The 65,618-nt window shown below is 33.0% G+C and overlaps 1 protein-coding gene and 1 long non-coding RNA gene across 4 annotated transcripts; one reads left to right on the forward strand and one right to left on the reverse strand.

The window, feature by feature from the left end:
* The first annotated feature begins 11,052 nt into the window (after nucleotides 1–11,052).
* LOC124357651 (MIT domain-containing protein 1-like) lies at nucleotides 11,053–60,040 on the forward strand. 3 transcript variants are annotated; one of them, XM_046809628.1, is made up of 5 exons: nucleotides 11,053–11,234; nucleotides 23,940–24,179; nucleotides 27,266–27,462; nucleotides 58,407–58,459; nucleotides 58,790–58,931. In XM_046809628.1, the coding sequence occupies exons 2-4, from the start codon at nucleotides 23,991–23,993 to the stop codon at nucleotides 58,444–58,446; spliced, it is 426 nt and encodes a 141-aa protein (XP_046665584.1). In that variant the 5' UTR covers nucleotides 11,053–11,234; nucleotides 23,940–23,990; the 3' UTR covers nucleotides 58,447–58,459; nucleotides 58,790–58,931. The 3 variants fall into 3 exon arrangements, with proteins under 3 accessions (XP_046665584.1, XP_046665585.1, XP_046665583.1); XM_046809629.1 differs by lacking the exons at nucleotides 58,407–58,459; nucleotides 58,790–58,931 and adding an exon at nucleotides 28,299–30,092; XM_046809627.1 differs by lacking the exon at nucleotides 58,407–58,459 and having other exon boundaries at nucleotides 11,057–11,234; nucleotides 58,790–60,040.
* On the reverse strand, nucleotides 24,741–27,372 carry LOC124357652. Its single transcript, XR_006921959.1, has 2 exons — nucleotides 27,249–27,372; nucleotides 24,741–25,095 (listed from the first exon to the last, which is right to left on the reverse strand). It is a non-coding gene; the product is annotated as an uncharacterized LOC124357652 (long non-coding RNA).
* Nucleotides 60,041–65,618: the final 5,578 nt, after the last annotated feature.

Below are 65,618 nucleotides of genomic sequence, written 5' to 3' on the forward strand. Positions count from 1 at the left end.
CACACTTGAACACTAGCACTTTGAAAGTGGAGCAAAAAGGATTACAAGGTTACAATAACAACTCAAACATGTATGACTACTGACTTATTAGACTACTGTAGATCACTCAATATAGAGCTGCTGTGAAGGTGTAAAAATAAAATGTTATTTAAAGGGTGAGCCCAAGAAAACCGTTAGTGCAGTGAGTTATAAAGAGTATAGTATATTGGTCACAGTGATCAAACCAAGAGTTGAATTATAACTTGATTACAGGGTCATGGACGCCGGGTTATTTATGGAATGGTCTTTACAGAAATAGTTATCATCGCCTGCATAATCCCAACTCGCTTTCACTCCAAAGATTAACACAGTCCATCATTTGTCAATAAGACTTAATACTAAACTAATAAATGAACAAAATCTTTACATATTAAAGTGAAATTAAAGAAAAACCTAATATTTTAAAATTAATACACCGGCTCCTTAGAAGTGACGTAACTTCAACAAATATCAAACACTTAACCAATCTTATAAAATTCACTGGAAGATTAGTTTGTCAGTTAAGTGGTAGCGGGCAGACCTGAGGTTCTCCACTCCAACATCAAAATCACTATCTTGGAACAATTAGTTACTGTGGCCAAAGGTTAGTGAGGGAGTGTCTACATAGTCCAGTCATTTAGGGTTTTATCTGCAGAAAAATTCCTAATGAGCTGGATTTGGTGTACACCTTCATTATAGCGTTTTAATGAAGATGTGAAAAATCGACATTGATATCATGCCGGCTAAAAAAGTTATAAGGGTCAAAAAGTCACGAAAATCAGTCAGTGAATATCTCACGACCTATAGCTTGGAGGTCAATAAAGGTCATTATAAAAATTATTCCTCATGCGATTATCTACAAAAAATGTACCTTGCATTTTTCTGTAAAAACAACCGTTTTCAGGCTAGAGCGCTGAGAAAGCGACTACATTATGATGATGCACTCGTTTCCGCACCACCTTTGAGGTAGAATGCAAGGCGTGTTTTTTACATGGTTTCCCCCGTAGGCATAATCCATGATCAGTAATAAAAGTTTTTTTTAATTTTATGTTTAATAATTATTTATTTGCACATTGAAAAATAGGGGAATACATTTTGTATATAATTTTCTTTTATATTCATTTGTCATCGACATCCTCTATTTCAACTTATTGCTGTATTTAAATCAATATCTTCGTGATTTTCTTTGGACTCAGCGTTTAAGCATGACTGACCATGACAATGTCCACAAGCTTTAGAACATCTCAATAAAATTTTTTACATCCACATTTGCCGCCACAAGCTTTTGTACAATTACAAAAGAGTGTTTAGTAGATCGTTGTGTGCTGTTGGCAATAAAGTTGTTAATGACTGTAACATATTATTTTTCAACTCCCAACCCCAGTAATTTTATCTGACATTTGACTTGGTGGTGGATAGGAGTCGTGAATAATTTTAATGGAACAAATATCTTCTTTGATTATCGATGCAGCAGTTTCTACAATTCGTAAACGTTCATCAAAAAGATTTATCTTTTTTTCTTTGTACCACGAATTAGTCAAAATATTAGCTGAAATATCTCGAAAGCAAATTATAGTAAAAAAATTGCTTTTCGTGGTAATTATAATATTACTCCCATATCGAGCAATCAGTTTTTTTATAATTCTCTTGTCATCTGGAACGTAACCTTGAATTACATCTTTCAACTTAGCCAATGTGAAATGACAATCGTCATTGTTTTCAATGTAATGGAATATAGCAATTCTGATATTCTCATCCAATGGACGGCCTACATCACCCTTCCCACTAAGTAACAAAAATTTGGAGAAACACTTATCATGGTACTTAGTTTCGACATAGACAAGGTCATATTAAAAATTTACACGCTCATTTACATTTCTTCCATATTTATCACCACGCGCCTCCAGCTTTTAAAACTGTATCTTTAAATGTGAGAGTACTCACTTTTCTTATAGCGCGTCTGTATATTTCTTTCAATTTCTTCACTTGTTTCTTCTCCACAAAACAAACATAATTTTTTGAAATAAAATAAATTAATTCTTTTTTTGCGCGGAGATGTTGATGTACTCGGCTCTTCTTGGTGTCGTTTGAAAGCCGCAATACTCAAATCGTTCATATAATTTTTACGACAATTACTGTAAACATTTACAAATGTCACAGTATTCAAATGTTCAATGTTACTATCACTTCGAGCGACACTAGCATTTTTTAATGTTTGTAGACTAGGTCTTACTTCTACTACGTCGCCACTAGATAATGATTCATTACATATGAAACATTTATCACTCATTATGAAAACTGTTTAAGAGCACAAAACTACGAAAACGTCTTTAACACTCAAGAACTGTTTTTCAACTAAAGTAAACATAATCCGACAGGCAGTAGCAGGTATAAAGAGAGGGGTCTCAGAACTATAAAGAACGGAACATCTGCCAGTGGAGGTCATTTGTATTATATATCATCATCATCCATTATCCACATTATACTAAGTTCCAAAACCTCTATAATATAAGTATATTTGTCACAAAACACCTGAGTAGAAGTTTTAAGAAAACTTAAATACATTGATAAAAAGCAACAGAGTTGAGTGACACCTTATATGTATACGGTATATAATACCCTATGTGAGTTGACTTTACAGAAAAATACAAGAGATATTTTTTGTAGATAATCGTATGAGAAATAATTTTTATAATGACCTTTATTGACCTACGAGCCATAAGTCGCGAGATATTACCGAAAAACTAATTTTCGTGACCTTTTGACCCTTATAACTTTTTTAGCCGGCACGATATCAATGTCGATTTTTCACATCTTCATTAAGGTAACAAGATGTAAACATGTAACTGTAAACACTGTAATTAAGGTATAAACCAAAATTCAGCACACAAGAAATTTTTCCGCAGATTGAGGTTTAAAAAACCTAAAATGACTGGACTAACATAGTTACCTTTTTATCTTGGGGTTTGTACGCATATTAGGTTGTGGATATATTCCTGGCGCCAGCGTTCCATACACTCTGGTTTGAGAGCTGGCATTACAATGTTTTTGTTGTTTAGTTCATTGGTGATTTTGAATTAGTTGAGTAGGTTGAAGTCGGTGTGGTGATGAGACAAAAAAATTGCTTTACTAACCTGTGAGTCATCAGATTGATTTCATATGTATGGTTAATTTCTTGGGAGTTTAGTAGTTTATTTAAAACGTGTGTCTTAAGCCATTGTTTTGTTCCTAGGGCTCAATTACAGTACTTTTTTATGATTGTGCTTATTAATTAGTAGGTATGTTAACTTGGTGCATTATGTTGTAACCTTATTAGTTGCAGTTAATGTGTTAGTGAAATTTAACTGGTTATTTGAGGGTAACTATCCATTTAGGGCAATATATTGGATACCAATAGAGTTGTACTCAAACTTTAGAATAATAAGGTCTTTTTCCTGGAATCTCTTTCTGTTTAACATAATGTGTAGCAAAAGCCATTATACTGTTGTGTTCTCTTATATTCTTTATGAAATTCAAATCACACAAATTGAGATCATTTAGTTCTTCACTTATTTGTAATTATGGCATTATAATTATGTTATAACATTTGTGACCTCTTCTGTTAATGCGTCACAGTGAATGCAAGTGTTGCTAAAAAGACCTAGATTATGAAAAACAACACAACACATTTTAGAATGATCATCTGAAAGCGGGTGGCAAGCCATCATGTGAATTTCTTTGAGAATTTTAATTATGATCTGTCCATTGAATTTAAACACCCTCCTGCTTCTGGTATTCCTGTTCTGCCAGTCATCGACCTTGAAAAAGTAAAACTTTAATAGTGTCATTTAAATTAGTTTACGTTTTTAGTCAAAGATGAACTAAAATTTTAATTAATTAATTTTCCTACAAATGCACTGGATTAAGTAACTGGAATCGAGTCAGCTGTAGCACAGTTATCTGAGGAAGAGGGTGACCGGGTTGGTTGTGAAGTCAGTCTTTAGCTCAGAAAAATTCTTCCACAAAATCCAATTTGACAATAGAGGAGAAAAGGGCTGTCGATCCTTGGGAAAGACAACACTGTCAAAATCTTACCAGGCGATAAAGGCAATGCTACTGTTGTACTTGACTCAGTAACGTATAAAGGAAAGATTATGGAAACTTGAAATAATGGCAAATGTACAGTTTTCAACTCAAGACTCAAATGATTCCTTTGAAAGTAAAGTAGGTACACCTTAAGGAAACACAAAGCACATTTTTCAGATAAATTAAGATCTAAATTAACTCCTCTCCATTCCAAAATCCACAAACCTAGCATCCCATTCCGGCCTATAATCAGTTCTCGTGATTCACTTTGCAGGGAATTGTCTAGAATACTTTGCAATATTCTAACGTTATTGGTAGGAAACCAAGATTTTTATAAAAAACTAAGGATTTTGTAGAGGAGTCAAAATCCCTTAACCCATTGCGGATCGTATTGTTTTGGCGCGCGGGCAGGAATTAATTTACGGTCTGCGGCCGAACGAACAGCAAACCTTCGTATCGCTCGCTATTATACATATACAGTTTAAATGCGCGCGTGACCTTGAGTGTGTGTGGTGATAGGCGGGGTAGCATTATCCGCTGCGCCCCGAAAACATTTCCTGTGACTCATGGGTTAAACCCTCTTTTCAGGAATCGTATTGGCCCAAATAACTCATCACACTCGCTAAAATCAGTCTGTTTTGTGACAGTGCTAATTGTAGTGGAATTAAATATTAAGAGAATACCAAATAATAGCAATAATAGGACTTACCCTTGTTTTTCAGTTGTTATAGTGTTGTTTAACGTGTTTTTGAAAATAATGTATTTGTCAATACTAATGTGCAAAACGAAATTGTGAGTTTAAAGTCGTTAAAAAGATTGTTGCGCCTTCATCTCAGCGGCTAGCACGTAAACGCAACCCGCAACACAGATGGCGTTTATTTGTTGAAAGGGTAGTATTTGGGCCCTACGAGCACAGCTAAATTCCTCCAACTGTACTCACTTCATATCTACGTTGAACTGGATTCCGGTTTATAAAAATATACCATCTGTATTCTTAAAAACAAAATAATTAAATACAATAGATTGTTAATGAACTATTTTAATATTTTCCCACAATAAAATAAAAACAATAATTAAGAACTACTTATATTTTGCAGCTTGTCGTTGCAACCGTTGCTGGTTAAGTATATTCCAAACACTAATTGTTTATTCCAAATGTATCTAAAACTATTTACTAAAATAAGAATGGCAATATGTGTTATTTATTTACACTTGAAGTGTTTGACTTTAGTATTTTACTTTAGTGTGAAAGATTTTGAAGCACTCTTTGTCACCATGTAATGGCACTTCACAACGGTCACATTGATATCTGGTCTCGGATCTGATTCCGCGTTCATAGCAAACTTTACACCTTTTTGTTGGAAATAGCTTTTTTTGGTTTTGCTGGAAGTTGGATAGGAAAGTGAGCCCAGTGTTTTGCCTGTAAACGCAGTGGGTTGTATCCTATCGACATACGTTCATGGGATGTTCTTTCTGGGAGATTAGAGTTTTCAAGTAACTGTTCGGCTAAATTTATTCTATAGTCTGTGTAATGTCTCTTTTCTTTGGGTTTTGGTGGTTTCAATTTATTGTATATGACGAATGAATTGTATATGGCAAGATCAAACAAATAAAAAATATTTTCTTGTAGGCCTTGATTGATCTTTTCATTATAGGAAAACTAGAAAGTCGTTAATCCATTCGGTCAACTCCAAACATACCGTTACTATAGTCGGTAATAACCTATGGGTTCTTTACTTCTTCTTCAACACCCCTTTTTATCTTTCTCTTTTTCGTTTCTTCAAACTTCAAATCAGAGTGGAGTGTGGAAAGAACAATAACATCCTTATTGTCTTTCCACATAACGGCTAAGATTAGCATATCCAGATTAGCCTCTTTGAAGTCTCTAGGTATATCGAACCTAGTTTTCAGCGCAGTGCCGATAGCATGAGTGTCATTCTTGAGTAGTTCAACAAACAACATAGGTGAAACATACCAGTTATCTAAATAAACTGTGTATCCCAAGCTCATGAATGGTTGCATTAGGTCTAAGACGACTGATTCACTAGCCAAAAATTCCTCACATATTTTATCCTCCCCAATATAAATTTTGAACATGGAACAATATCCAAAATTAACTTCACAAACTTTGTACACTTTTATGCCAAATCTTGCTGGTTTTTTTATTGAATTGAATGTACCATAACCTTGACCTCATTTTCATCAAACTTTCATAGAGGGAAAATTTTTGTTGGTTGATAAGTTTTTAAGAATTTCGTCTCGAAATACCTTATTACAGGCCTGATCTTTTCAGTTTGTCATTGGAATCTTGCAATAGGCAGTCTCAGATAAAATAGGTGTCTCTAATATTTTTCTTATAGACAAGTACATCCTAATATTTGGTCTTTTTTACTTGCGACATCATTATGTATAAAGCCAAATAGCTTTTGAGCTCATATCTTGTAAGAGGTGTCAAATTTCATCGCATTTTAGGTCTTTTACTTTTGGATAATTTATTTGTTTTTCGGCATAATCGTTGGTTTCCTGTACATCATGTCCAAAAACTCATCACCGCATACAACATTAAATATTTCTCACTCAGTAAAGTTTTCCCCTAACTGTTCGACAATATTTCTGTTGACACCCGGAACTCCTGTAAATGGAATATTTTTTACTTCATTAGATGTAGTTTTCCAAAAAAAATTGATTTTCTTTTCATAGGCCTACGATTACCTGTCACGCTTTTTTATTTTTCAAGCTCTTAGATTTCGCTAGTTTTCCATTATCTGGTAGCGTGTGATTAGATGGAAAATTCAGCTGTGAAGGTATTTGTTCAGATGGAACATGGGCCTGCTGGGGTATCCGTGATGTAGGAACGATAACACACGAGCAAGGTTCCGGGGTGGCAGGGATGATGTCTGAATCATAGTCTAAATAAAGCGGCTCGGGCGAAGCGATTACAACATCCGGACCATTGTTTAGACTAAACCCGCCAACATGTACGTCTGCGTCTTTTAGTTCTGTGTCACTAACCTCAAAGTCGCTTGCTTCATTCGCGCACCGGCGTGGACATAAGCACACTATATCTTCATTGTCACTGTTTAGGCCATTACTCTCACTAACACTCTCTAATAAATATCGATCAAGTTCAGACGATCGTAAGTTTTCCATTTCGATCAGCACATATTATGACACAATTATACCACAAAATGCGATACTAGTCACTATTATAATAACAGCTGAGGAAAACAACCAATCAGAAGCGCTAAAAAGCAGAGCGTAAACTCATATGAATGATTTTTCAACTTCGACATACAACTGCGATCTGTAGGATATGTATAAAACTTTTGAAAACTCTGAACGTAGACCGTTGTTAAACACTCTCTTTTTTTCTAAAAAAAAATACTCATTTGGTGGAATCCAGGTCTTGAAAACCCAAAGACAGTTGTTAGCTGTGCAAGACTAAGAGTCCAGCGCTGCTGTCCCTGTAGTATGAAGTTCGTTTATACGGGTATCCACAGGCGGGAGCACTCAAAGTACTTGTCTATGATTAGGAAGAGTAAGTGATAATGGAGAGCTAGCAACGCTTTATGGGAGAGACCGGGAACCATCTATGTGGGTTTATCTATAAATTGGGTATGATAAGCTGCGACTATGAGGAGTTATCACATCGTTAAAGAAGCCAGATCAAGAGTACACAGATGAAATGGGGGATACGCTTCAGCACATCCTTACGACACTGATGGAGCCAGACAGTATGAACCGCGAAGAAGAGCGCTTTAGGATCAGGGAAGAGCATCGAACGCCGTCCACGTACCGGAAGACCGGTATAAGGAAGGGAAGGCCCCTGGGTCGGATGGCATCCCAGTGGAGGTCCTGCAAAACTGGTCCGTTGATATAGAAGACATTTTCCTGAAACACTCAACGATTTTTGACGAAGACGACATTATCCAACTGTATGAAAAGAAATAGTAGCACGGATTATCCGCAAACCCAGCGACAGGGACTAGTCGGACCCAACATCCTTCCGACCCATAAGTCTACTTTCCTGTCGACTTGAGGATCAAACTGTAGGATGCTGTAGGAAAGGAAGCAAGGAATTCAACAAGACAGACAACAGCTGAGAGAATCAGTGGTAGAAGGATTGTGACAACGCGGATACTAGACGATTGATACACTCGATCCTTCTGGATATCCGAGTGATAATCCAGCTTCGGCGGGTCCAAGTTGGCCATGCCCTGACACGGTTTCTGACTAGGCATGTTCAATTTTGTGAGTACAAGCACCGTTTTGGGCACTCGAGGGATTCTGCAATTGTGGAGAGTAAGGCAATCCACACTAAATCGTCCTACGAAGACATTACCGAACTGCATAGCACAACACGACTACCACCTCACAGGACCAGTGACGGCTTCCAACCCTTACCCTATCTAGCCCTCTCCCTAGGCCTCTCTCTCCTAGACATTCGATTTCTCCCTCGCTCTTTCCATCACTCTTTCCCTCTACCACCGTAGCCCTCACACTTGTCGTCTCCCTCGCCCTCTGCCCTCCCTCTAGGCCTCGCCCTCTCCCTTTCCCTCGCCTTTCCCATGGATACTTTAGCTCTCTCTCGGCCTGTCTCTGTCTCTCCCCTCCTTCGATTTCTCCTTAGCCCTCGTCCTCTCTCCCTAGCTTTCTCGCTCGCATTCCCTCTCATCCTTGATCTCTCCTTTCGCTCTTTCCAATATACTCTCTCTCCCCTCTCTTCCTCGCCCTTTCCCTGGGCATTTCCCTCCCTTGGACCCACGCATTCTTCCTTACCCTTGCACTCGCCCTTCTCATGCTTTTTCCCACGCATTCCCTCGCCCTCCCCTATTATTTAGATCTCTTCTTTGCCCTCTCCCTAGGCCTCTCTCACCACCAACCATAACCTCTCTCTTTCGCATGTCTTCTCTTATTTTCCCTGCCTCGTCCTCTCCACCCCCCTCAATCTCTCTTAATTCTTCATCCTAGGCCTCTCTCACAAACTCGCCCTCTCCCTTTTCCTCTCCTTCACACTCGCCCCACCCTCGCGCTCTCCATTGCTCTCGCCCCGAACGATAGTAATGATTTAAAGAATGTTTTGTATAAGGTTTACAAAATTCTGATGACATCAAATTATTTTAGGCATATTACATGCCTATTGCAATCATATCGACGTTATGAGAGTAAGTTATTTTTACGAAATGTTTTGTATTTTTTTCTGTTTATGTATATTTCTTTTATTTTGTCGGGTTTTATATAGTACATTCGTCTCAATTGTGGTATGTAACGTAACTGGAAATGCCATTGGGAGGTGTAACTACAGTAAGAGCAACCCGGAACATGTAGAGTACTGTTGATCACGGCTTCAAGATGCAAACAATTCCATTCCCGAGGAACACAATTTTTATACTTATTAAATACGAACGTTTAAGTGTGGTTCACGATCATTCACAAACATACAAACTCGGTCACATTAAAACATCTTTACTAAGATGGCGTTATAGTTGTAAAGTTAAATGAAACAAAAATTTGTACTTCAATAAGTCTTTCACATTAAAAAAATCCAGAACTAGTATTGCCAATGAACAAAAGTTTAGTTGAGCCGTAAAGTGCTTGCAGTTTCCTATTTTCAACACAATTAATTGCAGTACATTTAAAGCACATCAGGCTGAAGTATCTAGTAGTTTTAATGTTAAAACAGCAATATTCCGTGCACTCGTATACAAACAATACTTAACACATACATTTCGAACCTGTAGCATCTACACACTGCAGTTTAGCATCACAAAACCACAATTTACCTCTCGTGTTTTAAATGATCTGCGATATACAAACGTTGAAGTCACTGTGAAATCTTAACTGGCGTTTTTTAAATTAAGTGTAATACTTCTATTTGAATTTTAATATTCCTATATTTTTTAGGAATTTTACACAACTGTACATCCCATGCTTTAAAGAAACACATGAGCACTTAAGTAGCCCATCTGCAGTTTTCAATGTTCAAAACTATTATTTATTTTTTTTATCAAATTCTTTCAGCTCATAATAAATTGACACACCAGTATCATTTCAGTCAGGTATCTCTATAATGTGACTGTATTGTAAACGTAATCCGTACCGAATAGAAGCATTTTCAAAGGTTTTTTCCATGCCAATGGTATTTTAATTGAGAATACTCAACATTTTCAAGGGAAACAGTCCAAACTATCTGCAAAAGAATTCCGAAAGAGACCAACGATCGAGATTAGTTGTAAATATTAGGAGGGAAGGTTTACTTAACAAACATGATTTGTATCTGCACAAAAATATAAAATTTTGTTCATTGCATTTTCACCTATCTCTATTTTTAAATGGAAATAAAAAATAAATTAGTATGACATGTTATTTTCACAAACCATCTACGTTAACGTCTACAAGAAAATTGCCTTATAAAACTGAAACCAACCTTCCTGTTAAAAGAATTAACACTTAATTTGGAATATAGAGACTAAAAATATTAAGAAGCTTATCAGTTTGAAGTCGATATATTCTGATGAAAACTACAGATATTTATCCCAGACTCGACCAAGAACATCATTTGACCGAAGTAGAACCTTTAAAACAAGTACAATCGAAATAAATTAAGTAAAGTAAGGTAATGAAATATATAAATAATTACAATTTAATTAAATTGACATGCTGTGATTAGGAGGTATGAGTTGATTGTGTAGAATACATTGAACTAATTCTACCATTTATATTTAATATCATAATTTATACGTACTCTAAACCTTTTAATTATAAACAGGGCACCAAATAATAAAATATAAATAAACCAATAATATTTAGCAAAATTTTTTTTCAAATTAGTAAGATAACATTCGTCCCCATATAAAAGAATGGAGTAAATCAGCTCTGAGCTTGCGTGTTGCCTGTAGCGCTAGTGTCGCTGTGCCGGACAACTAAACTTACTACTACGCTGCGAGACTGTCTATCTATAGTGTCTATATAGTAAGAGTCAGCTGTTTGGCAGAGACAGCTTTCCCTCCTCATAGCCTTTTTATCTATTCATTTATTCATTTTCTTATTTGCAGTGCTGATAAGTTCGTTATCAGGGAGATATGTTCAACCTCAAATAGTTTGTTTATCACTACTTTATTACTGTTTTGAAGACTAAATCTGTGACACAGGTTTCTATTTGCTATACACATTTTAGAATAAGATTAATTAATAGAATAAAATAGGGATTTTCTACGTGTACACACTCAACTATACAAGTTGATATTATTTTTATTAAGTATTTTTCTGATTGTTTATTTCACAGACTAATTCGTGTTTACTGTTTTAATTCACTTTATGTTACTATAATTTACGTATTTCGGTTCACACCGTGTCAAAACATTTCTTACAGACTACAGAAGTATATCGGCGTCGCCATGTAGAGTAATCTTTAGTTAAAGGTAAAACAGAACCGAAACACTGGTTGCAGTTTCGGTTTAACCTATAAAGCGGCAATAAAGTTTTCTGTTTTAAGACAATTTGCAGACTTGTTTTGTAAAATGTGGTTTGCTTACTGCTTTGGAAACCTACCTATATTCTAAGTACCTATAATTTTGATCTCATTAACTAAATAATACTATGATGTGTCAAGTTAAAGTTATAAAACCTGTTTGTCAAAATTAAAAAGGGTGAGGAAGTAGGGCAATATTTAGGAATGACAGTTTAACCCTCTAAGTGGCGGTAATATGTTGCTGGAATGGCATATGTTGCTGGAATGGCGGGCTATTTTTCAGAGTCAAGCAGGACTATCTTATAATTTAAAAATAAAATGCAAATTCTAATATGAGCAATGCTTGTTATATATCACTTTTTTCGTAATAAACTACAGAATAACATAGTATAGTTATGTTTTACATGCCTTAACCTTTTTTTTATGATATCCACACAAATGTCCAAAAAAACGTTTTTTACTCCACCAAACTTTTCATTTTTACGTTCTGTAACTTTAAAAATGTCATTCCTAGGAGATTATGTTAAATGCAACCTTTATTCACAATTGAATTCTAAACAAAAAACCTTCAATAATATTTTTTCTATTTACAACACTGAAAAAGTTATATGGGAAAAACTGAATCTAAAAAAAAAACACTTTTTCTAGTCAGAATCGCTAGAAGTTGCTTGCCTTTTCCTCCCTGTTGTGTAAGGCCTATAAAAGTGCTGGAGTTTAGGGTAACAAAGAGGGTGAATACCGCAGTTACACCCTGGACACCAATAAACGTTTCTTTTTCTTTTCACATTAGGGTCTTTCGCACAAATGATACACACTCTTTCATTCATATCATTTAATTTCATTTACCAAAATATGTACCCAATCTTTCAGCCTAGAAAACTGTCGGATTTCACCAGAATTTCTTTTATCTCTTATCTTTTTAGCAGCATAAAAGTTTGTTTCATTGGTAATGAGATTCCAAATGAAGTCAGTAAAAAATAGATAAAAATAATCAATAGGCCTACCTAAGTTTCTAGATGGACAATTTCTGACACCTGGATGTCTCACTCTGAATTTAGCTTCAAGGTTCTGGAAAAACTCGTACCCAATTACGTTGTTGTGGAATTCTTTGTATGAGGGGTACACTAGAATCAGATAAACTTGATTCGCTATCACTTGATTCACTTTCACTTGATTCACTTATAATATCTGCTAATGAAATATTATCGGGTATCTCTTCGACAGGAAAATCACTTTCTTCATCTGAACTACCTAAACTTTCTTCACCTTGTAATATATTACGTATACTACTACTTCCTAGATTGATATCCATTGTAAAATATTCTAAAACACAACACCAAACGACCATTACAAGCCAAGAGAAACAAAACAGTCACGTAGGCCTACTCAGCTAGTTTTGCCACAAGGATTATTTCAGTTAGTACCATTGATTATTTCATCGTGATGTTGATGATACTATATGAAATGTATTTGAAATTTAATGGTGAACGCAACTGTGCAAACTAGGCGTAAAAATAATTATCGGTTGCCTAGCAATAAGCGGCAATGTGAAGCGACTTCTAAGACGTCGCTTGCCACGTCACGGCGGCGTAAATAGAACGTCTCAGACGTCGCTTGCCACTTAGAGGGTTAATAATACTAATCCTCAGCTTCTATCAGAATTTCTGAAACACCACTTTTTTCATGGCTTCCGTAAACCTTTTTTGAAAAATCGTGTGTAGGGTACGATAAGGGGACCCGGTTTTTTATATCGAAAGTGGCAAACGATATTACTAAATCATAACCATCGATATAATCAATCGATAATGATTAATTATTTTGAACTATTAACTTAAATAATCTATATCAACAGCTGTAAACATTCTAAAATAATACACTTAAGATAATATTTCAATCTTACATAAGTAATTCTGTTTATTAAAAATGGCAGTCAATTTTAGAAAAATACATGACATTGCTTTTTCGTGGCTTCAACATGTACCGAAAAACCCATTATGTAAAATTTGTGGGAAAGAAACAACTATAACTGTGAGAGGAGTAAATATGGTCGTCTTCAGTTTTCCTAATTTTGGTTATAATAAATAATTTGTTTGATCACTGTAAATATTAAATTCATATTTTAATTTAAAACATATGGTTGTTATTGAGGACTATAGGTACTTTTATATCGATTGATAGTCTAGGATTTGAGATGCGAATATTAGGCATCGATGACTATATTCTTCGATATAAAAAACCGGGTCCGCTTACCATACCTTACCCGAAAAATCTATAATAAAATATCGGTAATTGTCACATTAACTACCGGAGCGTCAAAATACAAGTTTCGCGTTATTAACTTATTGGAATCATCCTACAGAACAAAACAATATAAGATTTGACGGGGTGGAAATGAGAAATAACGAAGTTCTAGAAATCAAAAATGGAACAACTGTTCAAGTGCGGAGCAATATTTCCATGTTCTACATCCTCATCGGGCATCACGTTACCTTTTGTGACCATGATTCAACCTCGTGATGACGTCATCGGATGCGGCGCCATCTTTGCAAACGCAAATGAAAAATAATACTGAAATGAGCAGAATTTTGATCCAAATGAACAATGTTTTTCTTAAATTTCGAGCTACAAATTAATTAGTTGTTATCGAGTTGAGACGAGTGCCTCCAGCCATCAGTGCGGGCTTCCGCAGCACCGAAGGTGATGTCAACGAAAGAAAAACATCCCTCGAGATACTTATCAGTAAAATATCAAATTCTAGAGGGGCTGATCAGAAATATAAATTGAATTGTAATGGAAAGGCAATTATGTACCGTGTAAAAAACTTAATAAATCATGAATACCCCTAATATAAATATATAAATGGACATTAACCCTTTAAGGACCAACCGTCTGATTTATCGCCGGCGGCGTACTACGCGAAAAGGACCAGTCGTCTGATTTATTGCCGGCGGCGTACTATGCGAAAAGGACCAGCCGTCTGATTTATCGCCGGTGGACTTTTCATATTTTTTAAGAGATATTTTAATCTTCTATATGGAATAAATATACTATTTTTCTATTCCCTGTATGTTTCTTACTATGATATCAAATTTTAAACGTCTTTGGAATCATCAGCTTGGTGAAAAAAAATATTTTACGGCCATGTTGCATCGTAATGTTGTCAGGGTACTTTTGGATTATACCGACCACACCCAGACATTAATCGTCATTTGACATTTTGCTTCTACTGATTACTAGAATAGCGTAGAACAATATTTCGTCAATATAAAACAGGAATTGTCTTATCGCAAACCCCTCCCCATCCTCAGCCAGAGGTCAAAGTCGAGCGGTCTAGTAGATAGCGTGATTGCAGAGTCTCGCCGCCCGTTCAGCTGGTGCGTCGCTTTGTTGTACTTCCGTGTTTTACCCCAACATTTCTACAAACACAAAAATTCAACAAAAACAAACATTACCAAACAAAAACTAAACTCTTTATTGAAAAAATAAACACACAAAACTTGTTTTTATGTACCGTGCAAAAAACTTAAATAATCATGTGATGCCGCACGGCCTGCCGTAATCGGGATTCTCGAGAAAGATAAGATAACAGCGACAACAATACCGATCACAATATCTGGAGATGCTTGTTGATTGATGGAATGTTAGTTCTATTACTCAACTACATCGTTTTATAACGTTCTAAGTTCCTTGAAAAAAGTTTAAGCATTGGGGGCATATAACGGAATCTGACCCCATTAACAATTGATAATCGTTGTAAGTTTGTAATTTTGTAATTAAAGAGTTGTTTTTTCGTTCTATCATGTTTGTTTCTATAAATGTATATTTTTGTGTTCATACTGGTGTGGTCGGTATAATCCCAAAGTACCGAATAATATCCTTAGTAGCCTATAAGGTTTTGTATGTTAGGCTAATGCTGAAAAGTGTGTTTTAACCAGTGTTACAGAAAAATTAAATTAATTTACAAACTTTTTATTTTTTATTCCAGGGCTTTCAAATTTTGTACAGTTATAGAGAATTATATGTAGAACTAATAAATACCATTTCACACGGATAAGTTATTCTTATTTTTGGTAGTTATTGAAGATCAAACTCAAATTTTTAATTTTTTTTTCTTTTTTTTTATTTGATAAACAGATAAATCAAATTGTTTTTTGCTATATAATGACTTAAATTTATTTTTTTACAATGAACAATTTAATTATAAACATCTTAAGCCTAAAAACAAATCTGTATACAGTAATTAGTTCTGAAGATATGATTTTTCTCTCAAACGCTTGAAAAATCGCACATTTTTAATATGCACAGTTTTTGGAACATGGCCAGAAAAACGCAAAAATTTTCTTTGCACATGTCAAATTTTGGTCTGGTCCTAAAAGGGTTAATAGAGAACACTTACCATTAGTGTGTTACACAGAATGTACAAAAACTAAATAATCTCGTTTCGGTCGAAACGTAAACTCTTAACATGCCCAATAAAACACTCCGACACACCAATTCACTATGATTGGTCAAACTAGTGGATGGTGGATCCGTGATCGTCACGCACTCACTCGATCCAAACTACAGTACACGATATCTCTGACTTCTGCCCCAGAGCGCTCAGATAACAGATATGCTATCAGTCCCAGCTGCAGATAATATTTACAGATATCCAGACACAGCACCAAACAGAACATTAAGAACTTAACTATTTATGTATATACCCTCTAAAATCATGTTATTTGTCATTTGCACCCCCTAAAACCATATATATTTTTGTTCAGGAGGATGAGCAGAATACGTTGATAACATCAAATTCGTGATTTGTCAGCTCGGCCTTTAATCTTATAATTTCCAAAATATCTATATATATATATATATATCTTTGGGTAGAGTACAATAAGTGGACCTGGTTTTTATATCAAAATTATAGAACTATATGAAATAATTATACTCATCGATATAACCTAACCAATACTATTTAATTTGAACGATAACTAAATCATCTGCAACAACTGTAAACTCATTTTCAGATTATTAACAATTCAATCTAAAAGCGACTTCTTTAAATTGATTTTTAAATTGAAGTTATCCTTTTTTGAAAAAGGATAGTTAACATTAGAAAACTAGACAAAATAACATTTAAAGATTATTTGTTACTCATTCTTGATGTATGATTATAATTGTTACTTGTTTCAATTGAACTTTTTTCCTTAAATTTTATAAGATTTCTTCATGTATTGTCATCTTGTACATTATTATCAATGTTGTAAAATGGTGTTTAGTAATAATGTTTTGAATAAATAAATGCATACATTTGCTGTGCTTTTCTTGGTTTCAAGATATGGGTCATTCCATGTCAAATCAACTAATAAAAAATAGTTTTCATCTTGACCATTTCAGATTTGGCTGAAACTTGGTCTATTTATATTATATAAAATCCTCAACCCAAATATTTTCTTAAAATTCTACCCCTTATAGTTATTTTAGTTAAAATGTTCAAAACTATAAAAATCCTATGTTTTTTAATGTGTGTTTGATTGTAAAACCTTCCATAACTGTAGTTCTATTAGTGTGAGAACACTGAGAAATAGATCATTTCAAAGAGAGTTTTGTGGGATTTTATTTGATAGGCCTACCCAACTTGAATACTGAGAAAGAAATGTTTCTTTGACAATTTTTTTGTTTGTGATTTTTATTTAAAAAAAATTTTATACAATTTTTTATTCATGATTTTGTTAGTGCAGCAAAAGCATTTCAGAGTGGACCATGATGGAATTGGGAGCAATATTAAAAATACATCCGTGGTGTCAAAACATTTTCAGCATTATTGGTACAGCATTCTGTACATTCTGCTTTTAAGATATAATTAAAATTGGGTAAAATTGCAATTGTATAAGGATTGATTTTGTGTACGTACTTGCTTTTGTTGATCTGCTGATATTGATATTTGAACAGACATGTCCCTTTCATAATAATGTTTGTTAATAATGTTGTATAAGCTGTTGTAATTATGGAATAAGCAGGACCATCAACATTTAATACATATTGTTGTAGTCCATTTAAACATACAGATCATGACTGGATATCCACAAAAAGATTTATGGACTGTGATGAAAGAAAGTATTTTAAAATATCATGAAGGAATAAATAGTTGCAGGTGATAGTGCATATGTGATAGTTGTCGTAAATCAGTTTTGTAGTTGCCATTAAAGGAACCAGAAACTGAACCCGAAGAAACGAATATGAGAGAAGAATTATTAGTATCTATTTCTGAAAAAATTAAAAATTGAAAGTTTGAACGAAATTCTGGGTTTGATTGATTGATTACTGGACACCAGTAAGAAAGAAAAGACTGAAAAAAAAGAAATATCCTGAATATATATTTTAAAAAATTACAGAAGTATTTAGAACTAAAACGCTTGGTTTAAGCCCCAACAGTCCAGTCGAGCCCAACTATAACAGCAAGTTTATTACTCAGTTACTAGTTACTATTAACTAGAAACAAGTGACTTTAAATTAGCATTTTATATAAGTTGATATCAATTGATAGTTCTATTATTCGATATATAAAGTATCGATGATTGTAATAAGCTATATAAAAACTGGGTCCCGTTTATTGTATACAATATTGTGTGTAAAGTGATGTAGAATCAGACTATATAAGGAAAACAATAATATGTAATACATTTATATATTTAATGCCAATGAAATTGTCACTGTCACACAAACAATCATGGTGTTCAAAAAAGTGTCCACATGTTATTAAAATATTATTGTACACAAAATTCAGAATAGCCAATATGTATAAAATGTTATTCTGATTACAAAAATGTATGATTTTTAGTGGTTGTGTTACTAAAATAATATTTTTTACATTAGCAGAAATTGAAAATTCTTGCAAATTTACAGTTGCTAAGTAACAATAATAAAAAATATGTTTTCTTGATTCCATAAAAATGTTTTATGTATGTATAATTATTTGTTTAAAGTTGAATAGAATTAAATTATGTAATTATTAAATTTTAATATATATATATATATATATATATATATATATATATATATATATACCTTTATTCATGGGTTCCAAAATTGGGAATGTTGGTATTATCCGGAGGCCACTATTTGTGAAAGAATTGATCTAACCTAGAACCTAAAAAATTATTAGAAAGAACACTTATATTACTTTATTATGAGTATTTTACTTAATGTGAAAATTACATGTTATTATGACGATCGGTTCTTGTTTTCTGCATCCCAAAAGGAAGTGATGTCGGTGAGAAGGAAGACACCCTGTTCCTTTTATTTGTTATTAGGCTATATTAGTAGGTTTAGATAAGGTTATCAACAATATGTTTTTCCCCCTATTGAGGTAAGGCTAGCAAGCCTAATGCACTGCGACCTGACGTCTTGAGTGCTCCCTATTAGTTCCTATCAAGCTGCAAGCTATAATAGAACTCTGCTAGCTTTCTGGGGTCTACCTCTCTTACATCATAGGGCTCAGGAAAAGCCTTTCCTATCCACCTGAGTTGATGTTTTGAGATGGTTGGACAGATGGTCTGCTGACTCTTCCTCCTCGTATTGCAGAATCTACAGACTTCTGAGTCAAAGTCAAATCATCTTTATTTACATATATATGAGTACAGTATTGTGTCAAAATACAATAAAATAAATTAATGTATGCAATTAAAAGCATTTAGCAAATGACATAGGTTGTTATTTCTTCTAAGTCCTCCAGTTTAGAAATTCTTGCAGGGTGTAGAAGGGTCTGTCCAGCAGCCACTGCGTCAGTGATGTCTTCAGGTTTCTCACTGGTAGCTTCTTCAATTCTTCAGGCAGACAGTTGTAGAAAACAGCACCTCGGTAGGACGGCTTTTTTTCGAAGAGGCTGAGGTGGTGTATGTTAAGTGTGAAGTTGTGCCTGTGTCTTGTGTTGGTCTCCCAATCTGACTTGGCCGGACTTCACGGTGTAAAGGATAGTTTCAAGGATGTAGAGTGATGCTACAGTCAGTATTTTGAGTTCCTTGAAGGCTTCTCTGCAAGTATCCCGTACACTCAGGCCCTTAAGTGTCCTTACAGCCTCTTCCAAATTCTTTGGGGTGGAAATAGGGGGGTTTAAGTTGTTACGAATAATCTAACTCGTTTGGCTTGGCCGCTATACGTACTGTACGGGTGGTCTGTCTCACCTTGTATATTGTGTTTTTCCAAAAACAAAAATCTTTGTTGTGTTCAGAACAAACACCATATTCGTGTCTCACACAAAAATGCAACTGGAGAAAAAGACGCACTTGTTATTTTATACATACTGTGAGAAATTCAATTACCACTAAATATGAAGACTAACTCTCAGGCTTTTGATTGTTATAACATAACTTCAATTTGTCTGTAATAGTACTGGTAGAACTATTTCAGCTGGAGGATGTTGGCCACTGAAATTTTTGACGGTGGCATTTAGAAAATGGTGGACTTTTCACAAATTACAACTCTGTATGCTGGAAGTGTTAAATTTTAAATTCCAAGTTAACCAAAATGTTTTAAATTTACTCTAGTTGAATTTTGAGTTTTAACTCCAGTTCACCTTCCTTTTATTGCAGTGTCTAGTATCTGACACTGTCTCAGATTTGACTCCTTAAATATGGAGTCATGCTCGTCTGAAGAGATCCAAAGAAAGTCAACGAGAAAGAAGCTCAAAACAAAACATTTACGTTGTTTCGACGTCAGAGACAACTTCAAATAGGCGAAGTGGTAGTCTCATTCTCTCATCAGGTACACAATTGAGTGCACTACGATGTGGTAGACACGATCTCTAAGCACAGTGGAGCAACTAAGTTTTCTACACATACTTTTATTGCAGTAAATGGAAGGTGAACTGGAGCTAAACTCAACATTCAATTGAATCAACCCTTTATGCCATAGCTGTGTTATGTGTAGAGTTTACTCTAGTATTTGAAAATTAAGTTTTATTTTTTTATTAGATATGTTTGACTGTATAAAAACTGGAAATAGAACTTGGAACTCATAATTTGTTATCATGAAAACAAAGTGTAACATATACAATCTATATATATATATATATATGCGAATGTTTGTTTGTATGTTCCGTTATAACTCTGGAACCAATGCACGAAACATCGTGAAATTTTGTACAGTGATTCTACACGTTCCTGGAAGTAACATAGGCATACATACTAGAGTAAATTTGGTCCAATTTAAATAGTTTATTTAATTAATTTTTTAATTATAAATCGTTGTTGATGTTAGAGTGTTTTATATTGGATCCGACAGACTGCGCTACGACACATAATACAAAGCGAACTGATACTTAACAGCTGTTAATACTTTCAGCTGAAGTTCATCAAAGAGGCAGAAACATTTGTTTACATTTAAAATTTAGAAAATTTTTATTGTAAAGTGCTTGATCAGTAGTGTAATGCAGGTTGCATAGAAGACGTCATTGCCTAATTTTAAATTCAGATTGCACCAATGATCAATAAACTATCTAATGCAATGAAAATACTATTAAACGCTATTATGAAAACAACCTCATTGTAAAAATCCGTGAATGTTTGCACATAAGGTAATCGAATTTGGTTACATGGAAGGTAAATGAAAAGAGCCGAAAGAAGACACTTTATTATCGAAATTGGGTTTCTTTGATACATTTTCTTGAAGGCACACTCCTAAATAATACTGGAAATATCTTAGACAGAAAATTAATTTTAACAGACCGAATTTGATTCTTTATAACCTAATTAGTTTACCGAGATTCATCCATATACATTAATTGTTCTGAATAACTTATCAACACCTAGCAAAAACCATGAAAGATAGAGGAAGGAATATGGTACATACCTTCATAATGCGCCCAAGAGGCTCACGATGAAATGACTATCAATTATCTCAGCAATGTTTAGAATGTGATAGAAAAAGAATAAGTGAATATAGTGTACTGTTTTCAACGGGAAATTGCGTGCGAAGCCGCGGGCAACTGCTAGTTATAACATAAAAAGTATCACTATCAAAACATTCTTAGCACTTAGTATAACTATATAAATAAATTTATATCAATAAACATGATATGTTGCTTCAAAATAGTTATATATACTAGACCAATGATAAAGATAGCATTATCACAACGCATGGAGGAACAATATGATCGTCTCTGGTTTTTGGTAACTGTTGCTGACATAACAGTTAACATATAAAGGCACCACATTATTCACCTGTTCATCATGTTCCAATGGTATTTAAATCATTTGATTTTTCATCCATATGAGGACTCAAACAAGTGACAACAGTGAACAATGCAAATTGACGGATGATCTGTTGACCACTGCTTCGAGTTTTAACACCTGTTGGCTGAAGAATTACTACAACAAGACTGAAATATTTCAAACATGTAATTGTTAACTGTGTAAGCAATGTTTCAACGGGGTGAAAATGGGTCCATTTCAAATCGTCAAGTTACATAACATAAATTATTATTAAAAAATAATACACCGGATCAAAACATACAACAGTTTTATAACTTCAAGCTTTATTCTGGTTTAAAATGAAGTAATTTAGAATTTATTTAAAAAAATCATATTTACAAGGCATTTGAAATTACTTATAACTGGTCTGTTTCATATCGTAAAGTATAGTCAAGCTTAGAACAGGCTGCTTGGTGCATCACGTATATTGTAAACAGCCGAGTGTTGCATTCCAAGAAGACGCGCACTGTTAGTTCTTGTGTTAAAATGTTTAAAACATTTTATAGTACACGAGTTTGTGCTTCAGGTAGTGAAAAGTTTTGTTTTAAAATTGGTTCTTAACAAAATTCCAGGTTTTATAAATGGAAAAAAAACATGTCATTAATCAAATCTATAAGACAAGTACATATTTTACAATTTTCACATTTTATCTTCAGTCTTGTTATCTAGTCTTGATAGGCAGTTAGAAAATTGCCTAATTTCATGTGGAGTTATAAAACAATTTTACTTTTTCTGTACTCAGGAAAGTTACCTTAAATGGTTATGAATTAAAAATTTAAAAAATATTTTCCAAACCCAAAATTGATTGCAAAAAGGCATTTGTAACTGTTTGTTTAACTTCCTTAACATTCTGATATGACATTTTACATTGGCTTGATATAAAAACAGAATTGTTTCATTGGTCTATTTATTGAACAGTAACAGTATTTGCATAAGCTTTCATATAATTCAAGCCAAATACGAAACATTATTGTTTTAATTTATGTAAAACAAAGTTTTATAGTTTAAATCCTTCGCTGAGCTTGGCTACAACTACTGTTAAGTAAAACGTATGCAATATGCATGGTGCAAGATCCACGGTAAATCTGGAACAGACTGTTCTTGGTGTGTGAAACTTGACATTTTGTACTCTTCTTAAAATTTGTGATTATTATTAACTGCCTAGTTTGAAAAACTTAATCATTTTATCAAAAGTGATTGATTCATCTCTTCATTTTATGTCATGCAATACAAAAGTTCGAGTTTGTAATAAAATATTTAACTCATCTGGTTTAACTTAACTGTTACACTTATGTATTCATGTTGTACTTTAAACAGAAAAACTACCATATTTCTGTCAAAATAAGGTCTATTTTTGAAGTTTTGTCAGCAAGTCATACCTGTATTCACTTACTAATTAGAAGTGTCATATTGAAGTGTATAGTGCAGAATCGGCTTGCTAATTCTGTCATTACTTATTCTAATGATTTGAACTTAATCAAAAGAGAGATCGATTACAAAGCACAATGCTGAGAGTTGCGGTGCTAATTTGTTCTGATTTACACTGGTAATGATTTGGTCACCCTATACAAGATTATACAGAACTTTGTATAAGTTAAATAAATTTTGCACTATCAATATCCAAATGGGTATCAGTGAGTATTTACTGTCTGAAAAATCAGCTTTCTACATACTAACACTGGACCTTAATAATATTATAATTTGTTCTTAGAAATTCGTTTGACCATTTGGTGAGTGTAAATTATAAAATACACATCTATTTTTACAACTATCCTGTAAGAAGTTGTGTTTATTTGTTTTTTTTTCTCATATACTACTTTATTTTCATAAACAAATCAAATTATACAATTAAACCACTTATCACCTGGAAGTCCGAAGTCCTAATATGTGGTAAAATTTAACAGAAATTCTACACCATTCACTGTTAAATGTGACGGGCAAAACTATTAATTATCAAAGGTAACTAGACATGGCAACACCTCTGTTACTCTTTAAATTATTCATCCCCAAAGAGACACAGAAACATGTTGTGTTTTTTAAATATAAAATTGTGATTTCTGTAATATTTCTTTGGCTGCAAAATATCTTAATACATTAATAAAAAGTATTAAAAAAATATTTTGTCTTATTGATGTGATTTTTTCATTCAGTATTTCCTTGAGGTCCAGACAACAGTGTGACAGACCTCAAACTCAGCTGCCATGGGGTGTGTAGAGTCCTACGAAGAAAACACACCAGAATATACGGACAATGAAAATAACAGACACGTACAGATTAATATAAAATATGGCTCACTAGGTTACAGTTATGAAAGTGTCTTTGGTAACTATCTCACCTCAGACGTCACCCTGGTTCTGGTTCAAGATCCTTATATTCGCAGCTATCATCAGGTAAATGTTAAATTTTTTATTGGTTACATATAGAGCAACTATCATCTATTGCCAAAGGTTTAAATACTCTAAATTTCGTTAAGTTTCTACACATGAATCATGATGATTAGAAATAATATTCTAGCAGATTATAAGTGAAATCTTGTTTTCTGCCATATAAATACATGTGCATGAAATACATGAACTGGTATTTTAGATGGTTATTCTTACATACTTACAGGGTGATCGTAAATTCCGCTGCCTGCTAAGTTTTGAACGATTTAAGTTGGAGAAGTAAATCTAAGGGAATGTTTCGGACAAATAGAAACTACTTTTTGGCCTTCAACTAAACATTTTTATATTGGAATCCCCTCTTTTGTGTTGCCTATCCTGAAAGAGTATAAAAAACAAGAATCTAGGCACAAACTCAAAGCCTTTATTCTTTACATTCATTAGTTTTCAAAACACTCAGGATCAAAGCTAAATTTAATAATTATTTGTTTTCATTCATAAATTCCATTTGTTTAAACTTTTTGTCCTAAGTAAACTATGGGTGCAAAAGGTAGAGTGTAAGAATCACTGTTAAGAGAAAAATACATCACAGTTTTAATAACAACCCCAAATGATTTCTCCTACATCTAACAATGTAGAAAACTGTTTATTCTTAAATTAAATGAATCAGGAGTTTTTTAACTGAATGATGATTAAAAAACATATTTAGAATAATTAGACCGTGAAGGTGTACTAAATTTATAAAATATTAACATTTTAGTCATTTAAAATTCTTATTGTAATTTCTGTAGAGCTGCTGTTTGGAAAACTCTTCATTTTTCACCCGGTAGTAGTACAGCATGTTGACAAGCCATTTACCTTCTTGGAAACTCGCAGACGATGATAATTCTTACCACAGCAGCAAAATGTGGCACGCACCATCCTGCTGGAAGATAGGGTTTAAAGATTTCTCCACAAGCAGTAATTGCCTGGGAATGACAGTGTCTTTTAACAGTACGTAATAAATCAACCATTAAATTTTTGTAATTGAAAAGGACCTGATCTCGGAAAATGCCCTCCTGTATGCTTAAGTTATGGTGACAATTTGGTTGAAATCTCATATCCATGCTGGTTTACTGAGCATCAGTACTGGCAGTAGTGCATATTTAGAGTATCATTTAAGAAGAAAGTGCATTTGTCACTAAAACATATCTTAGTAATGTAATCAGGATCCTGTTTATTCTCTAAAAGCATTGTTTCACAACACTACAAACGTCAATCATAGTCATCTTTATTCAGTTCATGCTAAAATATGATTCTCTAGGGATGAAATTTATTCTTTTTTAAATTTTCTGCTTGAGCCCATTGTTTAAATGTTTTTACACAAGTGTTCTAATAGACTGCTGTGGTGATTATGTGACTGACATCAAGTAAAACTTCCAACTGTTTATATCTTCAACTTGTTGAAGACTCTGATCTCGGAGAATCTCTGACGTCGAAGGTGTTCATAAATTTCATCACAACTTGGCTTAAATACTTTCTATCAACTGGCCTTTCAGGATAAACATTAAAGGTCTCAGTGCTTCATGATAATTTTCTCTATTTCACTAAAAAATAAAACCAGCGCATTATGTTTATTAGGGCGGGGATTTACCATGATGAACAATCAATGTTGATACAGAAAAGATAACTACAGTTTTAAAAGGGTGATAAAGTGTTCAAAGGAACTATCTTTTTGAAATTCATGAGTTTTATTTATACGTTTGAACAAAACCTGAAATAATAAATAAAAGATCTAATTAATGCAATAAGTTAAATCTCCCCATTTTAATGATTCAAAATCAAACATAAAATTACAATTCTTTACTGAAGGATCACTTTTTAGTTGAATATTCTTAAACACTAGAACAAGCTCTAGTGACACAACTGAAGATGATAAATAGAATAATACTCAAATGACCTAGCCAAATCTTTTGTGTAATTGCCAATATAAAATAAAGTAAATCTAGAATAACTACTATTTCTAAGTTTAGTCCTATCATAAATATTACCTCATGCCAAATATCATAATTCTGGGATTATGATAAATTATATATATATATATATATATTTATATATATATATATATATATATATATATATATATATACATACATAACAAATTTAGTATCATAAAATAGTGAATTAAACATTATTCCCACAAAGTCAACCCTTGACAACAGTTTGTTTTCTTGAAATTTTAAGTACAGGATATGTCTAGATGTGGGGTTCCATATTGAGTTTTTTAAATGCAAACATATGTAATGTAATGCATCTTTTTAAAGATCTTTATTAACCAAATAATTAAGATCTTTCATTAATATCATTAATTTCATTTCATTATTTACTTAATGCCATCATGTCAAGTTATTTAATTTCAATCTGTTAATAGTTATTTTGCAAGTAAATAAATACAATAGTAAACTCTGACCATTGATTTCCGAAAATGTCTTTTGAGCTATAATTGTTTATCATTTTTCAACAAGGAAATTTTATTTTATACATCTTAATAATTTAAATATTTAATTTGAATCAGCGTACAAGTTTTATGTTCTTTATTGGATTCATAATTTTCTATCGCCACACCTGTGAAATAACTTAACCTTCCCTGACCATCTAGGTCAATGATATCTGGACTTTAAACAGAAAAATAATTACTCTAATTCATGACTCTATATGTGTTTATGAATAGTATCATCTGTTTTAAGAATAATAATCATCTGTATAATAAAAACAGTTGGTTGTATAACTGCAACAATTAAATATTCATAATGGCTATTCTAGAAGTGTTATTTTGTTAATCAGGAGTCTTAAGTAATTTTTATTGTTCCAGTCATATCAACAGCTGATTTTAAATGAATAGACGATTACAATTCATAAAATACATGTATGGACATGAATAGTTTGAGTAGTCATCTAAAGAAAAGTTGAAATTTCAGAACCATGCCTCACAATACACAAGCTGGTACCAGACTCATTTTCTTAGGACGCACACATCATCTCTTTTTCATGAATAAATTTCCCAGATACAAAATGATAGACATATTATGAGATACTAACTTTAGACATCTATCTAGTGTCAGAACCTGCTGAGGTTGAGTGAGCTGTTAGTGAAGAAATGTCCAAACTTGAGAACCATACAACTGTTGACCTCAGAAGACACCAGCTGCGACCAGGCTCAATGGCTCGGGAAGCTGCAGTCCGATTTGTCTTCACAACACAGAGTCTCTCTAACAGTCCAGTTCTCTCCTACTCTGCATGACAGACAGATCAAGTAATAATATTATGTTTCATTTGTTCGTACCTACTCTGGGGGTTTATTATGATTTTGTTAATTTTTATTCTAGTTTTCCTTCTTATCTATACTACTATAATTATTAAAATAATATAATAGTTAATTTGTTCAGTCTAATCATAAATTTAATCATATAATAATTGTCAATATAGTAACTTGTTAAGACATACGATAAAGTTACTTTGTTGGATTAGTTTGCTTCAAACAAATGTTGAATATTTTAGCTTTAATATGCAATGTAATTATCATAACAAGCTAAATGGTGAAGTACATTTTTACTGTGTTGTGTTGATTGGGATTACTCGTGAAAAATGGGATGGACAGATCATGAAATTTGTACATGATACACGTTCAAAAGTTTTTATTTATTTACTTTCTTGTCTGTCAATTAAGAACATATATTTATTTGTCTAAATGAAACTTTGCGATGACCTGAGTTCTGAATTCCCCATTCAAGGTGGAGGTCGAGGAGCCTTTCTATATAAATGTTTGGACACTATTACTCAAAATGTTAAGTAAGTCTTTTGAGAGTACGTTATTTTTATGCTCTATTAAAACATGTAACTTAATTGAAAATTTGACTTTTTGGAAACCTTTCAATAACAAAAATGAGACAGTATTTTAAAGGTATTTGCAGAGGTTCTGTTTAATTGCTTTATATCTTAAAATTTGCAGGTTATATCCACAAAATTTCTCTTTTATTCTTTTGGATTGAAAATCAAGAATATATTCTTATGAAGGATTTATTTATATACAAGTACACAAATTATATCTAAACAAAAATGAGTAATTGTATGTTTATTATTACCATACAGGAGCAGATGATGTCCTCGAAGAGACACAACAGAAATCTGGTGCGGCGACGAATAAACATAACCATAGAAGAAAATAACTCAATTTATATACAAAACCATGATAACTCATTACCTTTATAATTACGCAATTAATACATAAAGTATGACAAAAACATGTTTTAGTGATAGGTGAACTAGGTCAAAAGCACGCCAGACTTTGGGACGGCTTACGCCACAATCAACAATATCCTGATCTAGATAGCAACTCCAAATGTACCATTTCAATTTACCAAGTTTACAATTTTCAATTTTGATAAAAAAGTTTACTGAATGTTATTGTGCATACAGACGGAAACACAAAAGGACAGAAATATGATATTGGTATACATGTATAACTATGTTCAAAATTTCAAGACTGTAGGACTTTGCAAAGTTTAAATCGATAAAGTTTAACTTAACAGACAGGCAAGAAAGTGAGTTAATGGAAACTTTCAAACTACCATACAGGAGACTCATCCTCCATCCATCTCACTTGTATCAATGATAACTGTCAACAACACACAATATTTTGCTATGAAGATGGCACTGCAGGTTATGCTAACATTTCCAAACTTTTTATATAATAATTAAATCAATCAATCCAATAAAGTAATTTCATGTCGTACGTTGATAAGTTACTGAACAATTTTCATATTCTGTTTGCTTAGGTACTAATTTATTTATGCTATGTGTTTTTCTCATTTCCAACATGGTTACCACAACACCAATGTAGCCAGAACAAATTTTTTTGACAGAGATAATTTGGAACTCCCGAACCGATTTTTCCTATGTAGACCATTTATAGTAGCGGTGTGACGGCAGGAGAGATTGTTTAACACTAAATTTCAACACTTGTGGTCGACTTGTTCGACTATTTACTGTGTGTAAAGATAGACAGAATTCAGATTTCGTTCATCATAAACTGGTGGGAGATGCTTTGCTAAACTCTCATCCAACAACCAAAATCTTTGTGAATCACGTGGCCAGTGAGTCCGAACATTCATTCAAATATAACTTTAAAAGGTAATGATACTTCCTTACTATGGTTATGTACTTATATTTTCTTGAAAATATAAGAATAAGAAATAGTTTATTCCTCCATTATTTTATAGTTAAACTAATAGAGACATATTAGTCTCTGTAAACCTACAATTACTAGCCATAATATTAAATATCTATGGCTAGCACAACTTAAACTAACATAATTATTTATATATTAACCCTTTGACTAGTAATCCTGCAATGGATTTGGGAGCGCCCTACGTGCTTCCTGCAGTAATTCTGATAGCTGATAGCAGTAATATCTATGACGCTAAACAGTTTTCATAACAATGTTTCATGATGAATAATCTTTTGTTTGAATACGAATGCAATCTAACGGAATAAATTAGAAACAGTTTCAAGTAGTTTTTGTCGTTCCCACTAGACTGAAGTTGCTCTTTTATTTATTTCTTTCAGACCCGATTGACAATATTCAGGCCATATGATGGAATTCAGGCCATTTGACAGTATTCAGGCCATTTGACAGTATTCAGGCCATATGACAGTATTCAGACCATATGACGGTATTCAGGCCATATGACGGTATTCAGACCATATGACGGTATTCAGGCCATATGACGGTATTCAATCAGCTGTTCCAAGTAATCACCTGATTCTATTTCTGTTTGTGTAGAGAATACAGGTTGTAACTTTACTTTTCTGTTAGCGGTTGACTTGGTTGTAAATGTTTTGTTGTGTTTACCGTGAGTAATTAACAAGGCTGTTTGTGTAATTACTGATTACGTATAAAATGGTGCGAGAAAGACTTACAGACGAATTTTTGGCAAAGATGCTCTCCTGAGACTTACTGCTCGGCATTTTCCCACCACCATCCCTCCTGTAGATAAGATGGACAAGCCTAAGAGAACATGCCATGTGTGCAGATAAACCAGCATCGGTGATCAGCGGTGCCACTCCGAGACACGATGTCTCATGATTGCGACGTCCGCTTTGTGTATACGACTGTTTCTCGCAACTTTCATACCATCAAAGATTTCGGAGGGGACTTGTGTGCTGTAACTTGTAACCTATCTCTCCTTTGTATGTTTATGAGAATATGATCATGAAGAAAGAAAGACAGATCATGAAATTTGTACATGATACACGTTCAAAAAGTTTTTTATTTATTTACTTTCTTGTCTGTCAATTAAGAACATATATTTATTTGTCTAAATGAAACTTTGCGATGACCTGAGTTCTGAATTCCCCATTCAAGGTGGAGGTCGAGGAGCCTTTCTATATAAATGTTTGGACAACTATTACTCAAAATGTTAAGTAAGTCTATTTTGAGAGTACGTTATTTTTATGCTCTATTAAAACATGTAACTTAATTGAAAATTTGACTTTTTGGAAACCTTTCAATAACAAAAAATGAGACAGTATTTTAAAGGTATTTGCAGAGGTTCTGTTTAATTGCTTTATATCTTAAAATTTGCAGGTTATATCCACAAAATTTCTCTTTTATTCTTTTGGATTGAAAATCAAGAATATATTCTTATGAAGGATTTATTTATATACAAGTACACAAATTATATCTAAACAAAAATGAGTAAATTGTATGTTTATTATTACCATACAGGAGCAGATGATGTCCTCGAAGAGACACAACAGAAATCTGGTGCGGCGACGAATAAACATAAACCATAGAAGAAAAATAACTCAATTTATATACAAACCATGATAACTCATTACCTTTATAATTACGCAATTAATACATAAAGTATGACAAAAAACATGTTTTAGTGATAGGTGAACTAGGTCAAAAGCACGCCAGACTTTGGGACGGCTTACGCCACAATCAACAATATCCTGATCTAGATAGCAACTCCAAATGTACCATTTCAATTTACCAAGTTTACAATTTTCAATTTTGATAAAAAAGTTTACTGAATGTTATTGTGCATACAGACGGAAACACAAAAGGACAGAAATATGATATTGGTATACATGTATAACTATGTTCAAAATTTCAAGACTGTAGGACTTTGCAAGTTTAAATCGATAAAGTTTAACTTAACAGACAGGCAAGAAAGTGAGTTAATGGAAACTTTCAAACTACCATACAGGAGACTCATCCTCCATCCATCTCACTTGTATCAATGATAAACTGTCAACAACAAACCAATATTTTGCTATGAAGATGGCACTGCAGGTTATGCTAACATTTCCAAACTTTTTATATAATAATTAAATCAATCAATCCAATAAAGTAATTTCATGTCGTACGTTGATAAGTTACTGAACAATTTTCATATTCTGTTTGCTTAGGTACTAATTTATTTATGCTATGTGTTTTTCTCATTTCCAACATGGTTACCACAACACCAATGTAGCCAGAACAAATTTTTTTGACAGAGATAATTTGGAACTCCCGAACCGATTTTTCCTATGTAGACCATTTATAGTAGCGGTCGTTTGTGACGGCAGGAGAGATTGTTTAACACTAAATTTCAACACTTGTGGTCGACTTGTTCGACTATTTACCTGTGTGTAAAGATAGACAGAATTCAGATTTCGTTCATCATAAACTGGTGGGAGATGCTTTGCTAAACTCTCATCCAACAACCAAAATCTTTGTGAATCACGTGGCCAGTGAGTCCGAACATTCATTCAAATATAACTTTAAAAAGGTGACGATACTTCCTTACTATGGTTATGTACTTATATTTTCTTGAAAATATAAGAATAAGAAATAGTTTATTCTCCATTATTTTATAGTGTAAACTAATAGAGACATATTAGTCTCTGTAACCTACAATTACTAGCCATAATATTAAATATCTATGGCTAGCACAACTTAAACTAACATAATTATTTATATATTAACCCTTTGACTAGTAATCCTGCAATGGATTTGGGAGTGCCTACGTGCTTCCTGCAGTAATTCTGATAGCTGATAGCAAGTAATATCTATGACGCTAAACAGTTTTCATAACAATGTTTCATGATGAATAATCTTTTGTTTGAATACGAATGCAATCTAACGGAAATAAATTAGAAACAGTTTCAAGTAGTTTTTGTCGTTCCCACTAGACTGAAGTTGCTCTTTTATTTATTTCTTTCAGACCCGATTGACAAATATTCAGGCCATATGATGGAATTCAGGCCATTTGACAGTATTCAGGCCATTTGACAGTATTCAGGCCATATGACAGTATTCAGACCATATGACGGTATTCAGGCCATATGACGGTATTCAGACCATATGACGGTATTCAGGCCATATGACGGTATTCAATCAGCTGTTCCAAGTAATCACCTGATTCTATTTCTGTTTGTGTAGAGAATACAGGTTGTAACTTTACTTTTCTGTTAGCGGTTGACTTGGTTGTAAATGTTTTGTTGTGTTTACCGTGAGTAATTAACAAGGCTGTTTGTGTAATTACTGATTACGTAAAATGGTGCGAGAAAGACTTACAGACGAATTTTGGCAAAGATGCTCTCCTGAGACTTACTGCTCGGCATTTTCCCGCCACCATCCCTCCTGTAGATAAGATGGACAAGCCTAAGAGAACATGCCATGTGTGCCAGATAAACCAGCATCGGTGATCAGCGGTGCCACTCCGAGACACGATGTCTCATGATTGCGACGTTCCGCTTTGTGTATACGACTGTTCTCGCAAACTTTCATACCATCAAAGATTTCGGAGGGGACTTGTGTGCTGTAACTTGTAACCTATCTCTCCTTTGTATGTTTATGAGAATATGATCATGAAGAAAGAAAGACAGATCATGAAATTTGTACATGATACACGTTCAAAAGTTTTTTATTTATTTACTTTCTTGTCTGTCAATTAAGAACATATATTTATTTGTCTAAATGAAACTTTGCGATGACCTGAGTTCTGAATTCCCCATTCAAGGTGGAGGTCGAGGAGCCTTTCTATATAAATGTTTGGACACTATTACTCAAAATGTTAAGTAAGTCTTTTGAGAGTACGTTATTTTTATGCTCTATTAAAACATGTAACTTAATTGAAAAATTTGACTTTTTGGAAACCTTTCAATAACAAAAATGAGACAGTATTTTAAAGGTATTTGCAGAGGTTCTGTTTAATTGCTTTATATCTTAAATTTGCAGGTTATATCCACAAAATTTCTCTTTTATTCTTTTGGATTGAAAATCAAGAATATATTCTTATGAAGGATTTATTTATATACAAGTACACAAATTATATCTAAACAAAAAATGAGTAATTGTATGTTTATTATTACCATACAGGAGCAGATGATGTCCTCGAAGAGACACAACAGAAATCTGGTGCGGCGACGAATAAACATAACCATAGAAGAAAAATAACTCAATTTATATATACAAAAACCATGATAACTCATTACCTTTATAATTACGCAATTAATACATAAAGTATGACAAAAACATGTTTTAGTGATAGGTGAACTAGGTCAAAAGCACGCCAGGACTTTGGGACGGCTTACGCCACAATCAACAATATCCTGATCTAGATAGCAACTCCAAATGTACCATTTCAATTTACCAAGTTTACAATTTTCAATTTGATAAAAAAGTTTACTGAATGTTATTGTGCCATACAGACGGAAACACAAAAGGACAGAAATATGATATTGGTATACATGTATAACTATGTTCAAAATTTCAAGACTGTAGGACTTTGCAAAGTTTTAAATCGATAAAGTTTAATTTAACAGACAGGCAAGAAAGTGAGTTAATGGAAACTTTCAAACTACCATACAGGAGAACTCATCCTCCATCCATCTCACTTGTATCAATGATAACTGTCAACAACACACAATATTTTGCTATGAAGATGGCACTGCAGGTTATGCTAACATTTCCAAACTTTTTATATAATAATTAAATCAATCAATCCAATAAAGTAATTTCATGTTGTACGTTGATAAGTTACTGAACAATTTTCATATTCTGTTTGCTTAGGTACTAATTTATTTATGCTATGTGTTTTTCTCATTTCCAACATGGTTACCACAACACCAATGTAGCCAGAACAAATTTTTTTGACAGAGATAATTTGGAACTCCCGAACCGATTTTTTCCTATGTAGACCATTTATAGTAGCGGTGTGTGACGGCAGGAGAGATTGTTTAACACTAAATTTCAACACTTGTGGTCGACTTGTTCGACTATTTACTGTGTGTAAAGATAGACAGAATTCAGATTTCGTTCACCATAAACTGGTGGGAGATGCTTTGCTAAACTCTCATCCAACAACCAAAATCTTTGTGAATCACGTGGCCAGTGAGTCCGAACATTCATTCAAATATAACTTTAAAAGGTAACGATACTTCCTTACTATGGTTATGTACTTATATTTTCTTGAAAAATATAAGAATAAGAAATAGTTTATTCCTCCATTATTTTATAGTTAAACTAATAGAGGACATATTAGTCTCTGTAAACCTACAATTACTAGCCATAATATTAAATATCTATGGCTAGCACAACTTAAAACTAACATAATTATTTATTATATTAACCCTTTGACTAGTAATCCTGCAATGGATTTGGGAGGGAGCGCCCTACGTGCTTCCTGCAGTAATTCTGATAGCTGATAGCAGTAATATCTATGACGCTAAACAGTTTTCATAACAATGTTTCATGATGAATAATCTTTTGTTTGAATACGAATGCAATCTAACGGAATAAAATTAGAAACAGTTTCAAGTAGTTTTTGTCGTTCCCACTAGACTGAAGTTGCTCTTTTATTTATTTCTTTCAGACCCGATTGACAATATTCAGGCCATATGATGGAATTCAGGCCATTTGACAGTATTCAGGCCATTTGACAGTATTCAGGGCCATATGACAGTATTTCAGACCATATGACGGTTATTCAGGCCATATGACGGTATTCAGACCATATGACGGTATTCAGGCCATATGACGGTATTCAATCAGCTGTTCCAAGTAATCACCTGATTCTATTTCTGTTTGTGTAGAGAATACAGGTTGTAACTTTACTTTTCTGTTAGCGGTTGACTTGGTTGTAAATGTTTTGTTGTGTTTACCGTGAGTAATTAACAAGGCTGTTTGTGTAATTACTGATTACGTAAAATGGTGCGAGAAAGACTTACAGACGAATTTTTTGGCAAAGATGCTCTCCTGAGACTTACTGCTCGGCATTTTCCCGCCACCATCCCTCCTGTAGATAAGATCGGACAAGCCTAGAGAACATGCCATGAGTGCAGATAAACCAGCATCGGTGATCAGCGGTGCCACTCCGAGACACGATGTCTCATGATTGCGACGTCCGCTTTGTGTATACGACTGTTCTCGCAAACTTTCATACCATCAAAGATTTCGGAGGGGACTTGTGTGCTGTAACTTGTAACCTATCTCTCCTTTGTATGTTTATGAGAATATGATCATGAAGAAAGAAAGACAGATCATGAAATTTGTACATGATTACACGTTCAAAAGTTTTTATTTATTTTACTTTCTTGTCTGTCAATTAAGAACATATATTTATTTGTCTAAATGAAACTTTGCGATGACCTGAGTTCTGAATTCCCCATTCAAGGTGGAGGTCGAGGAGCCTTTCTATATAAATGTTTGGACACTATTACTCAAAATGTTAAGTAAGTCTTTTGAGAGTACGTTATTTTTATGCTCTATTAAAACATGTAACTTAATTGAAAATTTTGACTTTTTGGAAACCTTTCAATAACAAAAATGAGACAGTATTTTAAAGGTATTTGCAGAGGTTCTGTTTAATTGCTTTATATCTTAAAATTTGCAGGTTATATCCACAAAATTTCTCTTTTATTCTTTTGGATTGAAAATCAAGAATATATTCTTATGAAGGATTTTATTTATATACAAGTACACAAATTATATCTAAACAAAAATGAGTAATTGTATGTTTATTATTACCATACAGGAGCAGATGATGTCCTCGAAGAGACACAACAGAAATCTGGTGCGGCGACGAATAAACATAACCATAGAAGAAAAATAACTCAATTTATATACAAAACCATGATAACTCATTACCTTTATAATTACGCAATTAATACATAAAGTATGACAAAAAACATGTTTTAGTGATAGGTGAACTAGGTCAAAAGCACGCCAGACTTTGGGACGGCTTACGCCACAATCAACAATATCCTGATCTAGATAGCAACTCCAAATGTACCATTTCAATTTACCAAGTTTACAATTTTCAATTTTGATATAAAAAAGTTTACTGAATGTTATTGTGCATACAGACGGAAACACAAAAGGACAGAAATATGATATTGGTATACATGTATAACTATGTTCAAAATTTCAAGACTGTAGGACTTTGCAAAGTTTAAAATCGATAAAGTTTAACTTAACAGACAGGCAAGAAAGTGAGTTAATGGAAACTTTCAAACTACCATACAGGAGACTCATCCTCCATCCATCTCACTTGTATCAATGATAACTGTCAACAACACACAATATTTTGCTATGAAGATGGCACTGCAGGTTATGCTAACATTTCCAAACTTTTTATATAATAATTAAATCAATCAATCCAATAAAGTAATTTCATGTCGTACGTTGATAAGTTACTGAACAATTTTCATATTCTGTTTGCTTAGGTACTAATTTATTTATGCTATGTGTTTTTCTCATTTCCAACATGGTTACCACAACACCAATGTAGCCAGAACAAATTTTTTTGACAGAGATAATTTGGAACTCCCGAACCGATTTTTCCTATGTAGACCATTTATAGTAGCGGTTGTGACGGCAGGAGAGATTGTTTAACACTAAATTTCAACACTTGTGGTCGACTTGTTCGACTATTTACTGTGTGTAAAGATAGACAGAATTCAGATTTCGTTCACCATAAAACTGGTGGGAGATGCTTTGCTAAACTCTCATCCAACAACCAAAATCTTTGTGAATCACGTGGCCAGTGAGTCCGAACATTCATTCAAATATAACTTTAAAAGGTAACGATACTTCCTTACTATGGTTATGTACTTATATTTTCTTGAAAATATAAGAATAAGAAATAGTTTTATTCCTCCATTATTTTATAGTTAAACTAATAGAGACATATTAGTCTCTGTAAACCTACAATTACTAGCCATAATATTAAATATCTATGGCTAGCACAACTTAAACTAACATAATTATTTATATATTAACCCTTTGACTAGTAATCCTGCAATGGATTTGGGAGCGCCCTACGTGCTTCCTGCAGTAATTCTGATAGCTGATAGCAGTAATATCTATGACGCTAAACAGTTTTCATAACAATGTTTCATGATGAATAATCTTTTGTTTGAATACGAATGCAATCTAACGGAATAAATTAGAAACAGTTTCAAGTAGTTTTTGTCGTTCCCACTAGACTGAAGTTGCTCTTTTATTTATTTCTTTCAGACCCGATTGACAATATTCAGGCCATATGATGGAATTCAGGCCATTTGACAGTATTCAGGCCATTTGACAGTATTCAGGGCCATTATGACAGTATTCAGACCATATGACGGTATTCAGGCCATATGACGGTATTCAGACCATATGACGGTATTCAGGCCATATGACGGTATTCAATCAGCTGTTCCAAGTAATCACCTGATTCTATTTCTGTTTGTGTAGAGAATACAGGTTGTAACTTTACTTTTCTGTTAGCGGTTGACTTGGTTGTAAATGTTTTGTTGTGTTTACCGTGAGTAATTAACAAGGCTGTTTGTGTAATTACTGATTACGGTTAAAATGGTGCGAGAAAAGAAAGACTTACAGACGAATTTTTGGCAAAGATGCTCTCCTGAGACTTACTGCTCGGCATTTTTCCCGCCACCATCCCTCCTGTAGATAAGATGGACAAGCCCTAAGAGAACATGCCATGAGTGCAGATAAACCAGCATCGGTGATCAGCGGTGCCACTCCGAGACCGATGTCTCATGATTGCGACGTCCGCTTTGTGTATACGACTGTTCTCGCAACTTTCATACCATCAAAGATTTCGGAGGGGACTTGTGTGCTGTAACTTGTAACCTATCTCTCCTTTGTATGTTTATGAGAATATGATCATGAAGAAAGAAAGACAGATCATGAAATTTGTACATGATACACGTTCAAAAAGTTTTTATTTATTTACTTTCTTGTCTGTCAATTAAGAACATATATTTATTTGTCTAAATGAAACTTTGCGATGACCTGAGTTCTGAATTCCCCCATTCAAGGTGGAGGTCGAGGAGCCTTTCTATATAAATGTTTGGACACTATTACTCAAAATGTTAAGTAAGTCTTTTGAGAGTACGTTATTTTTATGCTCTATTAAAACATGTAACTTAATTGAAAATTTGACTTTTTGGAAACCTTTCAATAACAAAAATGAGGACAGTATTTTAAAGGTATTTGCAGAGGTTCTGTTTAATTGCTTTATATCTTAAAATTTGCAGGTTATATCCACAAAATTTCTCTTTTATTCTTTTGGATTGAAAATCAAGAATATATTCTTATGAAGGATTTATTTATATACAAGTACACAAATTATATCTAAACAAAAATGAGTAATTGTATGTTTATTATTACCATACAGGAGCAGATGATGTCCTCGAAGAGACACAACAGAAATCTGGTGCGGCGACGAATAAACATAACCATAGAAGAAAATAACTCAATTTATATACAAAACCATGATAACTCATTACCTTTATAATTACGCAATTAATACATAAAGTATGACAAAAACATGTTTTAGTGATAGGTGAACTAGGTCAAAAGCACGCCCAGACTTTGGGACGGCTTACGCCACAATCAACAATATCCTGATCTAGATAGCAACTCCAAATGTACCATTTCAATTTACCAAGTTTACAATTTTCAATTTTGATAAAAAAGTTTACTGAATGTTATTGTGCATACAGACGGAAACACAAAAGGACAGAAATATGATATTGGTATACATGTATAACTATGTTCAAAATTTCAAGACTGTAGGACTTTGCAAAGTTTAAATCGATAAAGTTTAATTTAACAGACAGGCAAGAAAGTGAGTTAATGGAAACTTTCAAACTACCATACAGGAGACTCATCCTCCATCCATCTCACTTGTATCAATGATAACTGTCAACAACACACAATATTTTGCTATGAAGATGGCACTGCAGGTTATGCTAACATTTCCAAACTTTTTATATAATAATTTAAATCAATCAATCCAATAAAGTAATTTCATGTTGTACGTTGATAAGTTACTGAACAATTTTCATATTCTGTTTGCTTAGGTACTAATTTATTTATGCTATGTTGTTTTTCTCATTTCCAACATGGTTACCACAACACCAATGTAGCCAGAACAAATTTTTTTGACAGAGATAATTTGGAACTCCCGAACCGATTTTTCCTATGTAGACCATTTATAGTAGCGGTTGTGTGACGGCAGGAGAGATTGTTTAACACTAAATTTCAACACTTGTGGTCGACTTGTTCGACTATTTACTGTGTGTAAAGATAGACAGAATTCAGATTTCGTTCACCATAAACTGGTGGGAGATGCTTTGCTAAACTCTCATCCAACAACCAAAATCTTTGTGAATCACGTGGCCAGTGAAGTCCTGAACTTCATTCAAATATAACTTTAAAAGGTAACGATACTTCCTTACTATGGTTATGTACTTATATTTTCTTGAAAATATAAGAATAAGAAATAGTTTATTTCCTCCATTATTTTATAGTTAAACTAATAGAGACATATTAGTCTCTGTAAAACCTACAATTACTAGCCATAATATTAAATATCTATGGCTAGCACAACTTAAACTAACATAATTATTTATATATTAACCCTTTGACTAGTAATCCTGCAATGGATTTGGGAGCGCCCTACGTGCTTCCTGCAGTAATTCTGATAGCTGATTAGCAGTAATATCTATGACGCTAAACAGTTTTCATAACAATGTTTCATGATGAATAATCTTTTGTTTGAATACGAATGCAATCTAACGGAATAAATTAGAAACAGTTTCAAGTAGTTTTTGTCGTTCCCACTAGACTGAAGTTGCTCTTTTATTTATTTCTTTCAGACCCGATTGACAATATTCAGGCCATATGATGGAATTCAGGCCATTTGACAGTATTCAGGCCATTTGACACAGTATTCAGGCCATATGACAGTATTCAGACCATATGGACGGTATTCAGGCCATATGACGGTATTCAGACCATATGACGGTATTCAGGCCATATGACGGTATTCAATCAGCTGTTCCAAGTAATCACCTGATTCTATTTCTGTTTGTGTAGAGAATACAGGTTGTAACTTTACTTTTCTGTTAGCGGTTGACTTGGTTGTAAAGATGTTTTTGTTGTGTTTACCGTGAGTAATTAACAAGGCTGTTTGTGTAATTACTGATTACGTAAAATGGTGCGAGAAAGACTTACAGACGAATTTTTGGCAAAGATGCTCTCCTGAGACTTACTGCTCGGCATTTTCCCGCCACCATCCCTCCTGTAGATAAGATGGACAAGCCTAAGAGAACATGCCATGAGTGCAGATAAACCAGCATCGGTGATCAGCGGTGCCACTCCGAGACACGATGTCTCATGATTGCGACGTCCGCTTTGTGTATACGACTGTTCTCGCAACTTTCATACCATCAAAGATTTCGGAGGGGACTTGTGTGCTGTAAACTTGTAACCTATCTCTCCTTTGTATGTTTATGAGAATATGATCATGAAGAAAGAAAGACAGATCATGAAATTTGTACATGATACACGTTCAAAAGTTTTTATTTATTTACTTTCTTGTCTGTCAATTAAGAACATATATTTATTTGTCTAAATGAAACTTTGCGATGACCTGAGTTCTGAATTCCCCATTCAAGGTGGAGGTCGAGGAGCCTTTCTATATAAATGTTTTGGACACTATTACTCAAAATGTTAAGTAAGTCTTTTGAGAGTACGTTATTTTTATGCTCTATTAAAAACATGTAACTTAATTGAAAATTTGACTTTTTGGAAAACCTTTCAATAACAAAAATGAGACAGTATTTTAAAGGTATTTGCAGAGGTTCTGTTTAATTGCTTTATATCTTAAAATTTGCAGGTTATATCCACAAAATTTCTCTTTTATTCTTTTGGATTGAAAATCAAGAATATATTCTTATGAAGGATTTATTTATATACAAGTACACAAATTATATCTAAACAAAAATGAGTAATTGTATGTTTATTATTACCATACAGGAGCAGATGATGTCCTCGAAGAGACACAACAGAAATCTGGTGCGGCGACGAAAATAAACATAACCATAGAAGAAAATAACTCAATTTATATACAAAACCATGATAACTCATTACCTTTATAATTACGCAATTAATACATAAAAGTATGACAAAAAACATGTTTTAGTGATAGGTGAACTAGGTCAAAAGCACGCCAGACTTTGGGACGGCTTACGCCACAATCAACAATATCCTGATCTAGATAGCAACTCCAAAATGTACCATTTCAATTTACCAAGTTTACAATTTTCAATTTTGATAAAAAAGTTTACTGAATGTTATTGTGCATACAGACGGAAACACAAAAAGGACAGAAATATGATATTGGGTATACATGTATAACTATGTTCAAAATTTCAAGACTGTAGGACTTTGCAAAGTTTTTTTTAAATCGATAAAGTTTAACTTAAACAGACAGGCAAGAAAGTGAGTTAATGGAAACTTTCAAAACTACCATACAGGAGACTCATCCTCCATCCATCTCACTTGTATCAATGATAAACTGTCAACAACACACAATATTTTGCTATGAAGATGGCACTGCAGGTTATGCTAACATTTCCAAACTTTTTATATAATAATTAAATCAATCAATCCAATAAAGTAATTTCATGTCGTACGTTGATAAGTTACTGAACAATTTTCATATTCTGTTTGCTTAGGTACTAATTTTATTTATTGCTATGTGTTTTTCTCATTTCCAACATGGTTACCACAACACCAATGTAGCCAGAACAAATTTTTTTGACAGAGATAATTTGGAAACTCCCGAACCGATTTTTCCTATGTAGACCATTTATAGTAGGGCGGTGTGACGGGCAGGAGAGATTGTTTAACACTAAATTTCAACACTTGTGGTCGACTTGTTCGACTATTTACTGTGTGTAAAGATAGACAGAATTCAGATTTCGTTCACCATAAACTGGTGGGAGATGCTTTGCTAAACTCTCATCCAACAACCAAAATCTTTGTGAATCACGTGGCCAGTGAGTCCGAACATTCATTCAAATATAACTTTAAAAGGTAACGATACTTCCTTACTATGGTTATGTACTTTTTATATTTTCTTGAAAATATAAGAATAAGAAATAGTTTATTCCTCCATTATTTTATAGTTAAACTAATAGAGACATATTAGTCTCTGTAAACCTACAATTACTAGCCATAATATTAAATATCTATGGCTAGCACAACTTAAACTAACATAATTATTTATATATTAACCCTTTGACTAGTAATCCTGCAATGGATTTGGGAGTGCCCTACGTGCTTCCTGCAGTAATTCTGATAGCTGATAGCAGTAATATCTATGACGCTAAACAGTTTTCATAACAATGTTTCATGATGAATAATCTTTTGTTTGAATACGAATGCAATCTAACGGAATAAATTAGAAACAGTTTCAAGTAGTTTTTGTCGTTCCCACTAGACTGAAGTTGCTCTTTTATTTATTTCTTTCAGACCCGATTGACAATATTCAGGCCATATGATGGAATTCAGGCCATTTGACAGTATTCAGGCCATTTGACAGTATTCAGGCCATATGACAGTATTCAGACCATATGACGGTATTCAGGCCATATGACGGTATTCAGACCATATGACGGTATTCAGGCCATATGACGGTATTCAATCAGCTGTTCCAAGTAATCACCTGATTCTATTTCTGTTTGTGTAGAGAATACAGGTTGTAACTTTACTTTTCTGTTAGCGGTTGACTTGGTTGTAAATGTTTTGTTGTGTTTACCGTGAGTAATTAACAAGGCTGTTTGTGTAATTACTGATTACGTAAAATGGTGCGAGAAAGACTTACAGACGAATTTTTGGCAAAGATGCTCTCCTGAGACTTACTGCTCGGCATTTTCCCGCCACCATCCCTCCTGTAGATAAGATGGACAAGCCTAAGAGAACATGCCATGTGTGCAGATAAACCAGCATCGGTGATCAGCGGTGCCACTCCGAGACACGATGTCTCATGATTGCGACGTCCGCTTTGTGTATACGACTGTTCTCGCAACTTTCATACCATCAAAGATTTCGGAGGGGACTTGTGTGCTGTAACTTGTAACCTATCTCTCCTTTGTATGTTTATGAGAATATGATCATGAAGAAAGAAAGACAGATCATGAAATTTGTACATGATACACGTTCAAAAGTTTTTATTTATTTACTTTCTTGTCTGTCAATTAAGAACATATATTTATTTGTCTAAATGAAACTTTGCGATGACCTGAGTTCTGAATTCCCCATTCAAGGTGGAGGTCGAGGAGCCTTTCTATATAAATGTTTGGACACTATTACTCAAAATGTTAAGTAAGTCTTTTGAGAGTACGTTATTTTTATGCTCTATTAAAACATGTAACTTAATTGAAAATTTGACTTTTTGGAAACCTTTCAATAACAAAAATGAGACAGTATTTTAAAGGTATTTGCAGAGGTTCTGTTTAATTGCTTTATATCTTAAAATTTGCAGGTTATATCCACAAAATTTCTCTTTTATTCTTTTGGATTGAAAATCAAGAATATATTCTTATGAAGGATTTATTTATATACAAGTACACAAATTATATCTAAACAAAAATGAGTAATTGTATGTTTATTATTACCATACAGGAGCAGATGATGTCCTCGAAGAGACACAACAGAAATCTGGTGCGGCGACGAATAAACATAACCATAGAAGAAAATAACTCAATTTATATACAAAACCATGATAACTCATTACCTTTATAATTACGCAATTAATACATAAAGTATGACAAAAACATGTTTTAGTGATAGGTGAACTAGGTCAAAAGCACGCCAGACTTTGGGACGGCTTACGCCACAATCAACAATATCCTGATCTAGATAGCAACTCCAAATGTACCATTTCAATTTACCAAGTTTACAATTTTCAATTTTGATAAAAAAGTTTACTGAATGTTATTGTGCATACAGACGGAAACACAAAAGGACAGAAATATGATATTGGTATACATGTATAACTATGTTCAAAATTTCAAGACTGTAGGACTTTGCAAAGTTTAAATCGATAAAGTTTAACTTAACAGACAGGCAAGAAAGTGAGTTAATGGAAACTTTCAAACTACCATACAGGAGACTCATCCTCCATCCATCTCACTTGTATCAATGATAACTGTCAACAACACACAATATTTTGCTATGAAGATGGCACTGCAGGTTATGCTAACATTTCCAAACTTTTTATATAATAATTAAATCAATCAATCCAATAAAGTAATTTCATGTCGTACGTTGATAAGTTACTGAACAATTTTCATATTCTGTTTGCTTAGGTACTAATTTATTTATGCTATGTGTTTTTCTCATTTCCAACATGGTTACCACAACACCAATGTAGCCAGAACAAATTTTTTTGACAGAGATAATTTGGAACTCCCGAACCGATTTTTCCTATGTAGACCATTTATAGTAGCGGTGTGTGACGGCAGGAGAGATTGTTTAACACTAAATTTCAACACTTGTGGTCGACTTGTTCGACTATTTACTGTGTGTAAAGATAGACAGAATTCAGATTTCGTTCATCATAAACTGGTGGGAGATGCTTTGCTAAACTCTCATCCAACAACCAAAATCTTTGTGAATCACGTGGCCAGTGAGTCCGAACATTCATTCAAATATAACTTTAAAAGGTAACGATACTTCCTTACTATGGTTATGTACTTATATTTTCTTGAAAATATAAGAATAAGAAATAGTTTATTCCTCCATTATTTTATAGTTAAACTAATAGAGACATATTAGTCTCTGTAAACCTACAATTACTAGCCATAATATTAAATATCTATGGCTAGCACAACTTAAACTAACATAATTATTTATATATTAACCCTTTGACTAGTAATCCTGCAATGGATTTGGGAGCGCCCTACGTGCTTCCTGCAGTAATTCTGATAGCTGATAGCAGTAATATCTATGACGCTAAACAGTTTTCATAACAATGTTTCATGATGAATAATCTTTTGTTTGAATACGAATGCAATCTAACGGAATAAATTAGAAACAGTTTCAAGTAGTTTTTGTCGTTCCCACTAGACTGAAGTTGCTCTTTTATTTATTTCTTTCAGACCCGATTGACAATATTCAGGCCATATGATGGAATTCAGGCCATTTGACAGTATTCAGGCCATTTGACAGTATTCAGGCCATATGACAGTATTCAGGCCATATGACGGTATTCAGGCCATATGACGGTATTCAGACCATATGACGGTATTCAGACCATATGACGGTATACAGGCCATATGATGGTATTCAATCAGCTGTTCCAAGTAATCACCTGATTCTATTTCTGTTTGTGTAGAGAATACAGGTTGTAACTTTACTTTTCTGTTAGCGGTTGACTTGGTTGTAAATGTTTTGTTGTGTTTACCGTGAGTAATTAACAAGGCTGTTTGTGTAATTACTGATTACGTAAAATGGTGCGAGAAAGACTTACAGACGAATTTTTGGCAAAGATGCTCTCCTGAGACTTACTGCTCGGCATTTTCCCGCCACCATCCCTCCTGTAGATAAGATGGACAAGCCTAAGAGAACATGCCATGTGTGCAGATAAACCAGCATCGGTGATCAGCGGTGCCACTCCGAGACACGATGTCTCATGATTGCGACGTCCGCTTTGTGTATACGACTGTTCTCGCAACTTTCATACCATCAAAGATTTCGGAGGGACTTGTGTGCTGTAACTTGTAACCTATCTCTCCTTTGTATGTTTATGAGAATATGCTGAATATTTTATTTTATTCTCATATTTTGTAAATAACTTTTGTGCAAAATTAGATTAATTTCTGTACAAATAGAAAAAAACCGTTTAATTGATTATTTTTTTCATAAATCTACTGCAGTAAACCTAAATCATCTTAAAAAAAAAATTAAATCTGAAATGTAAAAAAAACTTACTTTTTAGGGCACTTTAACTGAGGAAAACCCCACCAATCAAAGAGTTAACAGTCGATAATTAATTGTCAACTTTAAAACTTGTGGTCCACACTGTAGCGTTTTTAATTGAATTAAATGAGAAAAATAATAACTAAAGTTCTCTTGATAAAAACACATATCTAACACAAAAATTCAAACAAAAGTGAAAATACTAGAAATAATAAAGTTACTTAAATTTAATAAAATTAAGAAAATGAATTGTGTACATATTTACAAATACAAAAATATATCTTCAATGTGCATTAAAAGAACCTACCTGACTGACCAATAATCTCAAGCAAGTCACTTATTTTGGCTTTATCTAAAAGCCACGTTTTTAACTTGTTTTGAAATAGTTTCATGTTTTTAGTTTTTTTATGGAATTAGAAAAATGATTAAAAATTTGGGGCTAGAAATGAAAAAGATTTTCTGAAAATAATTTTGTTGACTTTTGGTCTAATGTAATCACTTTGAGTAGATGCTCTTGTATAATACTGAAATTGTTTAGAACTATGATTGTAGAACAGAATACTTTAAGTGCTTTAAGGACAAAGTTACTTTAGGGAGAGAACTTTAAAGTTTTGAAAAGAGGCAAAGAAGACGTTTTGCTTTATGTGATATTATTTTTATAAGATGTTTTTGTGTTATTTCAACTGATTGTAGTACACGATCATTTGCTCCTCCCCAGAGTTCAATTCCATAAATCAATCTGGAATTAACTAAAGTAAAGTAGAGTATACGCATCACAGTTTCATTTAGGAGTGTATCAAGTGTTGTGCAAGTTGTTTCCAAGATACATTTTCATCAATAACTATTCCAAGATATTTTATATGGTTTACTTGTTCAATTACGGAACAATCAGAATAACCATTTTGCTCAAAAGCAGTGCTTGAATTAAATCTTATGAGGTTATCTAAAGTAAAGTGCTTTGAATTGAAATTTTTTGAATTTTGTCTTGTCATTCACCAAGATTTTATTATTTATACACCACAATCATAACAATTATAAATCTATTTTAATATAATCTAGAAGATTTACCCAATAAGAATCTGTATATTGCAGAGCTATGTCATCAGCAAATGCGATTATCTTACTGTAGAAATTAATTTTAAATAAATCATTGATAAAACCATAAATAAGGAAGCTGACAATACTGAAACTTGTGGTACACCAAGAGAGATGGCCTTTGAATAGCTTGAAGCTTACCCACTTTTACCGGTTGTGTTCTTCCAGTTAATAAACTTTGAAACCAATCTAATGCTAACCCTCTTATTCCTGAATTTTGTAGTTTATTTAAAAGAAGTTTATTGTGATTAACCAAGTCAAAAGCTATAGAAAAGTCGATAAATAATCTTGATTTTTTACTGTTGTTCATACTATTTAGTATGCCCTCAGTAAAATTTGTAACTGCTTTTTCAGTGCTTTTATCCTGTGTTAAACCAAATTGATAAGGCGAAAAAAATTCTGTCTGATTTAAAAATGATAATAATCTGCTTTTCATGCACCTCTCAAATATCTTAGATAACACTGATAACAGAGGTATCGATCGGTCTGTGATTTTGTAAAATCTCCCGATCTTTTTTATGTATAGGAACAACGATAGCTTGCTTTAGTTGAGTGGGAAATTTGTCATTCAAAAAGCTTAAATTAGTAATAAATGTTAAAATAAAGTGTGATACATTTTGTGTTTTTTGTTAATTTTATTTAAGAGCGATTCAGTGATCCAAGGGCTTTTTAAACTTGTTTTAGGTAATTTTGGGGATATTATTTTAACTTTTGTACTTTCAGATATACATTTATTTATGGTTTTATAAAACTCACACATCGTCTCATCGACGTTCTCAATTCCAATTTTCATCATATAACTTATTTTTAACTTTTTCAAAAATTTACCTTTTTTAGCTGAAGTGGTTCATTTATTGGTAACTTAGGATTTTCATTTAAAAAATTTAGTGCTGTTAAACTGTGAGCTATAATATTAATATGGCTGTAATAGTAATATATATATATATATATATATATATATATATATATTATTATATATATATATATATATATATATATATATTACTATCACAGTCATAATTATATTACTATTGTTACCAGGGGATTAAAAGTTTAAAGTTTATAATTTTATTTTTACAGGTAGGTTGACTAGAGAATAATTTTGCTAATCATCTAATTTACTTTTATTATGTTGTAGACGTGCACGTGTAGTTTTGGTACAAATGATACAAAAAAGATTAACAGATAACGAGTGAAATTATAGAACTTTTAAGAAACTAAAGATTTAAAAATAGTACAATACTACTACTTGTTATTACCACTATGAACTAAATTCAATAATATCCGATTTACAACATTAACATGGATTTTTAGAACAATGAAGATCAAGTTAACTATTTCTCTATCACTATCTCTCTCTTCCTTGAAGAGCTGGAAATGTGACAACAACTGTGAATGCATTGTCAACCCCTACAGTTTACAGATGGACTCGTCTTTCCTCGAATAATTCAAGCACGAGTCTTGTGATACTGTCTGTCTGCTATTATTGTTGCAATATAAAAACAAATAAAAATAAAACTGAACTGTGTTAAATTACAAAAGTATTTGCAGTTGTAATTGGCATATTTTCAGTTTAAAACCAGTTTAAATACTGCTTAAATATTTGCATCAATGAGGAAGACTTACAACTCCCCCATCCTTGGATACGCCTATGAGCAAGAGAATTGTATATAGTTGTTCAGTCCTGCAGTATTGGTAGTATTTTTGGTATCAAGCGGCTATCTCTCCCAGAGACAAGGACTACTTATCAATCCAGAACATCTATTGATTGTATTTGCACAAACATATCAGAAGATATGGTGAACTTTACAGTAGTACAGACTGGGATATCAGATCACACTGGCCAGATTTGCACCATCAACATGCAAACAAATTTGTCCTCTAAGAAAGAAGCTATTGTGAGGAGAATATTTTCAAGGAAAAATCTTGACATACTTCTTAAAGACGAATTCTTTCTAGAAAATTCGGAGAGCGTGCATGCTGCACCAGACGTTGAAGAGAGCTATAACTTTTTTTTAACAACAGTAAGACAAACACTAGACCATGTATGTCCTAAGAAGAAAGTACAAGCAAAACCAAGTAGGAAGCTTAATGTACAATACGATGAAGAAGTAAAAATTCTAAAAGAAGACTTTCTAACTGCCTTACACAGATATGAACTAACTGGAAATAATGATGACAAAATAGCAATGACAGAAAAAAAGAAAACCTACGACCTTAAACTCCGAAATCTCAAATGAAGCATAACAGCAGAATATATTAATCAGGCTGACAACAAGAGTAAAGCCATCTGGGACACAATCAACTCGAAGAAACAAAATAAACAAAAAGGTGAAGCAAATATGCAGTTGGAGATGGATGGCAAAATAGAGGATAACCCTGTTCTTGTGGCTGAACACTTTAATAAATATTTTTCAAAATAGCAGCTTCCACATTGGAAAACAATCGCGAACAATTTAAAAACACAATAATAAATCACCAAATTACCCTCCCACAAAGTGATACCCGGTTACTATTTTTAAAACCTACTAACACAAAGGAAGTCATTGCAACAATATCCTCACTAAAATCTAAGTTATCTTGTGGAGTAGACGAGGTTCCATCAAAAGTCGTAAAACACTGTGCCAAACAACTAGCACCTCCATTATTCAGCATAATAAACAAATCATTTAGTTCAGGACAATTCCCCTCTGCTTTAAAAACTGCTAAAATATATCCAAAACACAAGAAAGGATCCCTCATCAAACCAGAGAATTACCGCCCTATCTCGCTAATATCAACACTCTCAAAAATAATAGAAAAGATTGCTCTGTCAAGAATGCTAGACTACATGGAAAGAAATGAACTTATTACAAAAAATCAACATGGATTTCTCAAAGGTAGATCCACCACCACAGCTGTTACAAATTTACTTGAAAAAATCACAGACAACCTGGAAGATGGCAAACATGTCTCAGCTATTCTACTTGACTACAGCAAAGCCTTCGATTGCTTGGGTCATGACCTCATTCTGAGAAAACTCTCAGCTTCAGGTATTGACGGCCTAGCAAAAGATTGGGTGGCTAGCTACCTGAAAGATCGTACACAAATTACTGAAATTCAACAAAATCTGAATGGAAAAAAATGTGTATACAGATCAAAGCCACTGCCAGTGAGAAGAGGAGTGGGCCCCTTTTTATTTATTCTTTTCACCAACGACTTTTCTGTTTTTATCAATGATGACAATGTAGAGACTATAATGTACGCAGACGATACAACTCTTCTATTTGCAAATGACACATCACATGAATTAGTAACTAGCATTTTATCATCTACAGACAAAGCACTCCAATACTGTCTTCATAATGACTTAGCTATCAATCCATCCAAAACCACACATATCAATTTTAGCAGAAGACATGAACAAATACCAGATATTCCCAATATTTCAACGGAACAAAAGACAAAACTACTGGGACTTACAATTGATGCTGACCTTTCCTGGGGAGATCATATTAATGCACTGACCAAGAAACTCTCATCTGGGATATTTGTAGTCAAAAGAATGATGTGGATGGGAGGCCCGGAATTAGCCAAAACAGCCTACTACGCGATGGTAGAATCTCACATTAGATATGGATTAATTTCTTGGGGCTCAACATCCGAGGCCAACCTTAACAAAATCCTAATCCTCCATCATTACTTATAAAAAACAAAAAGAAAACAACACAGAACAATTATTCACATGGTAATATAAATTAAATTAAATTAATCACATATATTGTGTTTACAGAAAGATGCAGTAATTACTCATATCTAGCCAACAAATGATTATTTAGCCTTTTTTTAAACAAAGAAATACTAGGAGCATATCTAATACTGTCATCTAAGTTGTTTAGTAATCTTATACTCCTTACATGATAAGATTTATTATATGTTACAGTTCTATGAATTGGAAACTGTAAAGTCATGTTACCAAATCTTGTTTCCCTACCATGCACACGGTTCATCATTACATATTGATGAAATAAATAATCTGGTTTCTCACACATCAGAATTTTATACATCTGTAATAGAACACTGTATTCAATTCTTTCATTGATCTTTAGCCAACAGAGCTCTTTAAAATAAACAGTTATATGCGCATCTATTGGTAAATTGAAGATATACCGAATACATGCATTTTGTGCCCTTTGTAGCCTTTGCAGTTGTTCATTGTTTATGTCACAAAATACGGCATTAGAATAGTCAAAATATGGAAAAATAAGGGTAGATACAAGCATTCTTTTTATATGTACATTTGGATTGAAACAGAGCCACTTAAGCCTATACAAACTTTGGTATACTCTCTTATGAATATAATTAACTTGTTCCGACCGTGACAGCGTATACACACTCTAACACCTAGGTTAACAACAGTATGCTCATAATTAAGTGCAAAACCATTTATTTTTACATGCAAAATCTCATTTAAGTTAACATTAGATAAAAGACGAGGTGTTCCTAATATTATCGGTTTGCATTTAGCTGCATTCAGGCTTAGCCCATGGTCAGTGCGATATTAACAACGAGTTGTGTTACTCGTATGTTGTGTAATTTATATTTTGCCATAAGGAAAAATCTGTATTTTACCTTGGAGCAATGAGGCTCGGTTGGTCAGTGTTGCCAAACACCGCAGTATCTGCTAGGTTGATGACTGTGATGAGTTTACACAATTTATATGAATCTATTTCATTTATTTACTAAGATTTAAATGCGCAGATGTTTCTACTTTTTATATTGCACACATAAAAACAAATTTTTACTGTTTTAAATATAATAAACTATTACTTAATCAAATTAACAACAACAAACATATATATATATAATTTCAATAAACATTGAATCGCAAAAAGTACTTGCTCCGCCGGATCTCTCACTTGCCGGGTTAATGTGCTACCATTACACCACAGAGCGCTTACTTTTTACGATTCAACTATTTTGTATTTGGCCGTATCTGTCACATATGCGTTTAAATAAGCAAACTAACATATGATCGGAAGACCAAATACCTGTCAAACGACTTTTATTTACATTAAATTGTATAAATGGCAATTGCCTTATTTAATTTCAATATTGCGATATTTGAAACTAGGATCTGATCCATCTTTGCATCCTGTTGTAGCAGAAAACAGTAGAGGAGGAAACTACTTCATCCCATAGAAATGTAACTACGAGTGGTGTAACTCGTATATTGTGTAATTTTTATTTTTTCATAAGGAAAAATTGTATTTTACCTTGGATCAATGAGGTTCGGTTGGTCAGTATCTGGTAGGTTAAGGAATGTGATGAGGTAAGTGAATAGCTGAGCAGTGCAGCCAACCATAACAATTGATCTCCGAGCATACCTGTCTTCTGATCCAAATATTAAACTGAAGAAACTCTCAGAGTATCCATTTATAGTACAAATTGCATTGAATCCCCACGGTTAGTCATAATAGAAAATATGCACGAGTCTATAATATAAAAATGCTTGAAGCAAACCGAAGTAGAAGAGCACATCATCTACTCATCACGAAACCAACTCAAGAAATTGACCTGCCAAATTTTACAGTGCCATCTCTTGCAACTTAACAACAATTTGAGTATCATAAATACCGAGTTCATGCATACTTTTGGCACCTTGTAGTTCCTCTACTTAGCATCTTTGTGGTTTCTGTGTCACCAAGGCAAGTCCTTATATCTCGAATTGAAAATGTAACTGTCTACATAAGAACACAAATCTAGGTTGTAATATTAAATTGCATTTCTTTTATTTCTGAAAACAATGTGTTTTTTGAATACCAATGCAAATGATGAGATAGCTAACTGATTATTGTTATGCAAGTTGTATTATGTGTCGCAAACACTTACTGATTATTGTTATGCAAGTTGTATTATGTGTCGCAAACACTTCTTTATAAAGTGGTGATTTTGAACTATTTCCCATTTATGAAGTAGGTATAATGTGGTTAAAATGTTTCATTATACTAAGTTCATGCAAATACCTTGATATAAGATATAGGGCACACTTTTACTAAACAGCCATATTGTATTTATTTTTGTGGAAAGGAAAATTTATCACTGTAAGCGTATTTAATTATTAATAAAAAGGATATTAATTTTAGGAGGTTTTTATTGACAGAATACATATACATAAATGAAACAAATAAGCAATGTACAATTAATTTTGAACTATCCAGCTGTACAAATATTCTTGTAGTGTTCAATTAATCTTTCTTTGTTATTTATGTTCAACTTGAAGTACTTGTGGAGATCCTGTATTAGATTTGGAATCCAAATTTAGATTTCTTCCAATGTTTATTGAACCTCTTCGACAAACTTTATTTTGAAATGTTACTCGTCTGGAACTACGGTGATTTTTTCCACTGTGTTGATTTTATCCGTGAACTGATGTGTCTCGAAAATGTGTCTGTTCTGGAGTTTTCTAAATTTGCAGGGAAGATTTTAATCCAAACTTTTGCTACTGGAATAGCAAGAACTCGTCTCCTTCTGGTGTTTAATACCACACGAAGTTTGATTCCTTAATTTCATTCCTTGTTGTCCAAATACTTGTTTTGTTGTGGTGTGTGCTAAACTTCATTTCCTTCCAAGATATCGCTCTTGGAACAACTGGAATTTGTCTGCTTCTGGCGTTTCTTGAACAAGCACAAGAAATTTGGTTCCTGGTACATAAAAAACACTTGTACGAGGGATTTAATTCCAAGATTTCGCTCTTGAAACAACGGAAATTTTTCTGCTTCTGGCGTTTCTTGAACAAGCACAAGAAATTTGGTTCCTGGTACATAAAAAACACTTGTACGAGGGATTTAATTCCAAGATTTCGCTCTTGAAACAACGGAAATTTTTCTGCTTCTGGCGTTTCTTGAACAAGCACAAGAAATTTGGTTCCTGGTACATAAAAAACACTTGTACGCGGGATTTAATTCCAAGATTTCGCTCTTGAAACAACGGAAATTTTTCTGCATCTGGCGTTTCTTGAACAAGCACAAGAAATTTTGTTCCTGGTACATAAAAAACACTTGTACGAGGGATTTAATTCCAAGACTTTGCTCTTGAAACAACGGAAATTTTTCTGCTTCTGGCGTTTCTTGAACAAGCACAAGAAATTTGGTTCCTGGTACATAAAAAACACTTGTACGAGCGATTTAATTCCAAGATTTCGCTCTTGAAACAACGGAAATTTTTCTGCTTCTGGCGTTTCTTGAACAAGCACAAGAAATTTGGTTCCTGGTACATAAAAAACACTTGTACGAGGGATTTAATTCCAAGATTTCGCTCTTGAAACAACGGAAATTTTTCTGCTTCTGGCGTTTCTTGAACAAGCACAAGAAATTTGGTTCCTGGTACATAAAAAACACTTGTACGAGGGATTTAATTCCAAGATTTCGCTCTTGAAACAACGGAAATTTTTCTGCTTCTGGCGTTTCTTGAACAAGCACAAGAAATTTGGTTCTTCGATTTAGTTCCTGTTACAGCAAATACATTGTCTTGTTGTGGTGTGCATTAAACTTAACAAGGAATTTCATTCCAACATTTATTTCTTGGAACAACAGGAATTTTCCTGCTTCTCGCATTTATTGGACTAGGACATGAAATTTAATTCCAAGATTTGGTTCCTGGAGCAGCAGAAACTGGTCTGCTTATTGTGGTTATTGAACAGTATGAAAAATATTTCATAATTTCACTCCTGGAGGAAAATAATGATATTTCTGTGTTAACTAACCTTGTATGAGAAATTTCATCCTGGCACCTCCAATCATTGTCTTCGTCTAATATGATCTTGTTACTGGAACCTTGAATTTACTTCAGTTGAACTATGTATATTTCATGTATCTCTGTTGATCTTGTGAATCATGTTCAGTTTGAAAAATAAGAGACAATTTGTTTTGTACACAAGTTTGTTTTGTAGTGTAAAAAACTGTGTATTGCAGAATTAGAGACAGCTGGATTATCCAATTTTACTAATGTCGGATCTGATCATGTTTCTTCTTTCAATTTTGAATTTAGAATGATTTTTCGTAATTTATTACCATGGAAACAAAGTGTACAGTGATTTTATTGTAAATAAAAGCTTAATAATGAAATATTTTATTTAATACGTTTAATTATGACATTATCCTGTTTTTGACCTTTTATAAGATGACAAAACATTACACAAAATTAATAAACAAATAGATACATAAAATTGTAAAGCAAGATTACCACATGTTGACACCATTGTATTTCTTAAAGAAATTGCAAATAAAGAATATTGTCTATAGTAAATTATAACAAGGAATATATATAATATTTTATTATCATAAAATTAAATTGAATTTAAACCGTTTTTAATTAGATGTATCCAAAATATTGTAGTTGTCATCCATCCCATGTCAAAAAAGCTATTCCAAAGAGTTTAGCTAAAAGAGCCCAAAATTTATGCAGTGAAAAATATCACTTAGAACAATATATTGATAATTTATTATCAGCATTTTCCAAAAGGGGTTATCCACGCAAACTTTTAAACAACAAACTTAACACTAAATCACTATCAATTGGAACAAATAAATCTAAATTTGACAATAATGATCCAAAATTGTTAACAAAATACCACCGAGGACTTTATAAAATTAACAATATACTTTGAGTAGCGTACAATTTATTGGACAGCTCTGCTTCAACTAAAAACATTTTTAAATACACTCCAAAAATAAGATTTAGAAAACCACCAGTTTTGAAAAATATTTTAGTACATCCAAAATTACCTGAGCACAAAGACCAAGAAAACGTGACAGTTGGATCACATCCTTGCAATAAACCCAGGTGTTTAGTTTGCAACATGTGCTCTACTTCAAAAACATTTACAAGCAGTTCTACACAAAAATCATACAGTATATTTGAAGACTTATCATGTGAATAAAAAAATATTGTTTATCAAATTTAGTGCAAGTTATGCCTTAAAGATTATATTGGCTAAACAATAAATTCTCTTAGAACAAGGATGACAGGGCACAGGTATGCATATAAACATAATAAGACAGAGCAACCTGTAGTGGCACATGGCTTAAAACATAATTTAAATTTTGAAGAAACATATTCAGTGAAATCAATTAGAAAAATATCAGAAAATTTAAGTACAAACAGTCTTAGAACCATGGAACAAGCCCATCAGCTTGTCACTAAATCAAAATTTCCAAATGGATTAAATTTAAGGTGACTTAGTCAACAAAGTGACAACAAAGTGAAATTTAAAAAATCAAATCATATGTTTACTATTCTAAATAATTTTTATTTCCTGTATTGATGTTTTATGTTTATTTTATTTTATTCTTATAGCCCTATTTATAATTCGTAATTTCCTGAAGACGGCTTAAGCCGAAATATAGAAAATGTTTAATTTAAACAATTGGAGATTTATATATATATAAAACATAAATCCTTAATTAAATTAATTTCTAAACTAACCAGATATAAAAAGAACGATTATACCCGTATATAATATATAGTAATAATATTTATAATATTTTGAATATATCTAATTAAAAAACCGTTTAAATTCAACTTAATTTTATCATAATAAATTATTTTTATATAAATTACAACTTTATCAAGTACATAAAAAGAGACATACTATAGAAATTTAAAAAATCTAAAGAAGGATCACCTGTTTACAAAAGTTTTTAAATACTACATGTATTTACATTAAAAAGAATTTCTGGAAAGTTTTTGATTTACAAATTAAGATTATTGGCTGAGCGTTAATGGGTAATTTTACATTGCTAATTCTGTCCACCTACATGTAAATGAACGTGTCTATGGATCTGTAATTTTGCATGAAGCCTCATTTTTATATAAGCAACGCTGAGTTCGGTGATGGTGGACATCACTACATGGGATTTGGTAGAGCGTTACCGAATAATTTTACACTGGTCATAAGGGTAACCAAGATGGCAACAGGAAAATAGTGGAATAAATAAATAAAATTATGTGAGATTTAACATGTGCCGCTTTAATTGGTAGAGTAAAACAAACAAATAATCGAGTGGAAAGTCAATGTTAAAAGTTGGTGACAAGATTTGATTTCAGTACACTCCCTATCTCACAGTAACTTTTATTATTTAAACACTATGCTGTGAAACCTAACTCATTGAACAAAAATTTTGAAAGTATTATATGGACAAGATATCTCGAGAAATATTTTTTTACATGATTTCTAAGTAGACAAGACATTATTATGGTGTGAGTTTTATGTGGTGTATATCCAATCATGGAATGTGGCGGAAGGGTAATTAAAGCCTATTACTCAGTAGGCTGACACAATTTCTCTTTTAGGAGACGTAACAATTTATTTTCTGTATTAATGTCTGTGTGTCTTGTCCACAGTACATCTCTAGAATGATATGAGTTATAAACTTCAAATTTTGCATGAAACCTCAGCTAAACCTGTAACGTGTGGTGTACTCCTGCCTTGATTAACTATTCTATAACAGACTATAATAATTAGTGTTGTGATTTGTTTTTATTAAACAAATGTTTTAGAGTTAGTGGAGTTAATATACAACATTGTGGTTGTGACTCCTGACTTGTGCTTGTCACAGTGTTCTGGCATGATTTGTTTATTTTAACTGAGATTGTAGTTAGGTGTTGTAGCTTGGTTTTTCACTAAGCTAGAGGTAGAGGTCAGATTGCTGGTCTTGAAACGTTGTGTTACTGATTTTTTGTATTGCTGAACGATGTTAAATGTCCGAAAAAGTCCTGTTTCCGTTCTAGTGCTTTATTAATAAAATATATTCACACTTAAAATGTACCAAAATTCTTATTTATTACAGTGCAGGAAGAGTGGCCACAGCTGCCAGTGTCACGCCGTAGTGGACTATAATCGGTCAGTGGAGTAGTTGATCCGTTTCATTTAGAACTCACAGTTTTATTTAATTGGATCGTTGGACAAACTAGCCATTGGTGTAATCAAACCTAAATATTAAAAGGTTACTTTTTATAGAAATGGAGTTGTTAGTCCAACAAACTACTACATATATAAGCTATTAGTGTTTATTTATAAATTTAGGATCATTGGCCCAACAAACCATTTAGATGATGGGTTTGTTTTTTAAATGATTATGGGACCAAGGATCTTTGGTCCCAACGACCATGTGTTATGTATTAAATTGCTCATGTTTAATGATTTTCATATGCTGAATCTGTTTTCTTACAGACTAAGTAATGGATGGGTAATCAAAATAGGTAGAGGACTTGACTACTTCAAGCCACCCAGAGGAAAATTTTCATTGGGTTGCCATGACCTAGATCTGAGACCTTGTCTTGCGACAACAGTGGATATATTTCGCTTGTGATAATCGCTCAACTACGGACATGATCTCCAGTGCAGATTAATAGATGCAACACTTGTGCCTTAAGTCTTGCTGTCCATTGATAAAGTGAACTTTGAATTCAGTCTCCTTATTACATTTTTTTTAGCTCTTGTTATATGTATTATAGTGACTAAAGGAATTTCCTACTTTTTATTAGCAATGGATTCTTCAATTGCATTTTTAATTTTTTAGACTTGCCAGCGCTATTGAAAGTACTTTTATCTTAAGTGTGTGTTTTTTTTTTTTATTATTATTTTAGCATACTGTACAATTTCTATGTTCAACCCATTGCAGATCACTGACGAAATAGCTCGTCATGCAGTAGCAGGACATAATGTCACGGTGACAATCTCAGGTCGCAAAAGCAATCTGCTTTTAATTTTATCTGCTAAGAGTTGTAATGATGTGTTGACTTTGTGAGTGTCACTAACAGTCTACTCTAAATGTTTTTTACAACAGATTTTTTTCTCTAAAAAACTTGTAAATGTTCTTTAGATTGCAGTTGTATGCCAAAGTTTAAGAATAAGCTTTTTTAATCTCCGGTATGTAGCACTACTGATTTAATGTTTCCCTCAGCTGTTGTTATACTAGCAACTAGTTTCACATTTTAAGGTATCTGTTATGTATATTATTATGTGCTGTTCAAAAGTGGAAAATTTACAATTGTCTGTAATGATTGGTGTTAATTAGGGGATGCTAGCTAGTGAGTGTAACATGAAATTTTGCAGTAGGTTGTGAAATAATATATTATATATCTTTTTCTAAGTATATCGATGAGAAAATATGTCGAATTTATATTTAGTATTAGTAAGTTTAGTATAAATACTAGACGGTTCAATGTGGCGTTATACTACTGTTCTGCTGACAATGTATAATTTAATTCACGCCTACTGGATATCATGTGGCTATAAAAAATTATCCACAATGGGTTAAACATATTTTATACATTTAGTTCTTATATCGTAGATCATGTTATTGAAACCAAACAATTTAATAATGTTGTTTTATATTTTTAATACTGTAAAACTGTGAATATTTTTTAATTAATCAAATATGATTGTCATTTTTCCAATAAAAATGTTTTATTAATAAAAGTGCATTCTGTTTAACCTCATCTTCCCTGCAACATGTTTTAAATAAATGGTCCAACATTTCTTTTTCTTGTGTTCCTGAATATTTTCCTTGGAATGTAAGTAGTGTTTACTGACATAATGATGGTCAATAATAATCCTATGAATTTGTGGTTATTATTTTTCATTTTAATAGATTCTATTAATAATTAATTGGAATCATATTTAAAATAACACTGAAAATGGAATACAATTAATTATTCAACTCATTAGTTTTGAATTTATTTCAATAAACTTAAGTGCAAAGTGAGACTAGAGTTTAAAAATCTGAATGTTAAAAAATTGAAAACTAAATTATACCAATAATGAAGTTATTTTATTATGAATAAATAATAAAAAAATATACTTTCACCGAAGTATAACAAGTAAAACAATTTTACCTTTTCATCGTGTGTTGTATTCTGTTTGTATGTTTAAGTAAAAATTAAAATAAATATAGAATAATATTATAGATAATATATAAATTCTAATAAATGTTGTAAAATTTGTGATGGCAAGAACACAAGACTCGTACATTCACAAATAAATAGATAAACAGTAACACAATTTACATCTACAAAATTAAAAAACATGTAAAAATGAAATAAATATTGTACATTAGTATACAAGTATATACTGTATTTAAATAAAGATATGAATAATTGTTATAACATTTATAATAGCAACAAATTTTATTTATTAAAAGATTAAAACATACATTTACAAATAAATAATTGATAGACAATAGTTAACAACATAAAAAATCAAATGTATATATAAAGTAACAGAATTTAAAACTATGAATAGTGTATATACATCACATGAAACATACAAAAATATAGTCAAACCTCAATATAATGAACCCCAATATAACAAATTCCTTAATATAATACATTTTTTTAAATCCCCCTAGAAGTCTCTGTAAGAATCAATGCAAATTTCACCTCTATATAACGAATAAAGCATACTCACAACCTCGATATAACAAATTTTTAGTAGTCCTGGAAAAAAAAATTATGGTTGCCTGTAAAGTCGGTTTTACGGGCGAAGATTTTACGTGACAACATCTTTTTCTCGGTAGAATATTTATTGATATGAATATTATTAAATTGCACAATAGGAACAAGGAATTGAATGAAAATAAGAATTGCACAAATTTTAACTATAGAAATATATTTTGTTTACTAAAACATTGTACATAATTTGAAATTAATTAAAATTTGTTATTGTAAATGGTAAAGTTGAATAAAACATTTACTAAAATTGGAATTTGAAATTCTTGCTAAACACAGTTAAATTCTAACTCCGCGTGTGGTGACTGGTCGGTTTAGTTCGTTTGTTTGGTCGCACTGTTATGACAGGTTAGAGGTTATAATTTGTTATTTTAAATGTTTGACTAGCAATACGCGCTGTTTCTTCTCAATCGACTGAATTACGATTGATTGCAGAGTGATTTAAACTAATAATTTACTTAACACTATCAACATTTGTCAATAGTATGACATAACCTATAAACTCATTTTCTCAACTTTTGTGTCAATCTAACAATTAATCAATCAATCATAGTTTACGATAATGAAATATCAGTGTACAATTATTTACCTTTATTGTTGTAGTTGTTGTAAATGACGAATCTAAGCACTCCACATGTTCACGAATAAACATAGTTATCTGCTTTATCCCGTGCAGCGGACCCACAGTTATCTGCTTTATCCCGTGCGGCGGACCCACTGGACGGGCATCGTAACGTTACCGGGCGTTACACTTTTTCATGAGTGACTCCGAGCCGCAACCTAATTTAAGACGTTGTCACGTCAAAAAGAAACGGGGTGCTATAAGTGTAGAGTGTAAACGAAAAATTATCAAATGCGTTAAAGATAATCCGAAAAAAAATTGGACATTGCGAAAAAATTTGGTATTCCGCCCAGCACTTTAGCTACAATTTAAAAAAAGAAATAGAAGTTCGATGACGGAAGTGTACTGTGTTCTAAAGTCATGAAGGACGTAGAGGAGTGTGTGCTTATGGTTGAAGCAGTGCTGAGACAAAAATATTTCAATAAGTGGACCTATACTTCAAGAAAAAGCCCAACAGTTTGCGTTTTAACTGGGGAACGAGAACTTCCGAGCTAGCAATGGATGGTTGCAAAACTTTAAAAAACGAAATGAACTTATTTTTTGAAAAGTGTGCGGAAAGTGCAAAAGTCGATGATGGTGTTCGTACTGAGTGGAAAGATAAACTTCCTGTGCTAACTGAGGGATATGAACCAGAATCATTTATAACGCAGTTGAAACTGGATTGTTTTTCAAATGTTTACCTGATAAAACATTGTCATTTAAGGGTGATAAATGCCATGGTGGAATGGAAATGCCATGTTGTTTTAAAAACGTGATGAACTTCCTACAGACTACATGGCGAATACAAAGGCTTGGATGAATTGTGACGCTTTCAGTACATGGCCTCAAAGTGTTAACAAAGATATGAATAAGAAAAAGAAGAAAATTCTCATCTTCATTGCTAACTGCATGGCTCGTGGAGACATTCCTAGGCTGAGTAACATTAAGGTCGAGTATCTTACTCCAAACTGCAACCGCTTGACCATGGTATTATCTGAAGTTTTAAAGTAAATTATAGAAAAGAGGTCAAACAACAGTTCCTTAGAGACGTGGAAAGCCGTCTACCTACAAATATCAATGTCTTGGACGCCATGTGGATGATCACAAAAGCAGTGGAGTAAAGTTACAGAAACTACAATTTCTAAAGTAGAGTTGTTTCAAGAAGAGTGGATTCACTATCACAACTCAGGAGGACAATTCAGACCAACCTCCTGCACAAGAAATTGACAATGCGGAGGGTTGGGAAACAGTCAAAGAAGCATATGAGCTAGAGAAGGATGCAGAGTTCGAAGACTTTGTTACTTTTGATGACGACGTGGCTGTGTGCGGGGAGTTGACGGACGCTGACATAATTTCTTCTGTGACCTCTGCTCCGGACGAAAATGTAGCTGCCGAAGATGACGATGACGATGAACCAGATTGTGTAATGCCCAACCCGAATTTAAAAGAGGCTCGTGAAGCCATTGTTTTTTTTGACGTGACGTCTTAAATTTAAATTAGGTTGCGGCTCGGAGTCACTCATGAAAAAGTGTAACGCCCGGTAACGTTACGATGCCCGTCCAGTGGGTCCGCCGCACGGGATAAAGCAGATAACTGTGGGTCCGCTGCACGGGATAAAGCAGATAACTATGTTTATTCGTGAAAATGTGGAGTGCTTAGATTCGTCATTTACAACAACTACAACAATAAAGGTAAATAATTGTACACTGATATTTCATTATCGTAAACTATGATTGATTGATTAATTGTTAGATTGACACAAAAGTTGAGAAACTGAGTTTATAGGTTATGTCATACTATTGACAAATGTTGATAGTGTTAAGTAAATTATTAGTTTAAATCACTCTGCAATCAATCGTAATTCAGTCGATTGAGAAGAAACAGCGCGTATTGCTAGTCAAACATTTAAAATAACAAATTATAACCTCTAACCTGTCATAACAGTGCGACCAAACAAACGAACTAAACCGACCAATCACCACGCGCGGAGTTAGAATTTAACTGTGTTTAGCAAGAATTTCAAATTCCAATTTTAGTAAATGTTTTATTCAACTTTACCATTTATAATAACAAATTTTAATTAATTTCAAATTATGTACAATGTTTTAGTAAACAAAATATATTTCTATAGTTAAAATTTGTGCAATTCTTATTTTCATTCAATTCCTTGTTCCTATTGTGCAATTTAATAATATTCATATCAATAAATATTCTACCGAGAAAAAGACGTTGTCACGTAAAATCTTCGCCCGTAAAACCGACTTTACAGGCAACCATAATTTTTTTTTCTTAGAAAGGGTGGTTTGAGTGAAAGTATGGTAAAATCTATAACTGAATTGGATTGCTCATTGGATATTATCAACGTCACATCACGTAAGCAGACTACTATTACTGACTTTTTCTGTAACAAACAGGGTGAAAACATCATCAATAATGATGCCATTGAAACACAAAATATAGATTAGGCCATTTAACCTTTAACAATTCGTAATTTTCAGTTTAGTAATACTGTACAGTACGAGTACTGTATTTTTTGCTATCTGTAGCGAAAGATTTTTTAAGTTTTGTTCAGGTCATGTTTGCTTTTCAACTTTCTTTTAATGTGTTTTCAAAGTACATAGCTACTGTATTACTGAAACAAAAAAAATAAAGTTTCATTATTCCAAATTAAATGCATATTTATTTCACTTACACAACACACTATTTAAATACAATATAGCATACGATTTCACAACGTTTTAACATGACCAACCCGATGGTTTGTGAACCTCGATGTAGCGAAATTGTACCTAACCTAATCTCTATATACCGAACGTCATTATAACAAAATACTCGATATAATATAACGAATTTTCTGTCCGGTCCCTTGAGGTTCGTTATATTGTGGTTTGACTGTATATATATTTAACTATCAGATCTGAATTTAGCCTTGAATTCAAAATTAGTAGAGGATTGTTTTAAATTTACTATATTCAAAGTGCTTTCAAGGCTGAATCCTTAGAATCGTGGGCTAAAATCCCCAAATAAAAATACGTATATATTAGCAAAATCCTGGGAATTCCTTGCATGATTTGTTTTTGTTTCTATTTCTCCTGCCTGTTTTCTACGGACAGTAAAAAAATATCTTTCAAAATTGTTTTCAATTGTCTCGGAAAAAAAACATTTAAATATATAGTTAACGTCATCAATGAGTCCCAACACTCCAGTCCATTTGTGATAAACTATTTTTTAAATTGATTTTATGTTTTATTCAGAAAATAGTCTCTCTCAAATATATGTTTCAGGTAATTTAACATGACATTTTACCGTAATTAATTGGGAATCATGATCAGAAATTGTATATAAAAAAGAACTTCATGATACTATTTCAGAACTTGAATAGGTTACAACATTGTCAAGAAGTGATTTATTACTCTGATAGCATTTACCTGAACTAATTCATTAAGATTAGTCTTGCTTCTTGATTTTAGCTTGGTAGGTAAATTGGTTTGTTTTTCGTTGTACAAGTAGTGTCTGTTGATTTCTAGCTGCGTATGCCGTTTTTTTAATAAATGTGTGATCTGTCTCTTTCTGTAACAATGCTGAAAACTAAAGGGATATTGGACTTGGTGGTGTTTCTGTTCTGGCTTGTTCCCATCACTTTTTATAAATAAGTTCGATTTAATAACATCGTCCTTTCAGGAAACCAATCTTACCTCTTAGAACGTACCTTTATTATGGCCCAAACCGTGTGCACGCTTTAGGTATGAGTTCTTATAGTACAGAGAGATGTGCGTCTTAACAATACGAATGCACGGTATGTGGTATCGGAAAAAATATGTCATTTATGCGGTACTGAACGAACACTTGTGTCTTAGAGTAGGTATATAAAAGAAAGCATAATAGAGTGAAAAGTCAATATTAGAAGTCACTACAAAAATTTGATTTGAACGCTCTCTGCCGTTGTAGT

This window comes from Homalodisca vitripennis, chromosome 3, assembly GCF_021130785.1.
Source record: "Homalodisca vitripennis isolate AUS2020 chromosome 3, UT_GWSS_2.1, whole genome shotgun sequence".
NCBI lineage: Eukaryota > Metazoa > Arthropoda > Insecta > Hemiptera > Cicadellidae > Homalodisca > Homalodisca vitripennis.

Bases quoted from the DNA above. Each gene is read 5' to 3' on its own strand.
- LOC124357651 (XM_046809627.1), top strand. From the start codon at position 23,991: ATGGGGTGTGTAGAGTCCTACGAAGAAAACACACCAGAATATACGGAC. The intron at 24,180-27,265 runs GTAAATGTTAAA...ACATCTATCTAG, and splicing joins ATATTCGCAGCTATCATCAG to TGTCAGAACCTGCTGAGGTT. The intron at 27,463-58,789 runs GTAATAATATTA...GTTTTCTTACAG, and splicing joins CTGCATGACAGACAGATCAA to ACTAAGTAATGGATGGGTAA.